The sequence below is a fragment of the Populus nigra genome, chromosome 15 (genome assembly GCF_951802175.1).
Source record: "Populus nigra chromosome 15, ddPopNigr1.1, whole genome shotgun sequence".
Lineage (NCBI taxonomy): Eukaryota > Viridiplantae > Streptophyta > Magnoliopsida > Malpighiales > Salicaceae > Populus > Populus nigra.
The window spans coordinates 2,146,687-2,199,616 of NC_084866.1; the positions used below are offsets into that span (position 1 = coordinate 2,146,687).

At 34.8% G+C, this 52,930-nt stretch overlaps 4 protein-coding genes across 16 annotated transcripts; 1 reads left to right on the forward strand and 3 right to left on the reverse strand.

Annotated features, from left to right (window-relative positions):
* Window positions 1-11,536: 11,536 nt before the first annotated feature.
* On the reverse strand, window positions 11,537-16,774 carry LOC133674045 (uncharacterized). Of its 2 annotated transcripts, none has more exons than XM_062095003.1 (10): window positions 16,628-16,774; window positions 15,892-15,995; window positions 15,693-15,807; window positions 14,652-14,688; window positions 14,424-14,493; window positions 14,111-14,215; window positions 13,309-13,459; window positions 13,095-13,177; window positions 12,198-12,291; window positions 11,537-12,054 (listed from the first exon to the last, which is right to left on the reverse strand). In XM_062095003.1, exons 2-10 carry the CDS (start codon window positions 15,920-15,922, stop codon window positions 11,967-11,969), a joined length of 774 nt encoding a protein of 257 aa, XP_061950987.1. In that variant the 5' UTR covers window positions 15,923-15,995; window positions 16,628-16,774; the 3' UTR covers window positions 11,537-11,966. The 2 variants fall into 2 exon arrangements, with proteins under 2 accessions (XP_061950987.1, XP_061950988.1); XM_062095004.1 differs by lacking the exon at window positions 16,628-16,774 and adding an exon at window positions 16,461-16,609.
* A 6,346-nt stretch (window positions 16,775-23,120) lies between these two features.
* LOC133674201 (peptidyl-prolyl cis-trans isomerase CYP95-like) lies at window positions 23,121-30,607 on the reverse strand. Of its 4 annotated transcripts, none has more exons than XM_062095220.1 (14): window positions 30,461-30,607; window positions 29,813-29,944; window positions 29,656-29,710; window positions 29,310-29,398; window positions 28,995-29,019; window positions 27,964-28,002; window positions 26,984-27,101; window positions 26,739-26,866; window positions 26,220-26,532; window positions 25,762-25,865; window positions 25,211-25,421; window positions 24,226-25,125; window positions 24,027-24,095; window positions 23,121-23,834 (listed from the first exon to the last, which is right to left on the reverse strand). In XM_062095220.1, the coding sequence occupies exons 2-14, from the start codon at window positions 29,900-29,902 to the stop codon at window positions 23,519-23,521; spliced, it is 2,457 nt and encodes an 818-aa protein (XP_061951204.1). In that variant the 5' UTR covers window positions 29,903-29,944; window positions 30,461-30,607; the 3' UTR covers window positions 23,121-23,518. The 4 variants fall into 4 exon arrangements, with proteins under 4 accessions (XP_061951204.1, XP_061951203.1, XP_061951205.1 ...); XM_062095219.1 differs by having other exon boundaries at window positions 23,121-23,837; XM_062095221.1 differs by lacking the exons at window positions 29,310-29,398; window positions 29,656-29,710; window positions 29,813-29,944; window positions 30,461-30,607 and adding an exon at window positions 29,139-29,162 and having other exon boundaries at window positions 23,121-23,837.
* An 8,063-nt stretch (window positions 30,608-38,670) lies between these two features.
* Window positions 38,671-43,499, forward strand: LOC133674492 (uncharacterized). 9 transcript variants are annotated; one of them, XR_009835240.1, is made up of 7 exons: window positions 38,674-39,004; window positions 39,648-40,072; window positions 40,288-40,602; window positions 41,831-41,934; window positions 42,023-42,655; window positions 42,826-42,935; window positions 43,039-43,499. XR_009835240.1 is itself a non-coding variant. In XM_062095616.1 (5 exons), exons 1-5 carry the CDS (start codon window positions 38,998-39,000, stop codon window positions 42,072-42,074), a joined length of 903 nt encoding a protein of 300 aa, XP_061951600.1. In that variant the 5' UTR covers window positions 38,674-38,997; the 3' UTR covers window positions 42,075-43,499. The 9 variants fall into 9 exon arrangements, 3 of the variants coding, with proteins under 3 accessions (XP_061951599.1, XP_061951600.1, XP_061951602.1); XR_009835239.1 differs by having other exon boundaries at window positions 43,061-43,499; XR_009835238.1 differs by having other exon boundaries at window positions 42,023-42,935.
* Window positions 43,500-47,273: 3,774 nt separating this feature from the next.
* LOC133674790 (GTP-binding nuclear protein Ran-3-like) lies at window positions 47,274-50,083 on the reverse strand. Its single transcript, XM_062096033.1, has 8 exons — window positions 49,930-50,083; window positions 49,757-49,826; window positions 49,357-49,413; window positions 49,141-49,258; window positions 48,458-48,547; window positions 48,178-48,357; window positions 48,008-48,085; window positions 47,274-47,654 (listed from the first exon to the last, which is right to left on the reverse strand). Exons 1-8 carry the CDS (start codon window positions 49,930-49,932, stop codon window positions 47,585-47,587), a joined length of 666 nt encoding a protein of 221 aa, XP_061952017.1. The 5' UTR covers window positions 49,933-50,083; the 3' UTR covers window positions 47,274-47,584.
* Window positions 50,084-52,930: the final 2,847 nt, after the last annotated feature.

The following is a 52,930-nucleotide window of genomic DNA, read 5'->3' on the forward strand; positions in this document are numbered from 1 at the left end:
GCCATTCAGTTGAACAGTTGCAAGAATTTCAAGAATCTCAACAGTTGAGTTTGTGAAAAATGACATCATCGGCCATATTGTCACCTCAACATCCTCAGAATGATGACACGACCAAAAGATTGATGTCTTCTCCCAAGTGCAAGAGTGTCGAAGTAATAAATAACCCGGCAAGACCGGGGTCGAACCACAGGGAGGTTAATTGTATAAATTATAGATAACAATAATACAAAAGTAACAATAACAACAACAATAACAATAACAACAATAATAATAATAATAATAGTGATAATAATAATAGTGAAGAAGAAGAGGAAAAAGTTGATGAGAATTTTGAGATGGAAGATTAACGTAAGGATTAAACAATGATAACAACAAATGTCAAGGTTAGAGGATCCACTAATGGTATTTCAAACAAGTATAGTATAAACTCTTTTTATTCAATTGGAAACCACACACAAGGAGGTTCCAATCAGATTATAAATTGTTAACATGATTACATTAGCTATCTTATTCGAATAATGCTAATACTTGTAAATGTTTTCAGGCATTCATGATTATAACTTATGTTAACAACAAATCAAGTTCCTTTCATAGCTTAGGTGTCGGTTATACCATACAGTATGGGCTATGAAAGTGCCAAGTATTTGTTGTACCAAGTGTTATACAACATAAATCTAGATTAACCATTTAACAAGCAAAGTATTAAAAGTGAATAAGATAACAAATATAAAGCATGTTAGTATCCAACATTAAAGTCCATGTTGAGTTTATATTATACTTATCCTTACACCATTAGTGTAACCTTTTCACCTTGACATAATTAACTTAGCTAGACATAATGAAAGAAAGAAACATAAATAAACAAGATAAGAACATAAGTAAGATAAAAGTTAACTAAGTAAAGGAAAGGAACTGAAAGGCATAAACTTGATATTAATGAAAGCAAAGCATAAGCAATACAAAGAGAGAAAGCAAGAGCATGATCTTGATCTGAACACCAAGATGCCTAAATACATGGCAAACGCCTCCTTTTATAGGCCAAAATTCGGAACTATTGATTTGTTGACTAATTGATGAGTGGGTGGCCACATCTTGACTTGGTGACAATTCTTATCTTTTTGTCTGCCAAAACTGTCATTGATGACGTCATAATTTGAACAAACTTAAATCATGAAAGTTCTAAGAAATTGTCTCATCTTTCCAGGGTAAAACTTTGAGATCATTTGGACTTCTAGAACTTGAGATATGGGCTGAACACTGAACAGTGTCTGGGCTGCAGGACAGATTCGGACTTCTTTGTTGTTGCTACAATTTGGACTTGAAAACAGCCTTTTTAAATCTTGGGCTCCACATAAAAGTTGTAGGCCTATGTCTTATCTTTCCATCCATATAAAATGAACCTAAATCCAAGATCTACAGCTCCAGATATGACCCAATTACCGAACTGTGTTCCAGTTTGGACTGCACCAGCATCTCTTTGGCCATCTTTTTGTCCTTTCAATTTCAGTACTTCAACTCATCAATCAATTCTTTCATTTATGTGATAGGCCTGCATTTAAGATGAACATTTACCATAAATTAAAGGTATCTTATATAATTAGATATGTTATTATAAAACATGCTTTAGTTAAGGAGTTATTGATACTTTAAGTGCAAAATGATGATATAAAACCTTGATAAAAATGCACTTTTAAGTACTAATCAAATGACAAGTGATCAAAATGCTTGGAAAAACACAGATATCGCCAAAAAAGCTTATCCAAGAAGAGTGTTAAACTGTCGATCCTTTTTGTTAAGAATTTTGTCATTCTGCATTTTATTTTGGGATCACATCTCATCTTTTAACGAAACATGTCTTTTCTTTGTCCCTTTGTTATTCTGAACGCATGAGATGTTTCTTTCAAAGGTTATTTATAAAATATTTTGATCAAGCTCCAACATGCGTTTAAGATTAGTCAATCCTGAAGATTAAAATTATATTGCTTGAATGACTCAATGCTTACTGAAATGACATGAGGTGACCAAGAAACTTTTGAGCTCACACATGAAATTGAACCACACACCATGTAGCTACGTTTTAGTAGTATGCATAATGACACGTAGTGGATTCATTAGTTATGGACTCGTGAATTATGATTCTTACAAGTCTTAACCATTACATTGGATGAGGTCAAAATTTATCGGTTCTAACCGACCTTGCTTGAAATGAGAAAAGGCCATTTTTGTCTCATCCTTTCACAATTCTTGAAATATATATCCCTTGCAGTCCCATTTTGAGCTGATAAAATATTTCTTTCATACAAAACCTTGACTAGGATCACACCCCACACTGGAGGCAATAAGAGTCTTTTCCTAGAAAAGACGAAGACAATGTTAAAGTCGATGGACAAAGGGAAGGCTTAGAACAAAAGTCCAATGATTGAGAAAGGGCTAGAAGAAGAAAGCCAAAGATTGATAAAGACACAACAAATACCAAAAGTTAACACGAAAAATCAAGCGTTATGTCTTTTGGTGTGTCTATGGTAAAGCCTCTATGATGTTTAAAAGTTTATATTGGCCATTCATCAAAGAAAAGTTGGATTTGCATTATGACCTATGTTAAATGAATTTTGATCTTTGAGATTAATAAGGTTGTATATCACCGTCTCTACAAAGACAACGTGAGGAAAAGAGATTGATGAGTAATTGATGGTGATCCTAGGTTCATGAAACCTCAAACACCTTTTGAGATTGTGAAATTCCTTTCTTTCATAGCCATGAACCATAACCTGCATTACGTGCTTTAGAAAGCCCTTTTTAATCAAGTAAGCAATCTGAACCGATAAATGACGATCTCAAACCTTGAAGAGTTATTTCATAAGGGTCGTGACTTCATGAATCAAGCTACTGATTATTATGCATGCTGATAAAATTGGTGCTAAGAAAAAAAAACAATCTTTATTGATAAAGCCTCAAGTTTTGACTCGGGTACCTTGTTTTTCTTGAAATTCATAAAAGGTCACCTCATCACAGACAATCAAAAGATATACCCAAAATTAGAGATAAAAATGGATACAAAGAACCATGGAAAAAGCCATTTTAATCTTACAACGAGTCAATTTTTCTCTCTCTCAAAAGTACAAGACAATCAAAGGACTACATTACGTTGAATAGCGTGTGTTGGATCTTTGACCAATAAAGCTTGATTTCCAAAAATACTTTCAAAAATTGACATCTCTCTGATTTCATATTCAACAATTAGACTTGAATAGACATGACATTTGAAATGTGAGATTTGATTCCAAAATAAGAAAGATTTTCAAACAACAAAAACATCGACCAAGTTTGCAAATTCCTGACAGAAATGACATCAATTCTCCTCGACACTCCTGGGGGCAATACAATTGACCTCCGAGAAGGAAAACAAACAGTGTTTAAATCAGCCAGGGGATAGAGATGATCAAATGATGAATCAATGAACTGAGGACAATATGGTTCAAAGAAAGATAATCAGTGAATGAGCACATTCAGATCAATTAAAGGCAATGATGTTCAAGAACAGTTTATGATCTAGTAAACCCCGACAACAATTGAGAGCAAAGATGTACCTGAAGGACATCTTTATATCTTCATCTTGGTTTATCGTCTCCAATATGGCTATGACTATTGAAAGATGTTATCACATGATTGCTTTTGCATGAATGTTGGAAAAATGCACCACACCCACCTAGACTGACCGTGAGACCATCTAATTTGAAGTCAATGTGCACTGCACCACATGAGTATGGGTGATAAAAGCGACATCATTGATGAGGTTAAGGCATTTCTTTTCACAATCTGGTTAGATGAGTTGAGAAGAACTTATTGAGAAAGAAACTGAGCATACAACGATGAGCTTTTTACTGCAAAGTATGAAATGCAGGTCTGAATGACATGACAATTCCATAAAAGTGGATGACTGCATATACTTGAAGGGTATGTTTCAACTGGAGTTGAGTTCATAACTGATTGACAATCTTGATGGGTGTTGGCACGATGCGCACAATCAATAAGAGAACAATTCTTGAAAGAATCCAGGAGATGAACGATTTGTTAAACTTCTTAATGATGAATCAAGCAACACTACACTTGGGGGCATTGTCAAGCTTGATAAACAGTGAGAGCAGTAATTATCGTGGACAGCTCAAGATGGGCACTGCATTTACAGCTGAGCGGGTGGCTAGCACATGAATGAGCCAATACATCGAAAGAACAAAGAAGGCTTTGGAATGCAAACAAAGCCACCCTATGACGATGAAGCATCAAAGAGGGGGGAACCTATATTTCAAAAACAGGTAAGATGCATTGCATATCATCTAACTTCACATGCATTGCATAATTGTTTTGCAGATATTTCACGAAACAATATTCACACTGGGATCCAACGAGACTCACATGAATTGAAGTTCTTGTAAATCACATCAAATATGGCAATTCCACAAAAGCAAAATTCATAAATGAAGACAAGAAAGATGGATTTTTATTCATGGAAAAGGGGTTTACAAGTACAAATGCTAAACAGTACGAGGACGATCAGGGATATTTTCATCTTGATGGTTAATCATGCCTCGGAATTCCTTAAATTGTTTATGCATGCGCTCCATCTCTTCCTCGAACTCGAGGTGTCGTATGTTAACATAGTCCCTCCAAAAGTCAACACGTGTATTTAACTCTTGGTTTCTCCTCTCCAAGCTGTTTCTGTGACGTCTCTCATCACGGAGTCTATTCCTTAAATTCTCGATCTGATGTTGGAGATCAGGAACCTGAGTATTCAACTCAAGTCTTCTGGCATGAAGACGCTCTGCAACGTTCACCAAAGATGAAGTAGCTCTGATACTGAGAGCAAGTGACTGATTCACTGCTTCAATATCGGTCCTGGCTGCCAGCATTATTTCATCACGAGGAAGGATCATATCTCTAGCCACGGTTACAACAATATCTTCGTTGTCCATTACAGTATCCTCTATTGTAACTGGACGACCATTCACTTCAAAGCTAATACGCCAAACTGCAGGCTCTACTGCAGGAACAGGGTTTGGGTTAGCATTGGAAGAAGAGGAAGACATGGTTAAAGCTTCAAAAGTTAAGAACTTTGAGAGTATTGAAAATGCAAGAAGTTGATGATGTCTTTTGCCAAATACTGCGTGATTTATAAGGAATTTACTCCTACCATCGTTTTGAACGGCAGCTCAAATCTCAACTGTACATACAGTACTTCCTTGGGAAGCTTTCCTCATTTTTAGGATCCACAAATCGAATCCCAACCATACATACATGACTTCCTTGATAAGCTTTCCTTATTTTTGGGATTTACAAATCAGATCTCAACCGTACATACAAGACTTTCTTGAGAAGCTTTCCTCATTTTTGGGATCCACAAATCGAATCTCAACCGTACATACAAGACTTTCTTGAGAAGCTTTCCTCATCTTTGGGATCCAATTACAAATCAAATCCCAACCGTATATACAAGACTTTCTTGAGAAGATTTCATCATCTCTGAGATCGATTTACAAATCAGATTTCAACCATATAGGTATGACTTCCTTTAGAATTTTTCATCAACCCTGAAGCTCATTGCTGAAATCACTTTCATGTATTTCATAAAATTATATTGAAATCACTTTCAAGTATTTTCAATTAGACCACTTGCGAGTTTCCTCGCATTTCACTATCGGGCAGGTCGCCTGGAACAATTAGACCACTTGCGAGTTTCCTCGCATTTTACCATCGGGTTTCCTCGCATTTTATCATCGGGCAGGTCGCCTGGCACAATTAGACCACTTGCGAGTTTCCTCGCATTTTACCATCGGGTTTCCTCGCATTTTATCATCGGGCAGGTCGCCTGGCACAATTAGACCACTTGCGAGTTTCCTCGCATTTCACTATCGGGCAGGTCGCCTAGAACAATTAGACCACTTGCGAGTTTCCTCGCATTTTATCATCGGACAGGTCGCCTGGAACAATTAGACCACTTGCGAGTTTCCTCGCATTTTATCATCGGGCAGGTCGCCTGGCACAATTAGACCACTTGCGAGTTTCCTCGCATTTTATCATCGGACAGGTCGCCTGGAACAATTAGACCACTTGCGAGTTTCCTCGCATTTTATCATCGGGCAGGTCGCCTGGCACAATTAGACCACTTGCGAGTTTCCTCGCATTTTCATCATCGGGCAGGTCGCCTGGAACAATTAGACCATTCGCCAAATTCTTTTGCTTTCATCTTCGCTATCGGGTAGATCGCCTGGAACAATTAGACCACTTGCGAGTTTCCTCGCATTTTATCATCAGGGTGGTCACCTGGAAAATATGACCAATGTTGAAATCACTTTCATGTATTTTACAAAAAAAAAGAAAAAAAATCAATTTTGAAATCACTTTCATGTATTTCACAAGACTAAGGTTGAAATCACTTTCATGAATTTCACACAAAACAAAAATGTTGAAATCACTTTCATGTAGTTCACAGACGAGTCGGTTCACAAAACCATTGCTGAAATCACTTTCATGTATTTCGCAAAACCATTGTTGAAATCACTTTCATGTATTTCACGAAACCAATATTGAAAACACTTTCATGTTTTTCACTTGGGCAGGTCGCCCATAAGAGTTAGACCAACCGAAAAATCTGTGTATTTTTCAACACTTCCATCGTTTTTCTTTACAAAACTTCCTATGCAAAGTCAAAAAAAAAATGAATGAATTTTCCAATGCCTTTGCACCGTAAGCATTGTAAAAAGGGGGCAACTATTGTAACCCAATTTTGGATTCACCAAGATTTTCTCGAATGATATTTTATTTCTATTATTATTTATAAAAATCCAAAAAAATTAAGAAAAAGTTTAAAATTCAAAAATATATTTTTCTTGAGTCAACCGCATCTTTCCATCAAAACCGAGTCCACCGGGTCAATACAGGTCAAACCATGTCGACCAGGGTAAAAAATGAGTTTCGGGCTGTTTCGGGTCAAAACCGTCATTTCGGTCAAAACCAAGTCCACCGAGTCAATACGGGTCAAACCATGTCGACCAGGGTAAAAAATGAGTCTCAGGCCGTTTCGGGTCAAAACCGTCATTTTCGATCAAAACCGAGTCCACCGAGTCAATACGGGTCAAACCATGTCGACCAGGGTAAAAAATAAGTGTCGGGTCGTTTTGGGTCAAAACCGACATATTCGGTCAAAACCGAGTCCACCGAGTCCATACGGGTCCAACCATGTCGACTGGGGTAAAAAATGAGTTTCAGGTTATTTTGGGTCAAAACTATTATTTTCGGTCATTAAAATTGATTTTTAGCGGTTGAAACGAGATTTTTCTAATACTGATTTGTTTATTATTATATATAATAAAACAAAATTAATAATACAAATTTATTATATTAGGCGAGGCAGTTACACTAATTGTAGGCGGAGTAGTTGTGCGTATACAATTTTTCTTAAAGCAGATCCGTGTTGTCCCCTGTCATTGGCTATAAATAGCCAGTGATAGTTTCAGAAAGGGGAGAGGAAAGAGAAAGAAGAAAAAAGAAAAAAGAGAAGAGAGATTACATACGGACTATTCAGGTTTTTTTTACTATTTCTTCACGAGAGTAGGATATTGATTTTTATTAAAAACAATATGAAAAATACCAAATATATCCTAACCGTTAGATCTAATAGTGTTTAGATCTGAACCGTTGATTTAATAGGATACAATAGGGCTTACCACACCAGATTAAAACCCAAACACATCTCAGCCCTTGAAATAATCCAAGCTTTGATCCCGTTGTGCCACGTCAGCCGGTGTACCGAGATTTCGGTGCGCCGCGTCACACTAGATAAAACCTCTGATCATCCGGACCGTCCGATCAACCGGCAGATCCAGCCAATCACAGCCGTAGGATCAGTTCAACTACGATCCAACGGTTAACAGACTTCAGTTGCACCGTTGCACCATGCGCGCGTTCACACCGTAGCACTTCTCAGACTCCCTCTCTCCTCTCGCCGGCGACGCTCTCTCTCTCATCTGATCTCCACTTTCCGGCCGTCTCCAGCCTCCGCACCACCACAGAAAGGTTTCTCCCCTGCTGTAAAGAAAAACCCAGGTGGTTTTCAACGTTTTCTCCGCCTCATCTGGCCGGAAAAGGGCCGCGATTTTCATCGGCCACCGAAGCTTCAAACCGATGATTCTCCCTCGTCAGCCATCAACGGCCGTCGAGACCATCGCCATCAGAACCCTCGACATCAGATCTACCAGGATCGACCATCGGTTGGCCAGAGATCTCGCCAGAAAATCTCCCCTCCGCCAACAGTAGCCGCGCGTGTGCCACACGCGCCGCCAGTGGCATTTTTGTAATTTTCGGAGAACTTCGAGGGTATTTCATTATTTTACCTATATAGTGACACTCAGGTAATTTTTTGGATTTCAATTGGTATTTTTGATATTTTTTATATATAAATGCTTGTAAATTTTCTTGCATGTTGTAAAAAAAATACAAAAACCGAAGTCGACACGTCTTTTTTTTTTAAAAAGGACCGATGTCAAAAATGTAAATACCAAATATGGATTATGTCCATTATTTCTTTTGGTAACCCAGACATAATTCTCCTTTTTAGGGACAAACGTCAATATTTTAGACGAGTCTCCTAATTTTTAGGGACTGATGTCATTTTTAACGTGTCTCCTATTTTTAGGGACCAACGTTAATCATTTAAAAAAAATTACAAATAAGCCCAAAATATAATCGCATTTGAATCAAACAAAAAACACACAAGTAAGGGTAACCTTTCTATTGAAAGGATGTTTTAAGGGTGGTGTCTACCTTCCCTTAATCATAACTAACCCCGTACCCGAATCTCTGGGACCAGTGTCTATTTTGGGATTTCTAGTTCCCTCAAATTACTAGATGGCGACTCCAATAAAATCTTTATTTCCCCCAATTGAGAAAAAATCATTTTTGTTAAATAAACAAAAAAAGCGGGAGCCGTCGCCCGACGTCGTGTATCGACACTTACCACAGGAAATTAGTTGGGAAACTTCTATACTTTACAATAACAAGACCGAACATCTCTTATAGCATGCAAATTCTGAGTCAATTTATGGATCATCCTACTGACCTCCACTTAACAGCAGCATTCAAAATCATGAAATATATCAAATGGACTCTAGGACAGGGCCTCTTCTTTCCTTCTACAAATAACCTGGACATTATAGCCCATTGTGATTCTGACTAGGCATCTTGTCCTGATACCAAACGTTCCGTTTATTGTTTTTGCATATTCCTTGGTGCATCTTTGATCTCTTGAAAATATAAGAAGCTCGGTCTTCTACAGAGGCTGAGTACCATGTCATGGCTACCACTAGTTTAAAAATTACTTAGTTGTGTTTTCTTCTAACAGATCTTCAAGTCTCTCATTCTCACATTGTCGTGTTGCATTGTGATAACAAAGCAGCATTGCATATTGCTTTGAATCCTATTTTTCATAAAAGGACCAAACATATTGAGTTAGATGGTCACTTTATTTGTGACAAAATCCAATAAGGCATTTTGATGATTGCACATGTCTCTACAAAGTGTTAACTGGCAGATGTTTTTACAGAAGCTAACACCAAACGAAATCATGTCAATGACCCATTTAAGGTGTTAATTGGGCAAATTATAAGAGCTAAGGCAAAGAAGCATTGAATGGGCTTATATAGAATATATGGAGCAAGATGGACCTAGAGAAGCTTGGGAGATTTGAGGAGCATGAAGGACGACCTCTAATTCATCTAATTCAGGTCCAAGAAGAGCCCAACTCGTGTGGAACAAAGGGCTGATGGTCCGGCCCCATACCAGCCTTGTTAGGCTTGTTTTTCCTAATGATACAAGGATAAAAAGTCAGCAATTTATTTTCCTAAACAATCAAGGAAGTTTTGGCAGATCTGATTCCTAAAGAGGGAAGGATTATATAATGTTTTTCCTAGCCTAGGAAGGAAAGTAATTAAATCAGCAACAAAGGGAAAAATTTGTTTTCTTATTTGTCCAAGTTAAATAAGAAAATCCAAGCTAATCAAGGATTTAAAAGGGGTGGCAGCACAAATTTTTCAAATTAGATTTCTCCTAGCTTATATAGGACTTCTATAGGGTAGCAAATATGATCCTATCATATTTAGAATATTAAATTCAGATTTTTTAGTTTAGGGCTTTATTTATATCATTTGGATTTAATTGTAAGTGAGCCTCATATAAGTCTACATAAAGGGTTCATTGGAGTTTGTTTCAGTTTATAGTCAGTATAAATAAAAGTATAACCAGACATGTAAGGGTTACGTAATTTTCAAATCAATAAACTTTTTATTGCCACACTTGTTGTGTGTTGGTAGGATAATCTCTCTTTCTTGGTTCTCTAAAGAACTTAAAACAACTTATCAAAGAACAACTGACTTCGTGACATCATCCTTATATTTTTTGTTCGCGAATCAATATTCGTTAGGTAGAGGTTTTCGTTTTCAATAGTGTTAGTGCTTAGATAAAAGTTATTTTTATGTCACACTCTTATCAAATTTGATTTATTTAGTTTTTAGAAATTGATATCTTTATGTGTTGGTCATGTGACCATGTGTTAATAGGATTCAGATCACTTTACCTACATATATCACTTTACCTACATACTTATTGTCTTCCCACGTGTCCTAGATGAGCATCGTAAACTAATATGCTTCATCTTGTCGGGGCCTGCTAAGGAATATAGAGGAGGATAGAAAGTTGTTGGAAGAGCAAGATAATTATTTTCCCCTTTTTCCGCTGCGATCAGCCATGCCCTTTTGTCCTTTTCTTCCTCCCTCTTTCCCTTTCTTTTAGGCTTCCAGCATGTCATGCAGCTGGGTTGGGAATCATCCCCTTTGCATAGGATAGGCTGACTCATTAGTCCTGACGCATGTATATATAGGCCTCCTCTTCTCTTTGTAATGTAAGCAGAATATAAGAATAATGAACGAATTGGATCTTATAGGCTGACTGCTTCCTGCTCTTTACCATTTCCAGTTTCTTGTCTCCATCCATAGATTATGATGCCCTAGTAACTTGTCGTAAAATTTTTCACAGCATCATTTGACGGCAGAAGAGTTAAAAGTTATTGTTGGTTTTGCAACAAACGCTGAGTTTTTTAAATGATCGATTGATCTTTTATGTTGGCTCGGTTGTATAGCCTCGTACTCTTGTTAGAGTTCAACTGTTCGTTCGTGCAAGGTGGATCCATGAGCCTTTGTGCTCCATCAAGCTTGATGCAGGGTCGGTTATTGTTAGGAGTTCAATTCTAGAAATCCCTCGTAAACCCAAACTCGGTGGTGAGCCTGATTCTCGAGGCACCTTGTGGTTGCATGCCTGCCCTAACGCATATATCTTTGGGCTCTGGGAGCTTGGCTGGCTGCTAGCCCTTCATTGCTCATAGACCGGGAAACAGTTGCCATGAATGGTTTGTTTTCCTAGTTTGATTAGTATATCATAATAATTGATTAATAATCTCTATATATAGTTTATTGATATGATCTAAACAACATGAAAACAATGAGAAGCCATCCCATATCGAGCTCTTATTATGTACCATGAAATACAACTAATGCTGGTAACCTCACAGATACATTATTCCAAGTCAAAAGACTCATAAAATTTCCTGGATTCAGAGCAAGAGAACATCCATGTCTGTATCCCTTTCCAACTCTCTAGAGGGAAAAAAGAAAAAAACCAAAATACTAACACCAAACCCTTGCTAGCATCACAATATGATAATAAACCCAAACAAAAAAAAAAGAAAATCAACAGACAGAAAAGAGATTAATTAAGAAAAATGACATCGAGGAATAATGAATTGAACCATGAGCTATACCATATACCCCCACACCATGCATATATTCTGGAATGCCTTTGCTATCCATTATACATTCTTCTGTAACCCCACGTACCCTTGTTCCTTGACAGCTCTTTCGCCATCAAGACCATGATCCGTCGAGCCCTAACCTAGTGGTTAGCCAGTTACATACTTCATCCATCTCTTCAGGGATTGTGTAATGACCAAGCCTGCATTGAAGACAAACATTTTTTTATCATTGCTAATGCCAAAAACAAAATGTTTAAGACGCAGGATATTTAGATATGCTAATGCCAAAAACAAAATGTTTAAGAAGTAGGATATGCTAATGCCTAGAGGGAGTCGGATATACCCATTATAGCTTCTAAACGTAAGATTTCGGAATCCAGCTGAACTTAATGCCTGCGCTGATTTCTCTCCATGTTTATGTGCAACCACATCATCACCTGCAACCAGAAAGTAAGATATGAACTCTGAACAGCTTGCTGAATGGAGATTGCACTATTATAGGTAATGACCTATGAGCAGTTAAAAAGCCTAGAGAACTGCAAGTTCACTTCTTTGGAACCACATAATGACAGATCAGGTTTTCAGTGAAGCATGGCCCAATATCTACACATTTATCATCTTGTTTGATCATGTGAATGGTATACTTTACTTCCTTGAGGTAAAAAGCTTCTATTGTTCCCTCTACAATTGATTTTATATTGGTTTGCCCTTTCTACTTTTATTTGTACTAATGTCAACCCTCTACTATCGTCTTTGTTTGGTCCTTACTTAACCAGAAGATCATGTTGCTCTCAAATCATTAGATTATATGGAACCATATCATGACAAATGTCTCAAGTCCATTTTATTTCGATATATGACATGATATGATGGGATGTAACCTGACGATTTAAGAGTAACATAAACTTCTGGTCAAATAAGGATGAAACATTAATGATTTTGAAAGTAGAGGGTAGACATCACGATAAATAAAAGTACAAGGGGAAAACCAGTACAAAATTAAGACTACAGGGATGCAAAGAAGCTTTTAACTGCTTCGTTGATACAAAATGTTTGTGTAAAACACATGCATTCTTCAAGCAATCACATTTTCTTATTGTACATGCAAATATGATATTATACCAAAGTTATTAGAAATGCAGATAGCATAACGTGAATATGTTTTCATCTGTCCAACAGCTTCTCAATGAAGGTATCATTGAGAATGAAAGCATTCAAAGCTGGGAGATGAAAGTCATACCTGAGCCATGACAGAGCAGGATAGGCAAAGATGCTGCACGTCTTGCAGCTTCGTCTGATCTTTCTATCCGGCTCCTCAAGGTCCTGCAAGACAAGAAAAGAAATGGTTTTCTAATAAATTGCTTGACCAACATGTGAATTGTTGTAATGTAACATGTGTCTAACTGTGGTTAAGGTGTCATGTTTGTTCACACAACAGAACTCAGAAACCAAACCTTGAACAAGGAAGCCAGCCACTTAGACCAACAACTGCAGTTAAGTTGATGGGGTACAGGTTTCCATTCCCATATTGCCCTAAAACATGGCATGTGGCAGAGTAGAGGGCAGTTGCAGCACCCATACTGAAGCCACCTACACCAAGTTTGACTGAAAAAAAAAGATAAAATCATACTGGTTATTTACTATGTAACATGCTAAAAGAAGTGCAATTAATATGAATACAGACACCAATACTCCCAAGCAATTTAAGAAAACATGCTTTCTTTGACATGCAATTTAAGAAAACATGCTTTCTTTGACATGCACACGAAGCTCGCATACCTCTGTCAAAGTACTGTGTCACACTTTCTCAAATCAGACTAAAAAGACAGCTAATTCAGTGAAGCACATTTCAACAAGCATCTGACAGCCTTTTCCTGGTGATGTGTGGCAAATCCACATGCAAACAGGGCCGATATACCAAAAAATTCATGGATACATGAAGTTTATTGCTTGATAAAAAAAATTTCTGATTGAGACATCACAATGATCATATGAGGAAAGTAATGAGGTTTGTTGCTGAAATCCTGAAGCACCCTCGGATTACAAATTGAACCCCCCAACCCCACCCAGCCAAAGAAGAGAGCAGCAGTGGAAGAGTTTGCAGCATATTCTCGATTATAACCTTTAGTTGACGCACTGACTGTGTTGGAGAAATAAATTAACACCATCCCGATCCAGTAAAGCTTCTCCAAGTATACAACCATAAGTAACCCTTAAGCAGGACAAGAGGCTAAATAGTACCGGAAAGCTACTTACTATCAGCAGGCTCGGTCGATAAAAGATTCGCAACATGTGTTGCTGAAGCTTCTAGCCCCTCCAAATCATCAGGGGCGTCTTCTGAAATATCCCCCACATCAAACCCTGGAATAAAATACACAAGCTATTCAGACCATATTCTCTACTGGCACAATAGCTAAAGATATTTGAATGGAGACTTTCTTTTTGACAGGATACATAAAAACAAGTGCAGGCTAGTTTCATGTGAGGTTAGCTCAAGATAAGTAACAGAGCTTGCAGCCATTTAAATTATGTGAACTGGAAGAAAAGAAATCCACAAGGTAGTTCTTACAAGCAGTGCATGGAAATCCACCAAATATTGCTACTGGCCTGGTTGGAGCAGTTGGGCATATCCATTTAATCTGCCACATCAAATTCGAACAGAACCATATGGAAAAGTTATTTTTGTCTGCTATAAGTACATTTTTCTGAACATGGAATAATTGAGGCACAGAATGATGCATGTTGCATGTGCGCAAGTAAAAGCTGTGTGGTAACTTAAAATAATAATTATCCTTACATTAGGAAGAGGAAGAGTTTCCAAGAGCTGGGACCAGCTGCAAAACAAAGCACAAAAGGGGGGAATTCATTCAGTCACTGTGAAGTACTCTCAAAACTGCCACAACAACACATCAAAACCCAATTGCAAATGGGCCATTACACTCTTCAGGAAGTTTGAAGGCATTTTATTATAACTTGGGAAATGCTTTCCAACATTTGGGGACCACACTCAAAGTAGAGCACCAGGCCTCAGCAATAATGGTGATAGTATAGATCTTATTATATGACATTAGCAATCTCGTATCTTGATTTTCTGTAACAATATTCTAAAAACTGGAACATTAAATGGTTAAGGTTATTATATCATTAGTAATTTCTTTGCAAATTAAAAGGACAAGCTAGTGTAAGAGTGGTCCCCTATTCTAAGCTTTGGCATATCCACATATAGGCTTTCAGCTGCCCCCGCACAGCTTATAGATCAAGGAAGTAGATGGGAAAAAAAACCTACTCATGTTTAAACAATTCTTGCACAATTGCCCTCTCTCGCCAATCAATCTTGACAAGGATCTTGTAGAAAAGGACACAGTTCAATAAGTTAAACAAATGCCAAAAAGTTTCAGCAGAACTGGACAAGATATTGACATTCCATAACTCTCTCTTTGGTTTTGTAGCAGGAAAACAAGTCCATTCTCATATAAGGCATGTGCTCGAGATAAAGATAAAGGAATAGAATTCCACCAACTGTTATTCATAAAGCAGGAATTCACTTATTGATACTGATAGATAGCTAGATACAACGAAAAAAGGCTGGTGGTCATAATCTTGATAACTGCCACTCCAGGCACATTCAAATAATCCGTGATTCAAACAATAGACATTTATTTAAGTTGCATTTTGTTAAGAAAAAAATCTAAGTTGATCAATAGCTTTCAATTGCATCAATAAACCAGCTTTAAGAGGTGAGCTCTTTAGCAAAAAAAAAGTTTCGAATGGAAACTGAGAAGAGAAAGAATAACTGCTATACAAGCACCACTTCAGCAGAATAAAGCTAGCATTTTACCTTGAGCCCTTATCACCAAGACCGTGCAGCCAAACTATAGTGGCCTGGTGCTTTCCTTTAGGCCTCACCACATGGGTTCTTCCAAATTCAAATGTTCTTGTAGTATTCCTGCTGCCTGAAAGAGTTAAAAAAGAATTAATAAAGGCCACACAATCCTCACAAACACAAACCATAAACAAGAAAGGCAACAAAGACTAACCAGAACCTACAGCAGAGGTATTGTAGCTCATTATATCCCACAAAAAAAAAAAACTTGAACTAAGCAGGATTCTTGATGAATGTTCAAGCTGAGTTCTTGAGTTCCTGCAATGAATAAAATCAAAATTGACCACACATCTATTTATAACCATATGAGAGGGTGGCAATGGAATATAACCCACAAATCAACATCAACACCTCTTAGTCACAACAACACCTCACACAGAGAAACTACCAGAAAGCGAAAGGCACTCTAGAAAAGAAGATAAAAAGAAAGATAAAAGAAAGTGATAGAGAAACAAATAAAGCAGCAACCTTTCATGAGCAAAGAATCCACATAGATCAAATTAGCACATACATGCAGAAAATGAGCTAACAAAGACTTCAAGTTAGGAATGCAAAGACTTCAAGAATCTATTCTTTGTGGACAGTGGACAACTAAAGTGCTTCAACCACAACAACCCAAGAATATCTACAAAACATAACAGCAAATAGCAAATATTTCTCTATGATTTCAAGAAAACAAAAAAGAACCCATCGTTTTAAATTTTCTAAGTGCTTAATACATACCCATTAACATACAAATCTTGAAGTTGAAACCTTCAACTTAGTTTAAGCATGAACTCACTTGTTACAAGCATGTCTACAAAGATCTGACTTCATTAAATAGATTAAAAAAAAACATATGGAAATGCAGGGTTTAAGCTTTTATAAAGGGTACCAACCAAGCAACCAACCTGGGTTAGGAATAAAACCCTGAAAAGCATAGGGCCTTTTTTCAAATTTTACTTTCTTCTTCTTGAACCTCTCTTTCAACCTTTGTTTTGTTTGCTTTGTTCATATTGACAATGGAACCCCCCGAAACCACTTGTGTTTGTCTCCAAAATAAGGGGGGGTGCTCTTTCGGTTTTCCTGCGACCACTGTTACTATGACCAAATTGCCCCTCTATCGTATCTACATTTTCAATCTACCAGTAAATGTTTTTTTATTTCTAGTACTAAAATTACATTTTGTAGGAAAATAATTTTTATATTTTCAGTGTTAGTTTTGGTAAAGTATTTTTTTAAAACAATATTTTTGTATTTATTTTCTATAAATATTTTATGTAAAAAATAGTCAATAAAAAATATTTTACAATTAATTTTTAAATTTAATATATTTGATAAAAAAATATTTTCAATTCATAAAATTTTATAAAATATTTTATAAATATTAATTTATTTATAATATTATCTTATTATTTCAATCATCATTACAAATATTTCATCATCACTTTTTTTTGTTATTATCATTACTATTATCTCACCATTATCTTCTTTATTATCTCATTATCATCACCGCCACTATATAAAATAATTTACATGAATTAGGAAGATATCAATGCTAGCAAAAGTTTTATATTACTCTATGAAATAAACATAAAAAATCATATTAGATAAAAAAAATATATATTTAAAATCAATTTATTTTTTAATTTGTATCTATATTTTTTACAAAGTAATTATTAGTGTATTTTGTTTGATGAATATAATTTTTTTTCCACTATTCAAATCATAGAAAAATAGATTTTTTTTATGCAAACTTGATTTGAAGATATCTAAGCTTAAATTTATGTAATCAGTCTTTATAAGATTTAGCTTGAAATTACAAAAATAATTTTTATCCAAAAGAATTTTTATGGCTGATTCATGCATGTTAAAAATACTTCATGAGAAATATCTCATCATATATTTCCATAGTCACATTCTAATGTTGATGCCAAGCTGCTTAAAGGCTCTGTCCAGCAAGGAGTTCTTTTCATTGCAATCTTCTTTTTTATTGCGAAGGGTGACCCTTGAATTATTTGGAAAAAAATTTGGTTGTGAGGCATTGAAAGTTTAAGATTTTAACTCTTGAAAAATATTGAGAGTGAAAGATTGTTTGATGATATTGAACCGTTAAAAGATTAGTTTATCCATGTATTTAGAAATTGTTTTTTACGCACTTGAAGGCCTAGCTGCTGTGATCAATCGTGTGACTTGTTCTGCTCCCGTCCCGGGTTCGACCCTCTATGTGCACGCCTGTCACCCCCACGGTGCCTAACCTGCCTCTGGGCTTGCAGGATGTCCAGTGGGCCGTGGGGAATAGTCGTGGTGCGTGCAAGCTGACCCGGACACCCCACGTGAATCAAAAAAAAAAATTGCTTTTTACATATAAAGATGAAGTGATGTATTTGGGTTTGCAGAAATTAAAGGTTATCTATCTTAAATAAATTATGTGAAAGGCTTGATAAATGCTTTCATGAGCTATTAAGACATGTCTAGTTCAAATAAAAAATTTGATCATGTCAGACTAGGATAATAACTTAAAATAATAATAATAGAAGATTCAATTGTTGGATCAAGCTTAAATTTTTATAAAAAATTCCACATGTTATTTTTCTTGAGAGAGCTATTTTGTCTGTCATTAGACTATTCAATTTCCTGAAATTAATCTTAAAAGTTATTTTTTTGGCCAAATTCATTATTTTTCCTAGATATTTCCGGATTTAATATTTTATTTTGGATTTTGTGTTAATTTCTTTTATGTGATAGGATTTTGTTTTTGTTTTCTAACATATATTGGAGTTTTTTAGCCTAACTCTTTAATTGACAAATTTATATTTCAAAAATAAAATAAGATTTTAGGATTTTTTATATTTTAACCCTAATTCTGTCCATTTTTTGTTTTTTTTTTAAACTTAATGTTATCTTATTGTGCTTCCACCTAAAGTCATGTCTAGGTTGTTTTCAAACAAAGTAGTCATGTCTAAACGACGCACAAGAAAATTCTTTTAGAGCATTCAAACGAAAGCAAAAAATGGATGCATCTTTCGAGCTGTGATCCAATCAAATTATGACGTCATCCTGAATATTAAAAAGGATAAAATTGTTCCACTTTTATATTTTTTTTTAAGTTTAACATAAGTGTCTGAGTCAGCTTTCGATCACCTCGATTAATTTCATAGATCTTGAAATTAATGACTATATAAACCTCTAGTGGCTATCATATGAGCAACCACAGAATTCAAATCTAAAATAAAAACAAAAAAAAAATTAAAATTTTAAATTTTTATCATTAAACCACCATCCAGATAACTTCAAGTTTTATATTTTATTCAACACGTTCGATGCCTCGGCCCTTTGCTGGATCTCATTACGTTAGAGAAGTGCTGTCTTCAGAGGTTTGAGTGACAATGTCACATTCTATGTGTCAAAGGATGTCCTGTCTGCCATGGAATGTGTGCGTGTGTGTTTATCATTTCACTAGGAATTGTGGGGGCATCGGCATTTTCCTATAAATTTCGAGTGTCAGCGTCTTCTGCAATCAGCAGCTCTTATGTCATTAATTTCAAAATTAATAAAAAATAATTATGTCATTATTACATTTGATGGGTAAATTCAAAGGAAACAAATTCAAAGAAAGAATGTAGTTTTTCCATCCATCAATATGTCAAGTGGGCGTCACCACTTGCACTTGCACTTGCACTTGCACTAGTGTTGATATTATGTCAACATGCACATTGCACAGGGTAAGGTAATAAAAAATTAGCTTTTTAACTTGTGTTTTATTATGGGTTAGTTTTTTTTTTAATAAATAAAGTTGAATATGCGGGTTTTTGAACGTGTTTTATTTTTTTACATAAAAAAATTTCAAGTGTAAATTAAAAATATTTATATATATATCTAATTAAATAAATCAAGAAATATTTGTGATAGTAAATTAAAAAAAAAGCTATAATGATAACTAAAAATGATTTATATTAGCAATCTTATAATCTAAAAAAACCTAAATAAAAGATTAAAATACGCCTTCAACGAAGCTTTATATTAGCAATCTTATAGTCTAAAAAACTAGAAATTTTAAAATTATTTGATATCAAGGGCATTTAACTTTTTTTTATTGTTTATTAAAAAAAAGGACCACAAAACTCCTGAAAAAAGCTCTTTTGTTGTTCGAAAAGATTTTTTTAGTAATTCCATTGTAGAAAACACAAAAAACCTTTGTGGCCCTAATGATTTTTTTAAAAGATGTGTTCCCATGAAAAGAATAAAATACCCTCGCTCCTAGCCTTCATTAAATCATGAATTTTGTAAGAATATTCATTAAATCATGAAAAAAAAAACAATATTCATTAAATTATCCCGGGTGATGAAAACATTGCTCATGGGAAAAAAATAAAAGAAACTATCTCACATTATTTTGCTAAAATCTAAATAATTTTTCAATAAACAAAAGAAAGAACTAACAGTTTATCATTTTTTCTGTCAAGAATAAATTGCAATTCTGTTGTTTAATTTAAAGTATTTAAAATATATAGGATGCTAATTAACAAATTAGAGTTTATCATAAGCTTGTAACTAAATCATTTTAAATTACTATCATGCACATAAACATGTACAATATTAAAGTATTAGACTAGATTGTAATTTTCTAGATGGAGTAACAAAGTAAATATTATTTATTTACTTGTTGAGGAAATCTGGATAAATATACAAGCAATTACAAATTATTTCCTAAGTAACCTTGTAAACCCATGACAAAAGTCTTGATCATGAAAAAACAGGAGGTGAATATGTAATTAGGTTATATAATTAAAGTATCTTTAATTATTATCGCTCTTGATATTTTAGACTATATACTATTCCAGATATGTATAGATACAATTAACAAAGTTATTTTTTAACATTATAATTTGAAAATATTAAATAATAAATTTTTTAAAAAAATTCAGTACGCTAAAAACATACTTTATTATAGTTGGTTGGTATTTTTGAACTAATTTTCATATACAAAGTCTAAATGTCTATTTGTTTAATTTTTTTTTATTAACGTGAGTGTTCGAGTCAACTTGCGCATAACTCGACTAATTTCACAGGCTCTGAAGTTAGTAACCATGTAAGTCTCCAGTAGCCATCATATTAGCAACCACATTGCTCAAACATGAAATTATAGAAAGATCCAATCATTTGATCTCAAACTCTTACCACTTGATTATTTATAAGTGCCTATTTATTATTGCATTGAAATGCAGTAAAAAGTATGAAAATCATGTTTTTTATACGGTGCAGCATACGTGGTCATGCTCCAATACCAAACTAAATCTAAAATTCAATTTTTTTTTATTAAAATTAAGCTATTTACATTAATGAAAAAAATAATTCTGATCCTGTTTGGGGACATATTGCTATGGAAATCACACTGTGGCAACATTTAATGATCTGTGGTTCAAAAGAGACCACTTTTTTTTTCCTTTTGAAAGAGAGGGAAAGACAACTTCATATACCTAATTTTTTCCAACTTCAGAAAGGGGGAATCAAACTCTTTTAACATGTCAACTCTTCTCATACCCCACACCTGAAATGGAGGAGAATCACTGGCAAACTGGGAAAATCCAATGGCTTTGGCTATGATATTAAATTACTGTGTTGCCTTTGGAATAATCAAGAGATGGGGCCAAAGCAGATTTTCTTTCTCTTTCTCTTAAAGTCTTCAACTTCTATTCATTGATATGAAGACAAAAACATATATGCTGATGCCATTTCTTTTGGCACAATTAGGAGTATCTTGTCACAGCAATGTCAATTCCATTGTTTCCCCCACAGTTTGATTTAAGTTGACAGCACTTGCATCCAAAATATGCGTCCTTGTTTATCTTTATTATATCAATTTTTATAGTTATTAAATCTAACTCGGTATAAATTTTTAATCCGGTAAGTTAATAAAAATAAAATAATATTTTATTTTTACACTTGATTCATACTTGAAAATCAATCAATTACATCTTAAATTAACCATCAAATCAGGGGCTAGCAAGTTTAATATGTGTGCTAATATAATGAGATATTGGTGGGTTTTTGGAGTGATGAAAGTGGAATTTGACTAAGGGCAGATTGCATGGATTTTCTCATGATTGCAGGGTTTTGGGAGAGGTACCTGGTAAATAATGATGATGATAGTTGAATGAGAGTCCACCTCATCTTGGCCTTTAGAGGGCATGTACAATCAGTAGGGTTAGAAGAGCTGCTTGCTTCCTCTAGAAAATCTCTTAATTATAATTGTTTCCAATTAAATCAAATTTACCAATAAACTGCCGACTCATCAACTTTTACAAGGGTAGGAATTAGGATGCTCTCCCATAGAGTTCAAACCTATCTCCTATAGCTAAAAATAAATAAATAAATAAATGGAATTTATCTGTGCTCTGTATAGACTTCAGAGATGCCCCATTGGGAAAATATATTTATTCTTTTCTTAAAAAAAAAAAAAAACCCTAGTCCACCATGACCCTTGCTCCCTGGTAAGGCTAGAGGCATCATGTTCAAGAACATAAAATTGAGGGTGGGGGAGGAAAATCTGCATTGATTCTGAGCTTTTCTTGGTTATGATGACGGGCACTTAAAACAGAGGTTCTTCTGATCGAGAAAGAAAGCAACCATTTTAATAGAAAAATGAAACAGACGACAAGAAGAATATTAGGTTGTCTGTGGTGGTGGACACCTCGATATCTGATCCCATTTTAAAAAAAAAATTAATGGCTCGGGAAGCCACTAGCCGTGCTCTTGATTTTGAGTTTCGACAGTTTGTAGTTGAAATTATTTTTTAAAATAATTTTTATTTAAAAATATATTAAAATAATATTTTTTATTTTTTAAAAAATTATTTTTAATATTAACACATCAAAATAATTTAAAAATATTAAAAAATATAAATTTGAAAAGTAAAAATTTATATTTTTTTACAAATATTTTTAAATGCAAAGCAACGACTTAAAAGTGAGCAATCAAGCCATTCATTCAAGACCCCATTGCTACAACCCTAGCTTATAGTCGTCGTCACAGCTATGGTTACCGGACTATCATGCAATCCATGGTTTTACAGTCACATTGAAGACTTGAAAATTACTTGTAAATGAGGGTCAAAGGGAGAAAATTACGCAGCACCCTCAGGCTACCAAGAGAGAAACAGGGGATTCCCATCAAGATTGCTTCCTTCATCTTCTTTATTCCCATCAATCTCTTGCACAGCACTCTCACGTTTAAGGATTAGTGGATTATTATAACTAAATTAAAAATAAATGTTTTATCCTATACTCAATACTTTGTCAACCTCTTCGGAGAATTAGGAAGTTACCCTTTCGTGCCTTCGCCACCGCACTTCGCCGATCACGCATAAGAGAGAATAAATCAGGCAACAAGAACCCACACAGCTTAAATACACAAAACTTCCAATTTCAAAAACAAAGTCTTCAATCCAAGGCACATAAATTATCCCACCTCCTCAACCTCATCCTAAATATCGGCAAGTTAACACGAGAAAAGAGTAATGACGACCTGCAGCAGCATGATTCTATGTTCCTGATATAATATAAATCATTGCTAGTATATCCTTGCAACCTGCCAGAGATAAATCTAAACCACACTACGAGAATGATATGCGACTACACGGCCTGCCCCTCTTAACAAAACAAACGACCCAGGTCCAGTTGGAAAGGGGGGCAAAAAGATGCCAGCCCCTAGTTCATCATAAGACACAGCTTGTCAAAATGCAGGATAGATGGCTCAAGCTTGTCCGGACAAAGGATTTCATCATCACATCTTCAACCACTTCACCTTTGGCTGGAATCGGGAGAACCATCATCATACGACACCAGGCCCTTCTTCCCACCAGGGCTTCTAGATGATGACCTTGATCTGTCTTTACTGAGTCGCTTGGGAGACTGGGAGTCCAGAGAGGATCGTGATTTTGATGGACTACAGCTACGAGACGGCGACCTTCTCCTATCAACTCGTGGAGATACACGTGACTTGGACACGTCAACTGGGGAACGACTGCGAACAGGGCTGCGGCTATAACGACGGTTGCGATAGCGGGGGCTGCGTGATACAGATGGGCTACGTGTCCTGCTTCTCCTCCCTCTGTATCTGCTAACAGGATATAGAGAGATTAGGTTGGCAGGATGGAAAATTGTACAACCAAGGACAGAGAAAGTACGTCAAAAGAGCCATCCCACTAAACAAGACATGCAATAATTCCAAGCAAACAAGCATTTCCAGCGTCACTACCATCCGATGAGAAATAAAATCAGCCACAAATAAATGAAATACATCACCAACCTTGGTGGAGTTCTTCCTCTTTGAGGACTTCTATAACGCCTAGGAGAATACCTTCGGTAACTGGTAAATCTAGAAACATATCATAGTGAGTTAGCATTCTAAAAAACACATCATGTAGTTGAGCATGATAGTTCAAATGACCTGGATAAATTAGAACCAAAAGTGGGCAAATAACAAAGGAGGTTGGCTTGCCAGGTACCTATCACGGCCGCTATAACGGTAGGATCTCACGGGAGAACGCTCTGGAGAGGGGGTTCTGTATCTCCGAGCATAAGCATATCGTTGACTGAAACCCCTTCCCCTCCTGATACGCTTGGGAGACCCATTAGGGGAAACACTTCTTGACAAACTTCTTCGATCAGGAGACCTTGCCTTCCGTATGCTTGGGCTCCTTGAGTAGCTGCGACGATTATTCCTGCTTGGTGCCCTAACTGGGCTTCTGCTAATGCTTCTCCTTGAAGGAGCCCTACCAGGGCTTCTACTGATGCTTCTCCGAGAAGATCTAACAGGGCTTCTGCTGATGCTTCTCCGGGAAGATCTAACAGGGCTTCTGCTAATACTTCTCCTCAAAGATCTAACTGGACTTCTGCTAATGCTTCTCCGAGAAGATCGAACAGTGCTTCTGCTTACACTTCTCCGAGAAGATCTAACTGGGCTTCTGCTTATGCTTCTCCGAGAAGATCTAACAGGGCTTCTGCTTATGCTCCTAGAATCTCTTACAGGGCTTCCGCTGATAGATTTTTGCAATGATTGAGACCGAGATCTCACAGGGCTCCTGCTTATGCTTCTTCGAGGTGGTAATCTCACAGGGCTCCTGCTAATGCTTCTTTGAGACCGAGATCTCACTGGGCTAGTGCTTATGCTTCTAGCCTTCTTTGCCCTCACAGGACTTCTGCTGAAACTTCTAGCTGTGCTCCTGCTGCTTCCACTTCTAACAGGACTTCTGCTGATACTCCTCTGGGAGACATGAGGATGGCTTCTACTAGCACTGTGACTCCTGCTACTGCTTCTCTTTGGACTAACACTCGGGCTCTTGCTCAGGCTCCTCCTGGGACTAATACCCTTACCTGTGGTCCTCTTGGGACTCATACTTTGGCTCCTGCTCATCAACTTTCAATAAAATACAGATCTGGAAGAATCTGTAAGCATAAAGAATAACTGTGTGACAAGATTTGAAAGTAGACCTAGATTTTCCTGGGTGACCATCTCTGATATCAGGTTGCCTATCTTCACTTCCAAAAGATTTAGCATCTGCCTCAATACCATCACTTCGTCGTGATCCATTTTCCTTGGGGAATTCACCATCTTCCTTTTCAAGTATATCAGGTTCCTGTCTCCTTTTACGAGGAAAGGAGGCAGCTTCTTCCTCCAAAACCATAGGAGATTGATCCTCAGCTGCATAACATTACATGAAGCAAATAGTACAATATTTGTTAAATGCAGAGTGGATGACTATCACAAGAGAGCGGCCACAAGGCCAACTTGAACAAAATGCAAATAAAAAAGCAATTCAGGAAATATCACTATCTTTCCAATATTGTTAGCATTAGATATAAAATTGCAAGCATCCAAATGTATTGCAAATTTAACAAGAACCAGCAAAGCTATTATGAAGATGACACATATGCAATGTGCTTCGAAATAAAGTAAGAGCAACCAGATGATATTTTCCGAACACTCTGCAGCAATTTTGGATGTGTGAAAAAACAGACAGAATGACTTCAAGAAGCAGTACCAGTTTTCTGAGAAGGGCCCCTGCACTTCCTCTCTTTTGCTTGAGCATCATCATCAGAGCTGGTTTCACCCTCACTTTCAGCATCTGTTAGACTATCTGATGATCTAAGAGAAGAAAGAATTAATTCAGTATGGAACACGGAGAAGATACAATATAAAACATGAGTGAATGACAAGTGTTAAAAAATGAAAGCCAATGAACTCAAAAACATAAATGATTAATTACATAACAAATGGGTTCCCACCGTCATATCTAAAATACTTCTAAAGTAAGCACATTCAAGTTTGTACCACAGAATTTCTATCAAATCATTCGTAACACCTAAATGGAAATTCACCTATCTGCAATAGCATGTGACGGTAATTATCAAAGACCAACTAAGCAGTTTGGAACCTTCCCTTGATTTTAAGAGCATACATAAAACATTAAGGGTATAAAAATCATGGCTAAGCAGCTACCTTCTTGATCTACGCTTGGATCGTTTATCATGTCTCTTTCTCCTTTTGTCACGTCGCTTATCTCGTTTTTTGCCACGTTTATGTTTATCTCGTTTAGAAGTTCTCTTTCTCTTCCTACGTCTGTCCTCACTTGAAGAACTAATATCAGATGATGAGGACATAGAGTCAGAATCACTGTCAGATTCCGATGATTCCATATCAGAATCAGATGAATTCTCTGAATCAGACAAATGGTTTCTCTTCCTCCTCTTCTTTCTGTCTCTAGAAGATTTCTGGTGCTTTTCTGTTTTCAGTTTATTTACTTTCTTTTTGTCTGCGGGAAAAAAAAAGGTATCTAAAGTGAAACTTGTGAAAAAATAGTGGCACCTCATCAAATAAAAAAGGATGACACAGAATGAGAGGGAAACAAGAAAGAAAGCATTCCTCATACACTTGTTGGATCTCTAAATCAAGGAAATCAAACAGACCAACTAACAGTCACACTTATTGTCATACATATATTAACAGTAGAATACTTACCCTCAATGAATTCACCACAATTGACTATTTTCACCGTTACAGTGGGTCTCCCTTCTTCATCACCCACATCTTCAATTTTCTTTAGTACTTTATCTCCTTGCACAAGCTTCCCAAAGACCACATACTTCCTGTCATACAAAATCCACAGCAAGCACTATAAAACATGGATGCAACAGCACATCAAACAGAGAGTGAAAAGAAGGGCATAAACTTTAAGGTATTGGCATGCTTCCTAAGTAACAAACCTGTCCAGATGATGATTAGCCCTAAAGGTAACAATAAATTGAGAACCTAAAGTGTCACGATCAGCAATTGACATGGATAGAAGACCGGGCCCATCATGTTTTAGCTTTGGAGACTCATCTGCAACAGTGCCACAAAAACCACTTGTCAGCACATTCAATCGAGGATCACTTTAACTTGCTCAATGAATGTAAGACCCCAGAAAATCAAGATAAAATTGTAATGCAGGGCCTGTGGACAAGGCAAGACTGTTAGTTCCCAAGCTGCTAAATGGCACTGGGGGTCCAAACATGAACATAGTGAAATTATCGCATCAAGTGCAAAGCAGATTCTGAGTTCTTACATTACAGCATATTAAAAAAAACAATAAACTGCTTCTGAAAGTGTTACAGGGAGTTAATATCAATAAATAGGGATGTGTCAATGATATGCCCACAGACAAAAATCAATCTGCAAAATAACAGTGCCGGTCTTCATTCTTGCACTGTTCATTACATTTCTTTCCAAGAGGGTTGTACTATTCTTAAGAGACCAGACATGCACAGCAAAAGTTTCTTTATTTGAAACCTATCTTCAAATTCAGACCCTCATAGCCTCTAAAAGGAGGCACAGAAAAAATAAAAAACTCCAAAGCTATAGGTACAAAGATATATGATAAGCTAGCATTAAAAAAAAATGGCACGACATGGGGCAGGTCATTCCAACAAAGAAAAACCTATACAATGTGATTTAGTATCATTTGGACAATGGGCCAAGTTATTCAGACATTTTAAGACGTGACATGGGTTTGTGTGTTGACATTGAGTATGCCCTTATTGAGGAACCACTGAACCTATAGTTAAAATGTACACACAATTCATAATTTCACTTCAATTGGCATTATGCATAAAATGCAAAAATTCCCCAATTCTATGCTCACAAATCCATAACGTTTTCCTTGCAACAGGAATCAACATGAACAAAAGATTTCGAGTATTCTCACCAGGAAACTTGTCCCCATATATGCTCTCTCCAAAGGTCCCTGCAGAACAGGAAAACAAAATGGTTAAGAATTTGAAGAGCGAAAACATTTCAAGAAGTATTATCCCCTGAAAATCTAAACTCATGCTTCATTCTGATTGCTTGTTTATCTTGATAAAAACCTGAACATATTGATTATAAGGGAATTTCGATGGCAGACAATGTACAAGGGACAAATCATAGGGTTATGTCATAAACAATAGTCTCCTCCCTTAGCCAAAACTTACTGTATTACAATTGTTAATCACTAAAAAAACAGGATTTTAGATCTTTAAATCTAAAGAGTTATAAATTTCAGGAAAAATTCTATAAATCTACCCTTATACTTTGAACCTAATCTCCAATCTACCCTTGAAACTGTCAATTGCATCCATGATACCTCTGGAGGAAGATGAAATCTCCAATATAGCCTTCAATTAGTGAAAATTATCAAATTCTGCCGTCCAAATCTCAGATCCTACAGAGATGTGAAATTACAGATTTGAGTTTTTGCGATAAAAGAGTGGTTCAGGTTTCTATCCAAGAAAAAAATAGGGACTGACAGAAACCCATTTAGATTTTACAATTAAACGGTTAAAGAAAAACTTGGTCAGCAACTGGGCAGTGACGGAACACCCCTTATTAATGGCAGCTAATCCTGTCATTTATCATGGAATACACATGTAGATGACACAAACTCTTCAGTTTAACAGATTTCACGAGGTCAATATTAGAGATTTTATCATAGTTCAAGTGCATGGCAGTTGCAATTAAAATTAACAGGATAATCAGAGATTAGCTTCCAAGTATAAGGGCAAATTAGTTGATTTTCCCTAAATTTGAGGGAAATGAGAATATAAGGGGTGGCAAAGTTTCTAGAATAAGTTGAATATCATAAGATTGTTAAAACAATTAGTGTCATAATTTCAAATCCATACAACAAAATGAATGAGTCATAAACTGCATAAAATCAAAAAGATCAACGACCCAAATGAACAAACAAGAATTACATACCATCTCGTTTCAGAATATCACCACCCTGCAAGATTGACAAAAGAAGTTAGTCCACCAGTTAGCAAAATTATTTATGTTTCAGAAACGGGTCGGGCATGGCGAAGCATAGTAAATTTTGAGGATGGACAACTCAGCAAGTACAACCTTAAAACTACATCACAAGAAATGCAGTCGTGACCATCAGCCCTGTAACCCTACAGCATAAACAAGGGTAACTGACTAAAAGATGGACCACCTCTTAGGCATGTTCAAACAAGAAAACTAAGCAAACCTATGCAAGAAAAATCTAGATGTACACTAGACAGGACAACAAACCTGAGCCATGGACCCTTTAACGATGCGATGGAAAAAGGATCCCTTGTAGTGCAATGGTCTGTCAGATTTGGGACCAATTCCTTTCTCCCCTGAGTTGAAAAGATTAAAGACATCAGAAAAGCAACTCAACAATACAAAATCAAATTTCTAAAATCTACCCAAACCAGACTTCAAACACAAATTAAAAATTCCAATAGCTGAAAAATATTGAATAAAAAGAAGGCATTTCCATCTAGAAACAAGGTAAAAACTATCAATCAAGGAAAAAAAAACAAATGACAAAAGAGACAGCACTACCATCAAAAGACAAGTCATTACAAAGACTACCATAGCATGCAACCATTACCTGTACAAAGAGCACGGAAATTTTCTGCAGTCTTGGGAGCAATATCCGAGAAAAGCTGCAGAACAAAAAATCACAGATGAATTAATAAAAATGCAAGACAACACTCAATATACAGGTATTTCCCCATGCATCCTACAAAGTTGAAATATAATGATACCTCAAAAACCATTCTCTCCTTAGGATCGCCATCAATACAAATGTCCATAAAAACCAACGGGTTCTTCTTCTTCGCTGTTTTCTTCTCCATAACTTACAAGTATCACAAACTCAAGCCACCATAAACAATAACCTGATACCCAAATAACACATTACCAACTTTACAAGGAGCTAAAAAAATTGAACTAGCCCCACACCAACCGTGCAAGTAGATCTAGAGCCAGCATTTAACAATAAACAAAAACCTGTAAAAAACCCATCAAATAACTCCTAGAACCGAAATAGTAGCTCCATTCTCTACAACCTTTAACTAATTTGCGACTAAAAAAAGCTCGAACAACCAAGTAATCATGCAGCCAAAAAAAACCCTTAAACCCTAGCTAGATGCCCACAAATTAGAGAAGGAGAAAACAAAGAAAACCTAAAACAATTAAATAATCAAATCTAAGCATTCACTAAATATAAAAGATATACAGGCTCATCTGCCAAAAAAATCCACAGAAATTTAAACAAAAAATCACAGAGCTGAGATTTTGATAGGGCATGCAAGATCAGGCACGCGAATTAGAAGATGGAGTAAAAAGGATATAAAAACGAAAATAAAAATAAATATAGGGGAATGAGAGAGAGCTAGGGTTTAATTTTTTACCTGAAAGACGCGGAGCCACAGAAGACTCTCTGTGTGGAGATGAGAAGACAAAAGAGTGAGGTGCTGCTTCTTCTAGCTTACTAACGAAGGAGAACCTAACTCTCCTAAATTACAGTGTTACCCTCGTGGTTATTGAGTCTGCTGAGTGCTGTCTTCACTTCTCGTCTTTTTGGAATGACGGGTGTGTCCCGTGTTTTTTTTTAACTGATATCACTTACATTTATCTACTGTGATAATTTTTTATCCAATCAAATCTTAAATAAATCATTTATATTCAAATTAATATATATATATATATAATTGTTTTTGAGTTTTTTATTTAGAAGCAAAATTACGATATAAGAAAGGGAAAATTACTAAGATAACTATGTACGCAACATTTTTTTTCATATTTTGATGATGTGTTTATCTATGCAATAACACTAACGATTCTGGTTTAAGGTATTTTTTTATTAAAAATAATATTTTTTATTTTTTAAAAATAAAAATATATAAAAAAAATTTTAAATAAAAAAAATTCCAAATTGTTTTTTCAACTCTAATTTTAAATTTTGATGCATTCAGCCGTTATTTAATGAATTTTACTACACTGTGTTAATATTACTAACAATTGTTGAAATCAAGCTTTAGAAACTAAAAGGTCTCCTGATATGACTATTTTATCCTTGTAAACACAGCATAAATGGCTTTGGAAGCGAGGTGTAATAGTTTTTTTAATGGTGAAATGATTAATATGCCTTTAGAGCAAAAATTTCAAGCGTTGGTGGGGAGAGTTTTTTTTTTAACTTTTTCATTTTAAATACACAGTCGAATAATCACAAACCTTTAAATTTTATTTTTTTTCTAACCATACATAGATGACCAGTGATAAAAATTTACTCCTCTTATGGTCTCAGATTCAAGTCTTATAATTGCTAATATGATGGTTATTGGAGGCTTATATGATCATTAACTTTAGAGCCAGATTAGTCAAGGTACGTGTAGACTGGCCCGGACACCCACATCAATAAAAAAAAATTATCTTTGTTGTTGGACAAGAGGTTTTTTTGTTTTTTTATCTTAGTTTTTTCTTATATAATTATTAAGTTTAATTATGTCAATTTAGTATTTAAACATACATAAAATATTAATTAATTTAAAAGCTAGATTGTGCATAGGTGCTCCCTAGCTGTTTAGATGGCATATACAACGTTCTTCGACATTAAGTTCCAGCTTTCACAACAGCGTTTTAATCCTCACGGCATTACCTCTATGACACCACCTCTAAGACACGCTAAAAATATATCGGGTTTTGCGTTGATGATCCATTTTTTCTTCCTTATTTCCTCTTTTCTCTTTGGTTTCAGAGCCTTCTCTTACACATTTTTAAACAGTTCTTTGATTTTTTTTTCTTTTATATTCGATTCCTTTTTTTATTGTTAGTTTTTTTTATTATTTTATTAATTAAATTATCTTTTTAATTGCAATAATTGAATTTTGTTAACCTTTCAAGTCACGGGTTTGAAAGATTTGACCGGTTTGGCTTAAATTTTTTTTTCAAGTCTTTTTAACAATCGATGTTTTCTCATTCCATCATTCTATGAAGTTATTCAAATCTCATATGACAAGTCACATGTTTCACAAGTTAATCCAGCTTGATCGAACCTAATATTTTTTTTATTTGTTATTGTTGCTAATTTTTTTTATCGTATTATCAAATTAATCAAAGTTTTAACTCGACACTTGAATTTCTATTACCTCTAAGAAAGTTATCATCGCCTAAATTTTTTTTTACGCTAAAAAAAGGTTTGGTCAACAAAAAAAGGATTGGTTCAACACGTGGTGTCGTGTGGGTCACAAATCTAGTTAACAAAAAACTAAAAGAAGAGGTAAAACACTATTTACTTGAATAATTTTTTTTATTCTTATTTTGGCTTTTTTTTACAATCTATTTTTTTATTCAAGTTCAATTCTATCCTTCAAAATTGAGTTTATTGGAGATTGGACTTCATTTTTTTTTTAATTTACTTTTTATAAGGTTATCATACTCTCATGACTCAAACTATAAGTTTGACGGGTTAACTCGGTTGTCTCGAAGTTTTTTTCCCTTTTTCTGATTGATTTTTTCGCTCAGTTTTATCATTCAATATTGGGTTGATTGTGAATTAGTTCTTATGATTTGTTTCAGTTTGCTTTTTATGAGGTTATCTCTATCTTATGACCCCGGGCATGAGTTTTGACGAGTTAACTCGGCTAACTTGAGTCCTTTTTTTTCATGTTCTTTTTTTAATTATTTTTTCAATTTCAATCTCATTTTTCAACGTTTAATTTATTGGGGATTGAGTTTTATAATTTTTATAATTTATTTTTTATAAGGTTTTTCCAATTTCATGACTTAAATCGCGGGTTTGACGAGTTAACTCGAGGTTTTCCCCCCTTTTCCAGCTGAATTTTTTCTTAATTTTATCCTTTAACATTAGGTTGATTTGAAATTAGACTTTGTGATTTGTTTTGGTTTATTTTATATGAGGTTATCCTAATCTCATGACTTGAATCACAAGTTTAGTTGATTGACCCGAGTTAACTTAAGTTGTTTTTTTATCCTATTTTTTATCTATTTTTTTTTCAATTTCATCTTTCAACACTGAGTTTATTGAGGATTGAACCTCATAAGTTATTTCAATTTATTCTTCGTAGGGGTTTTTCCGATTTCATAACCCGATTCACAGGCTTGACAGGTTAATTCAGGTCATTATTTTTATTGTTTTTTAATTATTTTTATTTTTTTCATCCCTTAACATTGAGTTTATTGGGAATCAAGTTTCATAATTTATTTTGATTTACTTTCTATAGTGTTATCATAGTCTTATAACCTGATATGCGGAATGACATGTTAACTTGAGTTGACCTAAATCGATCCAATTTGTTGTCGTTTCAATATTATTAAAAAATATCGACCTAAATCGATCCAATTTGTTGTCGTTTTAATATTATTAAAAAATATCATCTTGCATATTTATTTTAAATCAAAATATATTTTTATCAGTCATCTAAATAATTTATGAACCCGTTAAGTTGATTATGTCACATCAAGTCAATTTCTACATAATTTAAGTATTTTTTAACTAAAAAAACATTAATAATATCTAAATATTATTTTATGTTAATTTTTTTTATCCGTTTCATGGCACAAGGCAATCTAATAGTGTAGCGCTAACAAATCTAAGAAAAAACAAAGCCATGAGGCAAACATTGTGTTCTTGAAAGTTAATGCAACATTTCATGTGCACGGTCCCTCTGAATCATAAACATTATTTGAAACCCCCACACCGAAAAAAAGTGAAAATAAAAGAAAATGATTATGCCATCTCAACTTGGCGAATAACCTAGATTCTTGGCCACTTTGAGCTTTGAATTGGATTATTTCTTTTTTAATGTAGAAAAAAAATATTTAAGTATTATTAATGTTTTTATATTTTTATAGTAGAATTTCTTTTAATTATATAGGGTTAATATCATCTATTTGATTTGATAAGTTCAAAAGCAATACTGAAAATTAGTAAAAATATAGTTTGACTCCAAAAAAATTCAAGACAATATTTTAAAAAAAATACTAAGATAAAAATATATTAAATCAACTCGAGTCAACTTGAGTTAACATGCTAAATTCACGATATAGATCATGAGACTATAATAACCCTATATAAAGCAAATCAAAATAAATCATGAGGCCCAATTTTCAATCAATCCAACATTGAAGGATAAAATTGAAAAAAAATCAATGACAAAAAGACTCGAGTCAATTCGAGTTAACATACTAAATTCATGATCTAAGTCAAGAGATTAGGATAACCTCATAGAAAACAAACCAAAAATTAACCCAAGTCAACCTGGATCACCTTGCCAAACCGTAACTCGAGTCATAAGATTAGGATAACTTTATATAAAGCAAATTGAAAAAAAAATATTAAACACAATACCTAACCAACCCATTGTTGAAGATTAAATTGGAAAAAAAATTCAATCTAAAAAATGACATGATAAAATGACCCGAGTCAATCAAAATTAATTCGCAAAACTCGTGATCTAGATCATGAGATTAAGATAACCAAATATAAATTAAATTAAAATGAATCATGAAGCCTGATTCCTAATCAATCTAATATTGGAGAATGAAATTTTAAAAAAAATACTAATTTTTTTAAAAAACTCGAGTTAACTGGATTAACTTGTTAAACTTGTAACATCAGTTATGGAACCGAGATAATTATATAAAAAATAAATCATCAAACTTAATTTCTAATAAAAAAATATTAAAAAATAAAAAAATCATTTTTAAAATAAATTATTTTTTGTCAGCCGCTGTTATGTAAAATCACCACCTCTTTTATATTTTGTTAATGCGGTTTACTGGCAAATCAATAGCAAGATTAATGAACTTGGATACAAAGAAATTTCATGCGTGTGTCCATCACCCCAGATAGCACAAGCTTCTTCGACTGAAATTTCATGCACGTGTCGTCCATTACCCTCAAATAGTTCAAGCTTCTTCAACATGAAGAACAATATCATCACTAATCTCCACATCTTCAACTGACATTTCTAATGGCACGAACACTTGCTGATCAAAAACATATTATGCTTGTGCTCGGCACATCAACAGAGAGACAGCAAACAAAATTCTTGCAAACTAAACTAAACTCTCATCAATTCCATGAAATATTGCTACTTAGTAACATCTAAAGTGTAAATGGTTGCTTGATATATAGTCGGGGGACTCTCTAAAGCTTAAACTGGTAAAACAGAGAGAAAAGAGGTGAACTAAGAGGGGATCAAGGTGGGTGATTAATTTAGATTCTTGCTTTTTCTTTCACTTTTTTCCTTCTTTTTTCTTTGTTTTTTTTTTTTTTATTATAAATGGATTTTTCATTGATCAAAATCAACCGAAGCAAATTGTTTACAAGGTTTGGGATTTACAATAGTTTCTGCATGATTCTTGTTTCGTGGATTTAAGAAGATGCGTGGAAACAATTGTTTTTTCACTTAAAAATATATTGAAATAATATTAAAAAATTAATTCTAAGCAAAAAAAAGTTGAATTGTAATATATTCTCAGTGAAGCTACAAGAGATGAATAGGTGATCATATACCCAACAAAAAGAAAATATTTCTCATTTTACAATCTTTCTCATAAACCAGGTCTACATATGCCAGTTCATGTATCATCTCCGCAGGCGATGAAGTGCCTTGCCCTTCTGAGTTGTTATTGTTAATCTACTAATTAGATCAATTTGTATTTACCTTAGTGCATGCATAGTGTCCGAGATTGCTTGGTCATTTTGCTACTAGCAGTGTGTGGCTTTGTGGCTCACCTAGCATTTAGCTTTTCTTCCCCAAGTTTTTGAGAGTGGTTTGACTCTTATTTGAAAGATCGATGGACCGAAAAGGTTATGTTTTGGAAAAGTAGTTTAGAAATTGAAAAGAAAAACATTACACGACTTTGAGGTCGCCAGTTAACTATTGTTACGTGTATGCCAAGTAAAGAGGACTGAACGGGATTGGAGAGAACAAGAGTACTACCTCATCAAATGAGATGCTGCTGCAAAAATTAAACCGTAGGATTGAACAATTTTATTATTATTTTTTATCATATATCCCATATGCACGTTAACAATAACACCGAGTTGTCTTCTTGTTTATATATATCAAATGTTACCTTAATGCGCTATGAGAAGAGGCGTTAGAAGAAGATGCATGGGATTGAACAAGAACTAATTTTTATCATAAAATTATATGCTCAGTAAAGTTATTTTATCCTCATATATCAAATGCTACTCGGTCGAATGAACTCACCAGATGAAAAACGATGGAAACATTAATTGTGAGTTAAGCACAGGATAGGTTGAAGAAGTTTATTGAGGAGAGTTTCATTCCCACCTGCTAGCTTGACATACGTACAACTGTGTTAGAGATGGATTTGTAAAGGAGGGCTCTGTCAACTCCGCCTTGTTTGTTTATACAGAGATAAACAAAAGTGGAGTGTCCCACATGTCTTCTCTTACACTTGCTTGATTATCGGGTTTTGCAAGAACAATAATTTGGATCTTGCTGTGTGAATACGCTGGATGAGATGAAAAACAAGGGTATTGAACTGGATGTTGCCGTGTATTGTGCTCTGATTGATGGATATTGCCATAAAGGAGACATGGCAAGTGTAAGCCAGCTTTTCTCTTAACTCTCCTCGAGGTTGGTTTATCTCCAAACACAGTAATATTCTACAGTTCCATGATAAGTGGCTTCAGGAATCTCCAGAATATGGAAGCAGCGCTTGACTTGCACGAGAGAATGATGAGGGGACTCCTTGTGATTTACAGGTTTACACAACGCTGGTTTCGGGATTGCTAAAAGGTTAAATTACTCTTTGCATCAGATCTTTATGCAGAGATGCTTGCTATGGGTATCTATCATGCCTGAATTAATAACTTCTAGTGTTCTTATATGCAGTCTTTACAATAAAGGACAGCTAGAGAACGCACATAATTAAAGTTTTGGAAGACATGGACACCGAATGCATGAACCCCAATTAATGTCGACAAAGGTCTTGTTCCTGATGATACTACCTACGATATTCTTGTAAATGGAAAAGACAAAGATGGAAATCTCTTTTCAGGAGCTTCAAGTGTTCGAATCCAACCTTGTAATTTTCTTTCCAGATCATCCTGCTTCTGATTCGGGCTGAGTTAACTGAGCTGAGATATGGTCCTTCAAGATACTGAAGCGCATCATGATCAACATTAGTCCGTACTCCGTACCAAGTGTTAACCATACTTTTGGTACAAAATTTAGAATTTCGTGGGTAAATGAGAATGTTTACTTTATTAAATATGTTAGTTTTTAAAATTATAATAATTAATTTATTAAACAAGATTTTAAATTTTAGTTTAAAACTCATTTCATCATGGAAAGTGATTTCATAGCCAATACTATTTAAAAGCACACAATATTTTTTTTTCTAATATAGAATAATAAATCCTTTCTTAATTACTTAAATATCTTCATATAATTTAGATTTGAGTATCTATTATGTCTCAATTTATAGGAGCAATTACTTTTTTATATATAAAAAAGAGAAAATATGCATGCATCAGTATTAATAGTTCTAATTAACAAGTCTTAATAAAATATTAGTCAGGAATTTTTATAAATAGTGCTTCAGTGCATTAAATATCTCATTATAACAATTATATCTCATTATAACAATTTTCTATGTAAATCATTATTGTTTCACGGATTTTATCTTTACTCTAGATTCATTAATCAAATATAATTGAATATTACAAATAAAGAAAGCCTTTATTAATAATAAATGTGTTTTACATTAATAAAATTAGTGTTACATATAATTAATTGATTGATTACAAGACATATTTACTAACAAAGTCAACTCCAAGATTTTATTTTTTATTTTTTTTAAATTCATGTTGTTTTTTTTCTTTTAAAATCAATGAAACGATAATATTTTAGGATTGGTTTGGGTTGATTGAATAATATTCGAGTTGACTTGATGATCCGGACCTTAATCAGGATAGGGATAACAATTATATTCACTACTCGAGTCTTTAATTTAAATTAATCTAAGAATATTTTTACGATAATTAATTAGAATGTACCATATATTTTTAATGACAATATGCACTAGCTTTTTTTTTTTCCATTCTAGTTATCAACCATAATTATAAAATCCACTACCATTTATAACTCAATCTAAAATGTAGGTTATAAGTTTGATGAATTAATTTTAAGTTATTTATAATATTGTTTAGAATTATATTCTAAATAGTATTTCATAAAAAATTAAAAATATATTTTTATTTAAATTTTTTAATATTTTTGGATCGTTTTATATATTAATATTAAAAATAATTATTTTAAAATAAAAAAATTTATTTTAAAACATTCCCGATAAAAAAATAACAACTAATACCCTACTCCAAATATGTCCAAAGCAACATTATTTTAATAATTAAAAAAAAGGATCCAATCGTGTTTTACTTAAACTCTAACTAGATAATGAGTTAACTTCCTAGGTGATCAGATTTAATCAAACCAGCTGGCATTTAACTTGATATGAAACCTGGCCAATTTCAAGCCGCTGATCATCAGATTAACTTGATGAACAAGTCGGGTAATAAGAGAACAATCAAAGAAGAATCCTTTTCCAACACAAATTAAGATTTCAAGAGATTTGGTCCAGTCCAATGGGTCCCGTTTTCCAAAATTTGTTATGGTAGAGAGAGAAGAGAAGAGCTTCATAGATAATCTTGAATCCCACGTCACGAAGGAGGATAAAACATTCCCTAACTTCTCGTCAATCCTTTGTTCCTCCCAATTAAATAATGCAAAAACAAAAACACTTTTCTTTTTAGAAAAATAAAACCTTTTTTTAAGGAAAAAATTAAATAAAAAAAGTCTCTAAATTGAAAATCAACCCCCATACTCCCCCCCACCCAAAAAAAAAAAAAAAATCTCTCTATGATCGAGCTTTTCACGGGTTATCAATGCAAGGTTGGTGAATTTTTTTTTTATCCTTCTTAAATATTTTTTTTCAATTTATACACGATTAAAATAAATTTATGTTCTCATTGAACTAATGAGATTTTTAATTTTTTAATCTTTCCCAGTTCACTGTATTCTATGTTAATTCGATTTAATTTGATTTTTTTCTCATGTAATTTTGATCAATTCGGATATTTTTTTTATTAATGTTTGATGTGTATTTTGCTATTTTGTGTTTAATTTCCTGGAAGGTGATTGCATAAAGAAATCTCTGTTTTTCAGGGTTTTTTCTTGATGGGTTTGACTTGTTAATGTTTTTAGGTTACTAAAGTTTGTGTTTTTAGCAGAATTGTAGAGTTTCTTTAGAGAAAGATCAAGTTTTTAACTATCTAAACCTGGGGATTAATTGTGATTATTATTACTTATTACATCTCACTGAGTAATGATATTTTGGTTTATGTTAATACAGTAACAGTTTGTTGATATACATATATGATTTGTTTCTGTTTTTAGGCTATATTTGTTTTGATTAAAAATATTTATTTCCGGCTCGGATTTTTTTTTTATGCTTGGAGACATAGAAGTTTCTGCAATGTTAAATGTTGTTGAAGTGGTTTCTGATTATTCAAACTTAAATTCCTTGTTGTTTCAGACATCGGCGAATTTGGGGATATCATGAAGTTCAAGAAAATAAGTAGAGTGGAGGTGTTAAGAAAAACACACTTGTCGTCATGTGCATGGCGGTGTGGTGAGATTATCTCGGGGAATGGACAAACTTATTGGGTTAGGTATGATGGTTTGTGGGGTTTGAGTAACGAGGATGATGTGGAGAGTGTGTCAAGAGAGGTAATTAGGCCCTGCCCTCCACCTGCGGATGTTTCAGATGGTTGGGCTGTTGGTGATTTGGTGGAGGTGTTCGATAATCTTTGTTGGAAAACTGCAGCAGTTATGAAGGTCATGAGGGGAAATCGTTGCTTGGTTAGGCTAATCGGGTCTTCAACAGAACTTCAAGTTGACAAAGTTAACATTAGGATGCGCCAATTATGGCAAGATGGCAGATGGGTTGAAATTGGAAAGGTAAGATATATTCCATTCTTCTCTACTGTTTTTTTGGTTAATAGTTTTTGGTTTCCATATTTGTGTTTGTTGTCTTTATGTACATGGTTCGTTAGCCTGGCTAACATAGTTTGCTTCATTTGCTTGGTCGGACTTCTGTCAAGCCAATTATGCATATTCACTTCCCATGTGCTGCATGTGTTGACTAATAATTATTTGTTGGCTACTGTTTCCAGGGTTCTGGCAGTTTTGAAAATGAGAAGTTGAATAAACCATCAGTTTTCAGTTGTTATCAGAAGAAGAGGTCTCTAATGCAGCAAGCCAGTAAGAAGAGGAAAGTGCAAGCAAGAGAAACTTGTTTAGCTATTGAGCACAACTTTGGTTTCCAGGAGTCTTGTGCTATGTCAGCTAGAACATCCAAGAAGGCATCCCCATTTTGGGCAACTCACTTTGAATCATGTAATGAAAAAGTTGACAAAATGAGAGCGATTGGGAAACAGAGTGAGGGCCCGCGAGTGATATCAGGGTACCCATCCTCATTCCTGAAAAAGGTAGATGCTGTTGCTTACCCACGAGAGTGTCTGGGTGAAATATACATGCATGCTTCCTCTAACAATCAAACAATTGGATCTTGTGAAATGGAGAGGCGAACACCAAATAATTTTGTCGATTCTTTTTGTGGAAGAAGCTCAGAATCTAATGATTCTGATAGTGATGCATGCTCCGTTGGTAGTTGTAGTGTTAATAGTGATAGTCCAGACAGACTGTTTAATTGTGTTGTAGCTGGGAATAGTCCTGATGCAGATACCCTTAGTAGTGATGCTGAATCTTTTTATGGCCATGGAGACAAGGAAGAAAATTGTTCCCTCCCCTTAGGAGAGGATGTTACAGTAAGAATCCATAGTTTAGAGTTGCATGCTTATCGTTGCACTCTAGGCGTGTTTTATGCTTCCGGGCCCTTAAGTTGGGAACAAGAAGCATTGTTGACAAATCTCCGTATCTCACTTAACATTTCAAACGATGAACATCTGATGGAGCTAAGGAACTTAATTTCTGCTGGAACAAGCATTCATATTTGTTAATGTTTCCTCTCCATTTTCTTGTTTTAAGGTTTTTTTCTCTTCTAGCAACAGGTTTTCTTTTGGTTTTCATGACCTCACATCATTGTAAGCAAGATGAAATTGTTACATTTTGTAGCTTTATAATAACTCTTCAATCTAGGTGATGAGCTGGTGAAAATTTGTAATTTGGATTCTTATTATATTATAACCTTTCCAGGCCCATTAATTTGTTGTATGCTTCTCTACGATTCTATGCTCCTTTTTCTACATTTTCCCATCCTCTCTTTATCCTTTGTTTTGCTTTAAGGAACTTATAACTGTTCTTTGGATGTTTCATCAGTCACACTATGCCAGAATGATGTGGCAGCTACCAAAAATGCAGTTCTTATAGTATCTTTAATTTTGCATGTATTTATGATCTGTGGTTTAGTAAATATTGTTGAGGGTGCTTACTCTATTTCACATCTGATCTGTGAAAAATTGCGCTTCTTCATCTGGTGTTTGGCATGCGAGTAAAGGGAGCCTGTTCATTTAGCATGCATGACAAGATGATTAAATGTTGTATCGAATGGAAATTGGAGGATTTGGTTGTGATGGAGTGTGAAACCCACATCAATATTATTTATGTCTTCTTGCCAATGGAACTCATGCCTATTGCTTCTCAACTTTCTTTCATACAGTTTTGAGGTTGTTATTGATGAATCCCTGCATTTTCCAGGGCCACAGTTGGAGGCATGCGAATTTTGCTTCCAAAGGTCTAAAGATGATGCTGGGGACCTGTGGTTCACCATCATTTTTCTGGCTCAACGAGTTGGGGGCAATGTTTGCATCTAGTTCTTTTCAATTATGCCAATTAGTGGCTGCATACTGACATCATTATTATTTCCTCTGATACCATAGTTCGTTTCACGTGTGCTGGGATCATGTGCAGAGTACTGGATGAATTAAAAGCAGAACTCTGATATGGCTGCCATGAGGAGGTCATCTTAACTCCAAGATTGAATCATGCACAAGATTTATCTTGCCCTTCTTTTTTGGGTACAAACGCATGTTCTCTTACTGATTACAATGTCCTTAACTGCTAATTTGATTTAATACCCAAGTTTCCTTCAAAATATGGATCCCTTCTGGTTTTCTTTTGGCAGTTTATGTTTTATAATGTAGTACTGTTAGAATTGGAGTGGAGTACTCAGTTGGCTGCTGGTAGTTTTGTGTAAGAAGTACAAATCTACTTGCTGATTGATCAGCCGTCAAATCAGTAAATATGCAAGTCATATTGTCCATGGGAAAGGAGGGTCTAATGAATTCTTGCTATTTGAATTGTTGGGGTCCTAGACATGGGTTTCAATATTTGGTTGAAATGGCAATGTATGCTGGAATAGTGACAGTCTGTTGGGCTGTTCTGGAGACCGAGCAGCAATGTAGGCCGTGGAACAACAATAGGGTTTGATTCCCTGAAGAAGCATCCGGAAACATTCATTGAAGGATAAGTTTATTTCCCAAAATTATGCTCTTGATTACTTTGACAGCACATCACCAGATGGTAAGTACTGAAGTATTATATAGTATATGGATTTATTTGGCAGGTTCCCAAGTATTCAGATTTTGAATGATATCTAGAAAGTAACAATGTTAGAACTTCATCAAGCATTGATTTTCGTATGAATTTGATCCGAAGTAATGATTAACTTCTAATTTTTTCATCTCAAATAGATTGCCCTTTAATATGGACGCATTAGGTACAGCTTGTAGTCTCACTGTGGCCAGATTTCTAATCAATATTCCGAGGCAGCATCCCCATTGAAGTTGCTGTTGGGGCTTTGGTGAGAAGTTCAAAGTTTGTTTACAAGTTCATTTATCATGTCCGATACAGTGCCAGCTGATCAGAGTATAGATTCCCCTCTAATATGGATGCGTTAGTTACAGCTTGGAGTCTTTCTGTTGCCAGATGTCCAAGCACTATTCTGAGGCCATTGAAGTTGCTGTTGGGGCTTTGGTGAGAAGTTCAAAGTTTGATTATGAGTCCATTTATCATGTCTGATGCTGAGCCAGCTGATCAGAGTCATTCTAAAAGATGAACGTCGATTGAAGTGATGACATGAAATCCCTTACTCCATTGTGGAGACAGGAGCACTCGAAATTGGCCCTCATTAAGCTTGCTGTATTTGAAACCGATTATCACCGGCTGTGGTTAGATTATTTCCCATTGTGATTCGTGATTTGTTCCAATTGTCAATGCTTATACAGTCTGATCTGTTGGTAGTTGTAGTTTTGCAAACTGTTTGGTCATAATGTAGCAGCTAGTAGTACTGATGCAGATAACCTTAGTAGTGACGCTGAATCCTTTTTACGCAGATAACCTTAGTAGTTGAAAGAATTAATGGCAATGACAACTGCGCAACAGTCTAAATCAATATATTTCGTTATTTACCATAGCCAGCAAGAATTTGTAGAAACTTGATCCATCATAGCGGATGACTTTTGGTTTTCATTCTGAATTACACCTCAATCTCATTAATTTTTGACAGATTTCTAAATTATCCAGTGTTGAAGACAGCATCTCCATATCAGATTCACTGTTGGTTGTGAACAACTTCTTGCGTAGAACTAACTCAGAATAAATTAGACAGATCTCTTCCAAGGCATGGGATTGCTGCTGCTTCTTTTTTGGTGAAAGTGATCAGGAAATCTTGTTATTAAAGTTGGTTTTACAAGAGGCTGACAAGTGATGGCTGAAACACCACATAACCTAAGAAAGGCATGTTGAAAAAGGAAGCAGAAGGATGAAGACAATCATGGGTTGTTGCAAAACCCGCCAAAAAGCAAAAATCATCCGGCAGCTCATTAGATTCTATCACAAAACTATGTGCCCTCTTCAACTATCACAGAGCAGGAAACAGTAAACTAACTGCAAAATGAAATCTGAAAAAAAGAAGAAAAAAAAGCAACACGAACTCAGTAGACAAAGATAGGCAGACCAGAGTATGATACCAGCAATACAAGAAGGATCACACGGGCACGAAGGATTTGTGTACCAGGCATTTCACAAGAGATTAAAATCTTCCTCCTGAGAATCTCAGCTAAAACGATGAATACATGAAGAACACTGCCTCCAAGCATATTCCCTAGCGTGTGATTACATTAGCTACCAAAACCATTCTAGATTTTACAGATGCCTCCTTCAGTCAATAACAAAAACAAGATAGAAACCACCCCATAATTGTTCAACTCTAGAAAGCTTCCAACCCTGTAGGATCCAGTGTCCTCTCTGCTTGTAAACTGTTTCAATGAAAGGGATGCCTTAAGAGTTTGTATACACAGACTTGTGTTGCTGCTTTTCTACTAAGAATTCTTTAATCAATTTTTGACAAAAAAAAAAGGAAAAGAAAAGCTAAACATGCTACATTGATTGAAACTCGGACCTTTTGGTCTCAACTTTTTCTCATCCTCATCTAGAAGATCAAATTTCACTACTCTGAAATTACGGGCTTTAGTGAAGTTGTTCTTTTTCAAACAAGATTTCAATCTCTTCTCCTCCTGAGAACTGCTACAATTTAAAGCTCCATCATCATCTCTTGATAGTGGAACAACTAATTCAGCATCACTCAAAGTGCTTTGTGATGGAAATGAAGAGCTTGACTTGTTTCGGCGATTTCTGTAATCGCAGACTACTGGACGATGCTTGGGTGAGCGAAGTTTCTTTGGAGAATCGTCAAAATGCTGCTGAGTCTTCACCTCGAAGTGAGCCTTGCCTAATGATTGACCGTCAGGGCATTGTTCAAGGAATTGCTTAATATTTGAGTCATCTAAATCCTTTGGGAAAATAGCATATTCATCTTCAAACTTGCAATCTACTTTAGCTCGTTCTTGGGATCCTGGAGGAGATTGTTTCTCCGCGAGTAGATGGAAGTCTTGTCTTATCTCAACCGAAGACTCCAAGGAGTTCCCTTCTTGAGGAAATTGAATTAATCCATCAGATTTTTCCCACCTAACTTCTTGTTCAGCCCATGCTAGACAAATTTCGTCGTACCATGGAAGAAAATGATCTTGTTGCTGCATAAGAGAGGTTTGTAACAATCCATACACGGTATGGTATGGAACAATGAAGAAGACATTTCCGGGCTTCAAAATGGACTCAGGACAAATCATTATCCATGGAAATCTGAACACATCAGGTCTCGTAACGAAATGTCTTGGATACTTTTTCATGACCTCGGCAGCTGTTATTGGATTCTTATGAATCTCAACAAAGCCTCCAGGATGCACCAGCTTGAGGAATCTACGATTCCAGGAGAATGAACCCATTTTCATAGGATTGCAAATGCTTGGTTTGGAACAAGGAAAGATGGCGGCGAGGACGTTGACATTTATACTCAAGCTCGGTTGCGGTGTTCTTGCTAGCTGACATTTTATTTTTGTCTGGCGAGTATTCTTAAGCATCTTGGGACAGCATAGGCGTTTCCACTCTATGCTGTTGTTTTGGATTCGTCCTATGCTTTCCAACAAAAGTCGAGGTAAAGTTGCTGATTTATGTTTTATACACGTTTTGCCTTCAACAGTTGAAGCAGCCCTTTTCTCCATTACCTTTTCTTTGGTGCAGGATCCCCTTTTTTAACCTTTTTTTTTTTATTTATTTACGTGGAGTGTCCGGGCCAGCTTGCGCGCACCACGACTATTCCCCACGGCCCACTGGACATCCTGCAAGCCCAGGAGCAGGTTAGGCACCGCGGGGGTGACAGACGTGCACATAGAGGGTCGAACCCGGGACGGGGGCGGAACAAATCACACAATTGATCACAGCAGCTAGGCCCTCAAGTGCCATTTTTTAACCATTTTTATTCTTTCAAAATGTTGACATAATGTCTGACCAGCCACTAAAAGCTTGCTTTCAAAAGTATTTTGAAAAAAAATATTTTTTTATATATTTTTGATATAAAAAATAAATTTTTTAAAACTAAAAAAAATTATTTCAATGTATTTCTAAACAAAAAAAATATTTTAAAAAATAACTGCTATTAAAACACTAAACTAGCTATAACTCTTGAATATTCCAACTTTTGTTGGATTTTGATGGGAATTTGAATATTTTGAATAAATTCCTTGATGCAGATACTAAGAAAAGATATAGACAGAGTTTCAAAGATAATTGAGAAAATTGCAGAGGATACTATAATATTTTCTAAAGTCAATAATTCATAATCTTACTTCAAAATTAAGACACCAATTGTTTTTATAATGGTAAAAAAGATCTTACAAAAAAATCAAAATTAAATAGAAAAATAAATAAAATCCAAAAACAAATAGAAAAATAATTAAAACGGTAAAAACAACATTTTCTAAGATGTAATGTGAGCCTTCCAGACTTCAGTTGATTACAGCCAGACTTTCTATAAAATCAGGTTTTGTCTAAAATTAGATTAAATGAGTTTCAATCCAATGATTAAATCTAAAATTATGATTATTTTTATCAAATTTTTCATTTAATATATCCAAGTTACTTCGCAGGTTTTGTCATGTTTATGTAATCCACAAACACACTTTACACAGTTCCCTCATCTTTCGAAAAGCATTATAGAGGTCGAGAGCCCACCCACCTCAACGGCGGATGTTGCTCCGTGAAGTATTTGTTACGAGTTAGTGGTGCTGTGGCAGCCAGTCAAATTCTTGCCAAGTTAATGTGGAGGTCTAATAATCAAGCCACGCCTCCGAACCAGGTTTAATAAATAGCAGGATCATGCTCAGCCCTGCCTCGTGACCTGTTCTTGTTTAAGATTAGATCACATAGATTAGATCACATATAATTGAAAAACAAAGCACGATAGCAACACTAGAACAAATCAAAGCATGCCAAGTGACATTCATTCGAGATTTCGTTTAATCATTAGAATTATAGATAGATGGAGTAAGCGAGACCGGACACAATTGTCCTCAATTATAGTGGAATGCCCCTTCGCCATTGTATAGCCCCTCCTTACAGATCCTCTGCGGCTGCAGATTCAAGGAATTAAAGAAGATAAAATGCAGCGGAATACTAGGATTTTACTTGTGCCACAAACATCCTAGTCACTCAATTGGCATCTGGATTTTACTTGGTTTATAAAATGAAAGTGAATTCAGGTAATTCACACTAGACAAGAAGGAATCAGCGTAATCACATCGCGTGCACCCAATGAAAGGCCGTGATTTTAATAATTAATCAGCACAACGCTTGCAAATTAAGGATATAGAGCAACACTACGAGCATCCTACAGACATCAATCAGAAGTATAAAACTGTAGGTACGAGGATGGAAGAGACAAAGCTAGACACCCCCTGGAAAATGATGAAATGAGCAACTCAAAACAAACAGGTCAGGCATAGACCTGAAACCATTCAATTTATACTCATACAAGTCAAAGGACATAAATCCATATCCTTGAAACCATATAATCAAAGCCTCTCACTCCAACAATGACAATGCCCCTTCTAATCTTTATTCAAATGCATCATCGTCATCATCTGGAAGAGGTTGACTAGCAGCAGCGGCAAGTTCAGCCTCATGCCTGTGGAAATTACAGGCATCAAGAACAAATGTTAAAAACTAAACTGCTGGTATCTACCAAAATGACAGAATAGAAAGAGAGCAGAAAAATAGCATGGATGGTTTGCTATATCATCTGTTTAAAGATAACGAATCAAACAAGCCTCTTGTACTAAACACACAAACTGATGGCGCTATATGGATTCATTTTCATTAAATTTGAGAAACTCTTTTTTTCTCCCTTTTGTGTGTAATTGTGCATGCGTGTGTATAAACAATGCACAGAATATGCATGCAGATTTGTAAAGGTCCATGGACTAATGAGAGCAACAGGCTAACAAAGAATAGCTAATCTAAACAAAACAAAACACTTACTGTGCTTGGGCTACAAGGTCGATAGGCACTTCTGGGGGAGCCAAGGCAGGAGTCTCAACAAAATGCAAGTTAGGATCCCTGCAGTCACAAACCAATTCAAAAAACTATCGCTTGGGGTCCACAGAAATTGCAAGAGTTAAAGCATTCTGATTGAAAAGATTATCCTTTACCCAGCAAGTTTTCTGGCAAGGTACAAGAATGGCTTCTCAAAATTATAATTGCTCTTAGCTGAAATCTCATAGTACTGCAGGTTCTTCTTCCTGTGAAACGTAACCTGCTTTGCCTTCACCTGCCTGTTCTTCACATCCACCTTGTTTCCACAAAGAACAATTGGAATGTTTTCACAGACCCTGAAGATTATGCAACAGAAAGTGATAAAAATGTTTTAAATAAATCAGCTTGACAAAAAGAATTGAAATTAATAGATCATGAACAAAGAACTCAACACACCTGCAAAGATCCCTGTGCCATGTAGGGACATTCTTGTATGTCAACCGAGCAGTGACATCAAACATGATGATAGCACAATTACCATGAATGCTGCACCATAAATTCAATTGCAAAGCAGTTAGTGACTCCAAGATACCCAGAAACAAAATTACAGAAGGATAGGGTCAGGATCACACCATCCAAAGATAAAGGTTGTTAAAACCCAGAATACACCTTCAAGGCATATAAACTAATCCATTAATCACACTTGAATTTAACATAATCAATTCACTCAAGAAACAGCCAAAATCTAACGGCCGTAAACAAAAAATTTATTCAGATATTCAATTGCTCACAAAACAACAAAGCGAGACTAAGACATCATGCAGAATCTGTCAACAACCAAGATCCTAAAACCTACTATACAACTATTACACAAACAGTAGTATTGTAGACAAATCCCCCATATAAGTAAAATTGATCACAAACAGCCTTTGCACTATTCATGTTTTTCATAAAATAACATCTCACAATCTATGTAACATAAGCAGTAATCTTGCAGACAAATCCCCCATATAAATGAAATTGATCCAAAAACATTTTTTGCATTCTTCATGTTTTCCATAAAATAACATCTCACAATCAGCACATAAAATTTCACATAAAATATCAAGAAAGATAAAATCTTACAATAAATCACTTACTAGTATCCATCTCGAAGACCACCAAACTTCTCTTGACCAGCTGTATCCCAGCAATAGAATCTAATTTTGCCACAGTTAGTGAAGAAATCCAACGGGTGCACTTCCACACCAATAGTTGCTGTATTCATCACAAAAACATCAACCAATCAATAAACAAAAAAGGAACTAAAACATAAGATTATTCGACAATAACAAACAAAATATATATTAACTCACGCTCGTATTTCTTCTCGAACTCGCCGGTAAGATGCCTCTTAACGAATGTGGTCTTTCCTACAATTCAAAACCACCCAGATGCCACAAGTCAGAACCCAAAACAAAACGAACATTAAAAATAAAACCCCAATATAACAATTTTAACAAACAAACATTTTCTTCATGTTATCAAATACCCAGAAGCTAAAAACCAAAACCCATGTTTTATATCGAGTAAATCAAAACCCCAAATTGCAGACAACAGAAAAATTCAATCTTTTAATGAAAAAGCCAACTTTCCTTTAGAAAAAAAAATCAAAATCCCAAATGCCAAAGAAAATCACAACAAATCAACACAAAACCCAGATAAAAAAACCCGAGACAGATTTAACCGCACAGAGATTTGAAGATAAATTTGTACCTGTACCACCATCACCAACAATTACAAGCTTGAAGCTTGGATAATCAACAGTTTGCTGATTCGGCAAAGCCTAAAAATAACCAAAACCCAATAAATAATATCAGTAACAAATCAATTAGATAAAGAGAGATTGCAATTAGATCTAATTAAAGAAATGAACGATAAACACTCACCATTTTGGGTTAATTTCAAATTAGCGAAGCTCGAGAGACAGGGAATTAGAGAGGCTGTTCTTAAAATGATTTTATAGAGAGAGGTTTTAAGGAGATCTTGTGCGGCAAGGTTCAGGGAATTGGAAGATCTGGAACGTTGGTGAACGTGGGCTTCGTTACGTGGAGGGTGGATATTTATTCAAAGAGTGACGTGTGTGTGGAGGGTGGAAGCCATGTAGGTTTTCAAAATTCAAACTGGTTCAGGTGGCTTAAGTTTGACGCACGAATCTAGACCGTCCGATTTTTGGGAATCTAGGGTTTGATCGCTTGACGTGTGGGTCGTGTATTGGAATTATGCTTTTTGTGTTCAGATTTTTTTTTAGTTTTAGATATGATAAATTAATAACTTTAATTAAATAATATTTTAATATTTAATGGATAATCGAACTTGGAATGAATATATTAAATTATTAAAACCTAAAGATAACATATTTTATCCCATTTAATAGATAAATTAATAATTATATATATATATATACACACACACACACATATATATATATATATACATACACATGACTCAATTAAAAGATTTTTATAAAATATAACTCCAACATTATTTTTTTAAAAAAAAAATTTACCTATTTCATTTCTAAACTTCTTTAATGTAGTGATAAGTTCAGGTATAATGTTTTTGTATTGTAAGAGAAAATTATACGATGTGATTTTTGTTGCAAGTGTATTTTTGCATTGTTAGGTTTTCTGAAACACATACACGTAGCAAAAATAATAAATTTAAATTGTTTTTAGGAGTTCAAAGGATCTCGTTATATAAATCTAAAGTTTTTTAGGGTTTATGTGAATATTACCTAACGATCAGATGTTCTTTTTTGTTTTGAATATTACTTTAAGGCTAGGTTATCGCAAATCATAAGTTGTCCAAGTGCCTAGCCTCCAACAGTAATTCACACGAACCATCAATGAGAAATCTTTTAAACTCTTTTATTGAAAAGAGATTGTTATACCTTAGAGTGCTAGTTTTTTTCTTTTATATTTTAGATCTTCACGTACTTTACTTCTCTCATCTTCACTTAAAAAATAATAGGCATAACATTCTATTTATAGATAAACCTAAAAAACCTTATACATGAAAAATATCAATTTGCCTCTTAAATAATATCACACATATTATTTTAGGATAATTTAATAAATTTATTCAATAAAGTACTTTCTTAATTTTTTTAGGTCTAAATCCCTTGTATTAATTACATTATATTCCTCAATTTATAAAATTTATTTACAATCAAGTCACACTTGATTAATTATCACACTTTAATATTTTATCAATGATTTTTATGTGTGTGACCCATCAAGTTCGTTGATAAGTTGGGTAAAATATAAATAATAATCCTAAATAAGACTAAATAAATTAAACAAGTTCTCTTCTTTACTATATTTTTTTACCCCACAATTGCATGATTACGAAGCACTAAAATTAAAAAATTTAACAAAAATTTAAACACATATATTAAATATTTAAAATTCATTAAATTGATTTTCCAAAGGTTAAAACAATTCGAAAAAGTTGTAGGAAACTCAAAAATCATGCTGAAAAGCCTCTAAAATTACAAGAACAGTGGCGACGTGTGAGTCTCACGCATCACCAACCCTGATGGCACATGAAGTGATGAGTTGCCTCTAGTGAAAACAAAAAGTAGATGGATCGAGAATACCTCATTCTTCTATTTCTTCATGTACTAGCAGTAAGGGATACCGCCACTTGCAAAACAAAGAAAAATCCATAAAAGATAGTTTATTTTATTTCATTTTTTTTATAGATCTGATTTTTAGTTTCACTTTTTTTTTTTTTTTTACGGGTGGTTAATATGGAGAAGAAAATGAGTTATTGGTCGTTGAAGAGATAGAGTCGTGAATGGCTTGAATAAAAAAGGAGAAGACGTTGGCAGTGGTACTCACAATAACAATGTTGTTGGAGCTACCATTGTTGGATCTGCTGCTGGCGAGGGTTGTTGTGATGTTGAGGAATTGGTGCCTGTTGGTGGAGGAATGTGGTTGACGATGATGGTGTTTGGCTGATGGTGATGGTAGTTGCAAGGAAAAAGGTTGAACATAAGGGCTTATCATAATGTTGGTGGGTTGATTTGTGATGACTTTAGGTGGATGGAGGAGAAGAGGATGTTGAAAGGTGGGGATTTACACAATGAGAGCCTATTCATGGTGGTTGTGAGCTGTGGTGAAGAGGAGAAAGGATGGCGTGAAGGTTGGTACTGTGGCTGACTGTTAGTGGGAGGTTGACAGTTGCGGGTAGAGATGAAGGGGTTGTCTTAGGAAGTGGTTGTTCATGGATGGTGGATGACTTATGGGTGGAAGGTATGGCCAAAGTTTATGGGAAAATGAAATGTTAAAAAAAGAAGAAATTTAATATTTTTATTTATATGTTTTTTTTTCTTTTAATAGTAATGGAACAAGGAACAAATCTAGTTCTTTGGTTTTTTTTTTTTTAGCTAGTGTCTGATTAAGGTTTATTAGGGGCTAGGGATTTTTTAGCTAGTGGTTAGATGACTTAATAATTGATTTTTGTTATTTTTAGGGTTTGCCTTCTATGAGGTTGGTCTTAGGCTCATAATCAAGGTTACGAATTTTAAAAGTTGACACGAGTTGACTTTGGTTTTTTTAAGTCCTTTTTAATATTGATATTTTTTTTTTTAATTTCAACATTCAACATTTGATTTCTTAGGAATTGATCTTGGTGAGTTTTTTTCGCTTTCATTTTTAGAGAATTATCCTAATCTCGTGCCCGTGGTCAAATGGTTAGCGGGTTTACCCGAGTTGATATAAATCCTTTTTTTTTTGCTTTTTTCTTAATTAATTTTTTTAACCCAAATAGCTCATGTGGTTTTTTTTTTATATTTTTATATTGTCATTTTTATAGTACTTTATTTATTGTCATTATATTTTTTTAAAATTATTTAAATTAATAGATCTTATTATACCTAATTAA

Excerpts from the sequence above, each read along its gene's own strand:
- LOC133674045 (XM_062095003.1), bottom strand. The coding sequence starts at position 15,922 with ATGAGCTACAATACCTCTGCTGTAGGTTCTG. Across the intron at positions 14,689-15,692 it reads CTTGGTGATAAGGGCTCAAG|CTGGTCCCAGCTCTTGGAAA; the intron begins GTAAAATGCTAG and ends TTTGTTTTGCAG. Across the intron at positions 13,460-14,110 it reads ATCGACCGAGCCTGCTGATA|TCAAACTTGGTGTAGGTGGC; the intron begins GTAAGTAGCTTT and ends TTTTTTTTTCAG.
- LOC133674201 (XM_062095219.1), bottom strand. The coding sequence starts at position 29,902 with ATGGAGAAGAAAACAGCGAAGAAGAAGAACCCGTTGGTTTTTATGGAC. Across the intron at positions 29,711-29,812 it reads AGGAGAGAATGGTTTTTGAG|CTTTTCTCGGATATTGCTCC; the intron begins GTATCATTATAT and ends TTTGTTCTGCAG. Across the intron at positions 25,866-26,219 it reads TCCAAGCGTAGATCAAGAAG|ATCATCAGATAGTCTAACAG; the intron begins GTAGCTGCTTAG and ends TTCTTCTCTTAG.
- LOC133674492 (XM_062095615.1), top strand. Across the intron at positions 40,073-40,287 it reads GATGGGTTGAAATTGGAAAG|GGTTCTGGCAGTTTTGAAAA; the intron begins GTAAGATATATT and ends TACTGTTTCCAG.
- LOC133674790 (XM_062096033.1), bottom strand. Across the intron at positions 49,414-49,756 it reads TGTTGGTGATGGTGGTACAG|GAAAGACCACATTCGTTAAG; the intron begins GTACAAATTTAT and ends TTTGAATTGTAG. Across the intron at positions 47,655-48,007 it reads GACCTTGTAGCCCAAGCACA|GCATGAGGCTGAACTTGCCG; the intron begins GTAAGTGTTTTG and ends TAATTTCCACAG.